The sequence below is a fragment of the Chroicocephalus ridibundus genome, chromosome 4 (genome assembly GCF_963924245.1).
Source record: "Chroicocephalus ridibundus chromosome 4, bChrRid1.1, whole genome shotgun sequence".
Lineage (NCBI taxonomy): Eukaryota > Metazoa > Chordata > Aves > Charadriiformes > Laridae > Chroicocephalus > Chroicocephalus ridibundus.
The window spans coordinates 91,732,204-91,802,892 of NC_086287.1; the positions used below are offsets into that span (position 1 = coordinate 91,732,204).

General features: G+C 46.5%; 1 protein-coding gene across 2 annotated transcripts; it reads left to right on the forward strand.

Moving 5' to 3' along the window:
• Nucleotides 1-537: 537 nt before the first annotated feature.
• CRISPLD2 (cysteine rich secretory protein LCCL domain containing 2) lies at nt 538-32,322 on the forward strand. Of its 2 annotated transcripts, none has more exons than XM_063334746.1 (15): nt 538-711; nt 4,786-5,114; nt 10,393-10,511; nt 13,175-13,307; nt 13,433-13,548; nt 15,507-15,607; nt 17,168-17,326; nt 18,189-18,249; nt 18,871-18,937; nt 19,905-20,035; nt 20,204-20,247; nt 21,140-21,212; nt 21,921-21,996; nt 26,702-26,835; nt 28,912-32,322. In XM_063334746.1, the coding sequence occupies exons 2-15, from the start codon at nt 4,872-4,874 to the stop codon at nt 28,964-28,966; spliced, it is 1,512 nt and encodes a 503-aa protein (XP_063190816.1). In that variant the 5' UTR covers nt 538-711; nt 4,786-4,871; the 3' UTR covers nt 28,967-32,322. The 2 variants fall into 2 exon arrangements, with proteins under 2 accessions (XP_063190816.1, XP_063190817.1); XM_063334747.1 differs by lacking the exon at nt 538-711 and adding an exon at nt 4,508-4,569.
• The last annotated feature ends 38,367 nt before the right edge of the window (nt 32,323-70,689 follow it).

A 70,689-nucleotide genomic window follows, 5' to 3' on the forward strand; every position in this document is an offset into this window, starting at 1 on the left:
GAAAGGGCTGACCTGGCAGCCGAGAGGAGGCAGCTGGCTTTAGTCCCTGGCAGAAAAACCCTACAACTTCTCTTGAATTCCCCCTCCCTCATCACCGGAGCCCCTCACCGAGGCGTTGTGGTCCCCGCTTGGTGCCGGGAGGACGCAGCGGTGCCCCCGGGATCCCGCCGGGCTGCGAGCGCTGCCCGAGAGCCGGCTGCAGGCGAGAGCGCAGCAAACCCTTTTATAGCATCATCCCCCGCTCTCCTCCTCTCCCCCACCCCGGGAGCTGCCTTACAGCCTTTCGGAGGACGGCCAGAACTTGCTGAGCCCCAATGACTTATCTCCAAACTGCTGAGATCCCAAGCGACACCCCTCTGCTCCGTGATCCTGCCTCCTTTTCGTGGTTTCCCCCCCTCCCCACTCCTTTTTTTTTTTTTTTTTTTTTTTATTATTACTACAGGCCGGTTGCCAAACAGGATGATCCAGGCTTGTCCTCTTTGCCTGGAGAGCATAAATACCACTGGGGAGCTCTGTGAGACTGCAGTTGGTACGAGCTGCTGAGCCGAGACCTCGCATTCCTCGCACCTCCTAAGGCTCATTTCATCCTTCCCCCCCTTCTCCTCCTCCTCCTCCTCCTCCTAGTTTCAATATTTCAGATATATAATTTATTTTCCACAAGCAGGCTCGGAGGTGCTACAATTTCCAGGGGACTTGGAAGTACCCGGCGAGGTGAGTGTAAGCTTTGGTCCCTGCTTCTGAAATGTGGGGTTTGGGGGGGGGGGTGTGGGGGGGTGTGCAAGAAATGTCCCTGTTTAAGGAGGCGCGGTTTTAGTAACTTCTCCAAAAAGTCGCCTGCGTGGTAGAAAATAGCACAATACTGCCTGAGCTTCCCTTACGTACGCTTTGCCGAGGTTAGCGCAAGATTAATAAACACCAATCTTGAATGAATGGGAGGAGTTTGCAAGTCCGGGAGTGGATTTCTACACGCGTAGAAATTATCCACGGGATGCTGTATCCGTCTCGGACGGCTGGGTACCCGTGGGCACATCGAGTCCGCCCCGGGAAGCCTGTGTTTGTGCAGCTCTGCTCCAAAGTCCTGTCTGAAAGGAATTTGGCAGCGTCGCCGCGCGTTGTGTCTGTTACCAGCGGGTTTTCCCTGTGGTTTCGGGTAAGAAACTCACCCACTTCGGTTCTGTGGGAGCGGATTGTAATGGAAGGTCCGGATGTTTTGGCCCGCGGCCCTGAAGATGCTGAATGCGCATTGTGTCCTGTGCAGACAATGTTGTGTCTTGCGTCAAGGAACTTGCCATCCCGCTTTTCTTTTGAAGCCAACGCGATGCCTCAAAGCTGGAAATGCGTGCATCTCGGTTTAACGGACGACCTGGCGTTTAACGCGTTAAGGATGTTGTGGCTTTATCACTGGATTTCTTTGCACAGGTTAAAAGCAGACCCCAGGCTGACTCAGCTTAAAAGGCTGTAACTCGCCCCTACTTCGCTGTTTTTGAGGCTTTGCCGGTATCCCCTGCTAACTCCTGCGTTTTCCTGCCTTGTCAGCTTGTTCCGTGGGTAACTCCGCAGGTCCTGGGATGTTTTAGCTGGAGATGTCACCCATAGCTAAGGGGTAGAGACCCACTCGTGCGCTTTTCCAGGGAGGCAGCTAAAGATGGATAGCTGTAAGGAGGGAGGTGAAGCGAGGACGTACCGCAGCACAGAAGTCAGCCCGCACGTGGCTTTAGCCGGCGGCGCTGCACGCCGGCCTTCGGATGCTCCCAGCTCTTCTGCTTTCTGACAAATGCAGGCACCGTCCATTAGCTGGGGAAATAACTTCCCAAAAATAACCTTTTCCAAAGTCCGGTGCTGCTTTTTAACTTCCTCAGCCCCCAGGAGAAGGCCTCCCCTTTGTCCCCAGTTTGGACAGGCTTCACAGCGTACTAAGGAGTCGGTTTCTGCTGACTCACTGGTTTCTGATGGCTCCCAGATGTTTACCTGGCACCAGTCTCAAGGGCCTGATGTGTTTAAAAGGGAGGCTGTGCTAACGCTCCTCTCGAACCCTTGAAAACAACAGCGGAGACTTCCTCAGCTGACTGTCAGCTGATAATTTTCTCTGAATAATGTCAAATCCCAACTCAGTCCTCCCCCGACGAGGGGCTGCCGATGCAGCCCGGAGGCACGGCCCCAGCTCTGCGGGACGCTTGGGCTGGCTGAGCTTTAACGCGCGTCCCAGCGGTTCGTTGCACCTGGGCACGAGGATATGAGGGGAGGCAAATGGCTGGACATCTGAAATCCATGAGAGCTTTCTGAAACGTGAGCATCTCTCTGCTGCTTTCAATTAATCCGGCCAGGGAGCTCCTTGCTCCCTGTCTCCCTCTGACCGCTCCATCCTTCCTTCGGATGCTCGGTGCTCCCCGCCTCCAGCCGGAGCGGAGGAAGGGACCTGCTCGCCCCAGGTGAAGAAGAAGATGGTGCCAAAGTGACCTCATTTTAGAGAGGTGCTCGTTATCCCCTCGCTCGCGAATGGGACGCAGGGAAGAACGTCCCGAGGAATAATGCACCATCTGTTGCAAGGTTTTGGCCGGGGCACGAAACCAGGCGCGTTGGTTTCGTTACGTAGCCGTGAGCGGGGCAGCTCCTCTGGGCTTTCAGATGTTACGAGCTGATTTTTTTTATTTTATTTTATTTTTTTTAATTTTATTTTATTTTTCGAGCTGCCCTTTCTGTACGTTCAGTGTTTGCCTCCGCCGGGCGGTGGGTACGGGCTCCTGTTCAGCCGAGGGCACCCGGCCAAAGGAGGGGGCACGGCTGCAGCGTGCTGAGCCCTCTGTTCCTGCCTGCTCGACCTCGGGGGCAGGCTGCAGTCGACATGGCTCGTCCTAAATGGCCGCATTGTAAACGGCCCGTGGCGGAGCATCTATTTTTAAACTCTTAGGGAAGTGCCTCAAAGTAGGAATTGTTTCCCTGAATTTGGGTCAGACCGTCTACAAAAGCGGCGGCTCGTTTTGCCTCCTCTCTCTGCCCCCTCCGTAGCCGGGTCAGAAATTTGGGCTCCGGCTCGGTGCTGGGGGGGGAGTAAATGCCGACAAACAGGGCTGAGCCAGAGGATGAGGTTAAAGCAGTATTTGTCCCGATGCCACCGAAACGTCCTGTCTTTTCAGCTGCGCCTGGAGCTGGGGACAAGGCGTGTGTGTTCGACTTGCTCCGCAGAGCAGGAAATAATGAGGAGCCGTTACCTAAACCCAGCAAATTACATTCCTGCATTGTTCCACCCGGGGAAAGGCTTAATGCTCTGCCTGGAGAGAGACTGAGGGCAGCTGGTTTTCATCTGCCTTAATGCAGTACAAGCAAGAAGCCTCAAACAGGGACTTGGTCTGCTTTACGTAGACAGACGGCAGGTTTTCAGGGGTTCTCAATGGTCTCGGATGGGTTTTTTTGGGTGTCCTCACCTGTGCGAAGCATCTTGTACTTGCCGCCGGATGCCGTTGTGCCGGCTCTGGGCAGGGGGGGTTCAGGACTTGGTCTCGGGGTGTCCGAATCCCGTGTCACTGGGCTGAAATGTCTCAAATAATTCATGCTAATCTGGGGTTTGTTTCCTGACGCGGCGCTAGGCGTGCTTTCAGCGTGCCTTTTAACAGTGCTGTCAAAACCGGATCCTCTCCCGGTGTTGAAGACAGGGATGGGGAAGCTTCATTCCAAAAGTTAGCTCTAAGGAGAGAGATGCTGTGCTTGCACCGTCTGTACGGATGCTTATTGCCCCCGGTGGATTGATTCTGCTCTGGTGGCTCTTAGATCCCACCTAAAGAGCGGCGGGTGCTGCAGAGCCATGCAGCAGCACATCTTTCCTTCCCTGAGTGGCTCGTGATCGACACAAAACCAGGCAAGACGCACCAGGCTCGTTAGACGGAGAAGTCAGGGCTGGGGAGAGAGGACGGGAGGAAGAGTTTGGAAGCGGCAGGTGGAGGAGGGAGCATGATGGAGCAAGGGAGGGGACGAGGATTAAATGAAGCCGTTCACACCTGGCAGTGACCGATTTGAGACCGTCTCCCCGAACTCTTAGTGCTGACAGCTACCGAGCGTGCATGGGAACGCCTAATCTTCTGGCCGGGAGGGAGGAGGGGTGCTCCGGCTCCTCTCCAAATCTGCCATAACTCCTATCGCTGGCCGCGCTCCCGCCCGCCGTAAAGCGACGCGTCAGCGAGAGCACCCCGGTGCGTCATTCGCCAGCGGGGATTTTGGTTGTTCGACGTTTAGGGTGACATTTCGCATAAACAGCCGCTTCGGCGGAGTCTGGCGGCTTCTCGGCTGGAGCCTGTCGGCAGAGCGGGGGCCCCCGAAACAGCTCCTGCTGATGCCTGACCTCTGCCATCTGCCTTGCTGGGAATTTTACTTTCCCTTTTATTCGCATCCATTCTCCGCTTTAGCGGCTGTGGGCAGAATAGCTTCAAATGTCTCCCCGTTCCCGCCTTCGGAGGGATGGAGCTGGGATTACTCGGAGCTGCTGGGCATTGCTGGGTGACCCCTGCGCCCTTGGTGGAGAAGGCATCTGCTGCCATGCCCGGGTGCTGCCTGGCTAATGCTCGCTCCCAGCGCTACGTCAGGGGGTTTCCCCACTGTAATAAACTGGGTCCCCATCACTTACGGTGACGCTCAGGTCTTCCTGTCATTAGGGTGAATGATAATTTGCTTAGACTGGTAGAACCGCTCTTTTCCAAGCAAAAATCTGGGTTGTGTGGCTTCGCCGCTGGGGGACCTGTGCACCGAGAGCTTCTCTGGTGCTGCTCTGACTGCCTGTTTCTCCCCAAAATCCAGACCCACGCTGAGCCACGGGACTCCCTGCAAGAAAACCTACCGTCGTCTTCGTCTCTGCTTCTGCTGGCTGTCGAGGAGGAGGCGGCATGAATCCTGCTCTGCCTTGGATCCTTCCGCTTGGATGTGTACTGCTCCTGACAAAGGCAGCCGAGTGCTTTATCTTGCCCAACTCGAGTCACCTGGAGAGCATTTTGAGTAAATATCAGGATGGGGACACTCACTCCAGATCCAAGAGAGCCATTTTATTCTCAGACAGGCAGGAGATACTGATGCTCCACAATAAATTGAGAGGTCAAGTGCACCCAGTGGCCTCTAATATGGAATACATGGTGAGTCTGGTTCTTGATACTTAACTTTATTATTACTTTTTTAAAAAAAAACAAATGACTTTGTTTCAATTTTCCTTAGAGTGCAAGATGTGTAGCAAATTTCCTCTAAAGTAAGTTTTTCTCAAGAGGTTTCCTGGAGCAGTTTCATTCCAGAGTGAATGATACTTTAGATCATTGGACTGTTTTGGTTGGAAAGGGCCACTAATGGGTCATCGGGTCCGTCCGCTGCATAGTTTCAGGACTGGTTCCATTATTCATAAACTAGCGTCTGGCCCAGCCCTGGATGCATCTCCAGTGATGGCAATTCCACAGCCTGCCTCAGCAGGTTCTTCCATTACCTTAATGTCATAAAAGCATCAAATTTTCCCTAGCGTTTAACCCACGTTCTCCCTGTGAAAGCTTTCAGACCGTTGTGACCTGTGTTTCGGGATGACACAGTCTGCTCAGAGAAACCTCTGATGGTCTTCGGGTTGCCATCAGCTACCGGCCGGAGCTGGAGGTAGCACCTGCCTTTTTTTCATACACTGATCACCAGAAATTATCAATGTGAGCCAAGCTGTCGGCTTTTGGTAGTTCAAGAAACCCAAATAAAAGTTTGGTCAATGTATTCTCCCACTTCAGAGGGACAACTTAAAAGTACGAGTATTAAATACGCCTTTACCATCCACAATTCAGATGAATAGTGTTTCTTCACCTGATGCCAGAGGCCCTACTTTGAGCTATTTTTGCCGTGCCACCAAAATACTGCGGGGCCAGAAAATGATGTAGGCAAATAATATTTTTTTTTTTTTTTTTTGGTGCCTTTTCCCAATGTGCAAATATAGTTATGACCAAAACTAGCCTGACTTCAACTGCGCGCTCCTGCTGACAGATTAAGCGATTAACGATTTGTTAAGGCCGTGTTTAAAAGGGTAAAAGAAATAGTACACCAAATGTAATATAAAATTGTTTGCCAGCTGCGCTGAAACGAGTGCTGCAAATGGAAAACCCGGCCTTTTGTGACTGTGGGGAAAAGGAAAAGAAAAGGGAGAGCCGAGGACAGTAAGGAAGGACAACTGCCCATCAGCTGGTCCCCGTGAGCCTTCACACCGCCGGCCTTTCATGCCGCTTTTGTCAGAAATCGCCCGCCTTTCTAAGAACCGGCGCTCTGTAGCTCTCCTTCTCCGCGGGCTCTCGCGTTACCCTGCAGGCGAGGCACTGCCAGAGCAGAGGTGACTTGATCGATTTCCAGAAAGTAAACACAAAGCATGAGAAAGGCAGAGGTGTTTTGGTTGGCTTTGAGGATCTGAGAGGGCTGCCGCTGCGGACTGTCCAGCGGCCCGCTGCTGTTTACGCTCGCAGCGTGGTTACGCTTTCATGTTTGCCTTTGCTCAGTGTGCTTTTCTAGTGGTTTTTATGGGCGATGGAGGGTAAATGAAAGGGCCTTATATGCTGTGAAGAAAGCAGCCGAGTATAAGATGGTGCTACTTGGAAAGGCTATAATCAGTCTTTCATGTATTCGTGTTTACCCAATATTACTTGGAAATGCTGCATATATTCTGAATGTGAATTTCACTTTAATCCTTTGTCCTGCATAGGACATTTCTCATTTGGCCTCGTTTAAGAGGACGGTCTGTCTTTAGTACCGTAGATAAACTTTTCTCTCTTCCTTCGGTGCCGGTGTGGAGCGTCACAGGCTGCTGATTTGGGGATAAGTTAGGTAGAACTTCTTCTTGCCCATCCACCTCCAGACGCTGCCTTGGGAAAGTCCTTTCTCCCAGCTCCAAATCTGAAGTATTTGAGTGATCTACAGTGGCAAGGGGAGCTGATGTATTCCAGAACAAGGACATATTTTCCTACTACAGGATGAGCTTTAGTTGGTGGAGGCTGTTCAATAAGAAAGTGATAACACAGTGAGTCCCGTGGCTTATCTGGAGATCAAAAGAATAATACACGTATGGGATAAAGGTAAAGTGGAGCGAAGAAATGAAGAAAGAAACAGTTTTGCTGCTGGGTTTGTATCATTAATGGAAAGCTAGCACAGGTATTTGGTGTTACCGGAAAAATGAGTGAGCAGTGTACATTTCCCTGACAAAACTGGTCAAATACAGAATTGTCTTAACCCTATAACAGCTTTGATGGACACTTTAATTGTGTGTTTGGACTTTATAACAGCAGTCCCAGGTGTGGATGGGCGCCAAGACCAAAACAAACTCCTTGGAAATGAAGCCAGAGTAAAAAGGACATAATAGTTCCTAAGACATCTTGACCTTTAAGATGGCTTAGTCAGATGGCTTTCAGCAGTGATGAAAGGCAGAAATCTTTCCTCTTGCGGAGGCCTCAAAAGACAGCTGGATAAAACGAAATTGTTCTCGGTACAGATTGCTGGAAGGGAAAGAGTTTGTTTTCATGTGCGAGGTATCTATCTTCCCGTTCAACCGTAGGGCGGTGACTCTCCTCGTCAGGATGGGCTGGTATTTCTGTGTGGGTTAGCAAAGCGTATCCACGCTTCCGCCAGGACATGGCAGTCCTGGACTCTCACGCCACTTTTAAAAAGTAAATTGCCAGTATTGCAAAAAGTCTGAGCTGGGGATAAAAATGAGAGAGTAACTCGGTCACTGCAACTCGGGTGCCTAGCGTTAGGTTTCCAAAGTAGTCAGGCTGAGCAAGCGGACTCTTTGTGGGGTATATTCTCATTGAACCTAAACCTACAAATTGTAGTATAGAGTGTGTGTGCCCTGCGTGTACTTAACATGCACAGTGAGTGCTGTACTTTGACAGGCCATTGTACATTTGTAGGAGTGACAAAGAGAGTCCATGTGCTGAATCTCTTGGAATTGCACACGCCCGAAGGCTTCTCAATGTCTGCTTGAGAAGGAAACTGAGCGTAGACGTACACTGCCCCCCTGGCTTCAGTAGTCTTCCTAGATACTGCTTTGAATATTGGCATAAAGAATTCTTGCAAGGTAGCTGGGAAAGTCTGAAATCTATTTTTTTTTTTTTTTTTTTGGGATATGTTTATTGCTCTGAAATAATTCCAGCCTCCTGACCGCACTCACATCTGAGAAGCAAGAGGCAAATAACTGCTTTAATTTAAATGGGATGGCTTTGTAATCTGACGCCCACAGAAATGAGCTTCTCTACTCATCAAGCACAAAGCCATGCAAAGATGTAGCTCATTCCCAATTGCCTGTTGAGTATCTTTTGTCCAAGTTCATTTATTTTATCCGTAGGCATCAAAGGAAGATGTAACGCATATGTTCACATCAATTTCCATTTAATGGCCTATTGCTCATAACGTCTCTGCATTAAATTAGGAGATCTGGAACGTCTCCGCCTTTGAGGCTGCAGGGAGTAATGCTCTGCTAGAAAGTCTGAAGTACTAGCAGCGCATAACGTCTTGGGAGAGATTCTGTGGCTTTTGTGTTGGATGGGAAGACGGATTGTGGCTGGTCATTGCCTGGTGCAGAAAGTGGGAGACCGCAAAAAGCTGTGTGTCTAGGCACAATTGCAATAGTCTGCTTGAACGGAGGTTTGGAAACGTGTGCGTGGTGGGTCAGATCCCGTACACCTTCAAGGAGCTGGAGAGCTGAAACGGAAAATGGTTTTATTCCCTCTGTCAGAGCTGCGTCCGCACGGGGTTTTGCAGACTGACATGAATTTGCTTGGCCACTGGTCAGTTCAAAGCCAAGCTAATGAGCTCAGAGCAGCTCTGGGATATTGTTGGAATTTGGGTTGCTGAGCATGCTTAATGATAAGCTGTTCTCGGAGGTCTGGGCTGTTAGCTCAGTTAGATGAGCTCATGTTTGCCTTGCGAAGATAGTGTAGACACACCAAGTTCCAGGAGACATTGCGTTTTCCTGTCGTTTTAGCCAGGGACATGCGGTCCCTCCCCATCCCTGTTATTACTGCCTGAGACTGCGTTCAGATACTTACTCAGAATGAGCACTTGATGTTTTTAAATGTGTTTGAGAGCCTAAATGCCCTCCAGTCCTCCAAGTGGGCTCTGGTGGGTCCTTTGATATGTTTGAGGTCAGGAGTCGCTTTTCTTCTGGAGAGGATGGGACTTGGACCAGCTGATTGTAACGTTAAGTGTCCAAAGAGGACGTAATCTCGCACCGCCATGTGAATGGGCTGGAGACACATTACAAGACCTCTCTTCCCTTTGGTTTTATTTGTAGGAATGTGCGGTAATATTTTAATCCCAACGAATTATCCTCTAAGGACTGTTCTGAATAGCTGTCAGGAATTACACAATGAATTCAGGGCACTGTCTACTGGGTCCAGCAAGTCTGGCCTTTAAAACAAATACACTCCTGGGCAATGGAGCCAATGAAGCCTGCTTTCCTATTGGCCTTTGTGTCGTGTTTGAGCTCTTGTTTGACTTACAGCTGGGTGATATTCAATGAAGACTGATCTCACACCAATGTCCTTCCCTCAGTGGGAACATAAACAGGATTTGTCACTTCCAAACTGATGGCTGTTTCAGTGAGAGAGATATGAGCTTAACAGCTCTGGGCTTTGCCACCTCTGTCAGATTTGACTGGACCCATCGGTGCACTCAGGAATTATTCGGGAAGGAGAAGGGGTGGTGGGACCGGGAGACTCAGACCCACAACCTTTGCACAAGAGGCTGGGCCAAAAATCTCCAGCTTTGTTGGTAGTGAAGGGAGCACGTCCACTGTTGGAGTGTCCCCTGATGGGAAAGGCAGGAAATGTCCTGATATTGAGGGCAATGGATGGAAAGTCATGCTGCAACTACATCAGATCTCTGACTGCATGTTAGAAGTCTTGCGGTTCTCAGAAATAGGCGTCATGAGGAAGTTCTGGGATCTCCATCCTTGATGTTTTTGGTGTGGGTTGTTTTTTTGCTTGTTTGTTTGTTCGGAGTTTTTTTGGGTTTTGTTTGTTTGTTTGTTTGTTTGTTTTTTTGAACAGATTAGAAAAACACCTGCCAAGAATATCTTGTGTTTTAGGGGGGACAGTCCAGATGGGTTCTTGAGGTCTTCCCAGGTGTGTTTTCTGCTGACCTATGCAAAGCACATCCTAAGAAGCATGGCGTCAAGCAGGAGAAGTAATAGACCCTTCAGTGCCCTGCATTTCCGTGGCAGGGGGACATCTTGATAAACTTGGTTTTAGTCAGGGCACATCACTAAAATGTTCTTGCTTCACAAGGACAGGCCAGACGCTGGGGGGTGAGCTGTGATTTAGTCTTTCTCCACTAACTACCATTGGTTGAGTCTCTTGATCTAATAAGCTTGAGATGACGAACTGACCTGTTCTTTTCTCTCCCCTGAAGACCTGGGATGATGAGCTGGAAAGATCAGCCCACGCTTGGGCTCAGCAGTGCATCTGGGACCACGGGCCGAGTGCCCTCATCAGGTCAATTGGACAGAACTTGGCGGTTCACTGGGGCAGGTAAGAGTTGGGGTGCTACACGCTCATTGCAAAGAGCAATTTATGGATCCTCCTTTAGAACCAGTTGGAAAGGGTTGCCTAATTGATGCTTAGTAGAGCACTGGGGAGACAGGAGAAAAGCAGAGGATGATTGATTGCTATTGCTTCGGTGAGCTAGTTACAGTGAGAACGTCTGCAGCCACCTTCAGCTGACTGTTCCCAGCAAACCAACACGGATGTGGGTTACTCCATTTATCTGTATCTCTGGGTAACGCAGCTGTAACGTGCTTAAGGTCACTCTTACCCTTACGGAGAACAGCTACAGAAGCCGTAACCCTTGCTCCTAAATCTGCTGGTTTGGGGGGGTTTCTAGCACCACGCTGAGAACCGTCTGAAAGCTGAGGTTTCTCAGGAACAATGTCTGGACTCAGCTGCTAGTTCAGAACTTAATTATCTCTTACTGTATTTCCCATAAATATTTATCCAGCTCCAAATTTCTCTTTACTTGAAACCGCTTTGCAGATTTCTTTTGCAACTTCCTGGGGAAGTTTTTTAACCTAGAGTTGTTAACCCAGCTAGGAAAGCTGATGTTAAGGCTTCCAAATGGATTTGCCTCTCCACATCACCATGAAATTTGTTTATTGTTAAGCCCCTATCATCAAACCTGTTGTAGGTCAAATCTGCTTTGTACAGCAAACATTTTGTACATGCTCAGGAGGACATATGGGTGGAAATGCAGTTATACTCATTGTAAATCAGGTAGAACTTGGTCGAAAGCAATGGAAATTTGCTGGTATGAAATTGGCCCGATTATAAAAATCGGGCCCGTTTTTGTTGGCAGAATTAAATAATGATTGGAAAGTAGAGTGGTTAATCCATTGGAAACAAAGTCAAAAGATTGGGCTGTTCTTGGCTCTCCTACAAGCGTTCAAGATGGCCATGGGTTACTGATGGAGGTAGATCCAATCTTTCTCCCTTTGCAGTCACCAAGAGGAAAAAGAAATCAGGTTTATCTCAGTTTTTTCAGGTACGGGCCATAACTTGATTGCCTCAATTTCCTCTCCTGTAAAATTGGATTCGGAAAGTATTCACTTAAAGACATCATGAGATTAATGTTTTTAAAATGCTTGTAATGAATGATTTTTTAATGAAGAGCTGGCTGAAAGAACAAACTCCAGTTGGCAATGATATCATGCGTATTTCTGGCCGCTTGCTTCATGTGAGCTGTTGAAAGCAATAAAAAGCGGTGGGTTTGAAGCAGGGCTCTGCTCTGACACAGAGTTTGCAGACTGCTCTGTTTGCTCGCTGGGTACGTAGCATGCAAAACGTGTATGAATTCCTAGAGACGGTTTTAACACCCTTCGTTTTTCCCCCCGCCCCGCGACAGCACAAGTAGCATCAGTGCTACCAGCATCTGGTGCATGGTTTGCACAAAGCGCACGCAGTTTATAGAATCACAGAATGTGTTGGGTTGGAAGGAGGATGACCTTTAAAGGCCATCTAGTCCAACCCCCCTGCAGCCAGCAGGGACATCTTCAACTAGATCAGGTCGCTCAGAGCCTCGTCCAGCCTGGCCTTGAACGTCTCCAGGGATGGGGCCTCCACCGCCTCTCTGGGCAACCTGGGCCAGTGTTGCACCACCCTCAGTGTAAAGAACTTTGTCCTAATGTCTAATCTAAATCTGCCCTGCTGTAGTTCAAAACCATTGCCCCTCATCCTATCGCTACACGCCCTTGTAAAAAGTCCCTTTCCAGCTTTCCCGTAGCCCCCTTCAGGGACTGGAAGGGGCTCTAAGGTCTCCCCGGAGCCTGCTCTTCTCCAGGCTGAACAACCCCAACTCTCTCAGCCTGTCCTCACAGCAGAGGTGCCTCCAGCCCTCGGATCATCTTTGTGGCCTCCTCTGGACCCGCTCCAACAGGTCCACGTCCTTCTTGCGCTGAGGGCTCCAGAGCTGGACACAGCACTCCCAGGTGGGGTCTCACGAGAGCAGAGTAGAGGGGGAGAATCACCTTTAAGTGGTGGCTCGGTGCAGAGGGAAATTGCTGCAGTAAAAGGTGGGGTACGTGTGGAGGGCACCAGCTCTTCTGCACCAGCTCTCGGTGTTGACGTGAGTGCGAAAAGGCCCACTCGCTTTCAAAGGCCTTACAGTATGAACTGCTAGCCTGCTTCCAGATTTAGCACGTTGCCTGGTGGTAAAATAGGTACACGATGGCTTTCGGTTTAAGATGTTTGGCGAACCTTAACTTCTGTTTACTTTAAAAATACAACTTTCCGCCAAACTAGAAGTTTTTTTTGGTAGTTGTGTGGAAAAGTCAGGAGGACATTTCAGGTCAGCGGCACTTGAAGAGCATGTCAAACCTATAAATAATACAGAAAGTCAGAGCGGGCTGTGAATCTTGGGGGGGAAAAAAAACAATCTTTAACATTTTCAATGAGATTCCCCCCCCCCGCCCCCAGATCATTAGGCCGTATTACTGGGCTCTTCAAGTAACACCTTCTCAATGAATGGAACTTGCCTCAAGAAACTTTTATATAAAACTTAGCAAACTATATTAAAAGCTTATATTAAAACTTAGCAAACTTATATTAAAAAATCTGACCTTACAATGTGGCAGCAGGCTATGGGTATTGTTTGGAAACTTTCTACCAGGACTTTGTGATTTAAACTGTCCTTGCTCCTTCAGGTATCGCTCTCCAGCTTTCCACGTCCAGTCTTGGTACGATGAAGTTAAAGATTACACCTACCCGTATCCTCATGAGTGCAACCCGTGGTGCCCGGAGAGATGCTCTGGCTCTATGTGCACACACTACACCCAGGTAAAGGAGACGAAGAGCTTTTGTACCCGTGCTCTCAGTGTCCCCCCGGTGTCCCCTTTGTCACTGCAACCTGTGCCCAGAGCAGGGCGGTTTGCTTATTTCCGATACCTGCCTTGCGCTTGCAGATAGTCTGGGCCACGACGAACAAGGTCGGCTGTGCCGTGAACGTCTGCGAGCGGATGAACGTCTGGGGAGAAATCTGGGAGAACGCCGTCTACCTGGTCTGCAACTACTCGCCCAAGTAAGGCAGATAGACGAGCTGGGCTCTCGCCAGCTTTCCGAAAAACTGGCAGGTTGCTGAACTAGCCCAGGATCTGGGGAAGAGATTTCAGGCAGTCTAGACTGGTGGTTGTGGCTTTAAATTTTCTCTTTAGACGGCGGCACGGGGCTGGTTCAAGGCTTTGCCTGGAAAACTGAATGAGGGGCCGGGGCCAGGCTGGAGCTTTGATGTTCCTGCCACGGGAAGGAGGAGCAGGAGATGGCCAGGACGGAGCTGGAGGCTGGCTGGAGGGTGGGAGGGGATGGGGTGGTGATTAACGCCGCTCAGCGCTGCTCCAGCAGCAGCCTCTGTCCCCAGCCAGGTAGGCGGCCCGTATCGTGACACATTTTCACCGCTTCCCCCTGCAAAATCTGCTGGTTTAAACATGCCGCTGCTTCGTGCAAAGCCAGCCCTGCAGCCGTCGCTGGTGGAAGCGAAACCAGCTGGGGCCTGCTGTGAAGAGTTAAATCCCAGACCCAATGAGCTCCCCGTGGATTAAAAAAAAGAACAGTGAAATAGCTAAATCTTGACTGATGCAGTTAACTTGTTGGTTTGATTAAGTTTTAAAATGAAAATCACATTTCTCGACTACCGCATCCAGCAGAATTTCCTCCCTGGCAATGGCAATTAATATTTTCTGCTTTAATGGCTAACGGGAGAAGTATTCCCACTCCAAGTCCTTGGTGATTTAAATCTTAGCAACGAAACGAAACGGGGAAATCACTGTATTCAAACGGGGTGGCTTGGAGAGCATCTGACTTCTGGAGATCACAGGGGCAGAAAGATGCAGAGAAATAAGACGTGGGTACAGAGCTGGCAGCTCATGGCAGGATCCGGGCAGAGCCCTATGGGGGCTCTGTCAAAGCCCCTCTCCCCACATTAGCTACGGAACGTGTTATGCTTGTGGGATTTGATAACCTCCTCCTCATATGGGATCTCACCATCTCCCATGGAGCTCCCGCAGCAGGCTGGGCTGTTTGCACGTCATCCATTCAGGGCTGCTGGATGGAAAAATACTCTGTTTCTGCAGTTTCGACTTAATCTTTGTCTCTCTGGCATCAGCGCGCATTGTCCTCATCTAGCCTTATAGGTGGAGACAGCTGAAAGAGCAATAACCCAAGGGCTGAACTCTGGCTCCTTCAACCTTCTCGGCCCCTAAAGTTTGCAGGACAGAGGGCCGAAAGGGACTTTTGTTTCTGGGTAGTTTCTTGAGGAAAATGCAGTAATCCATTGATTTACTTCTGTTTACATAAGATCACAGTATTTATGTTGGAGTTTAATGTAAAAGCGATATTGCACGCAATTTTTTTAAGTAAACTCCTAAAAAGAAAATCATCTTGGAGGTGAAATGAGGAGGAACATTTCTCATACAAGGCTCTCCTGGGCTGGATGTTTAGTCTTTGCGTCCTGCAAAGGGCCAGGACGATGTTTCTGCAGCCTCAGAGGCCAAACTGGGGACTTGAGGATGGCCAGGTTGGGCGAGTGCGAAGTGCTGCTCTGGTTCCCAGATGATGATCTGGCGTGAGGGTCCGTGTATTTCTGGTGGCTTTTTTTCCTGTTTGGAAACAGTTCCAGATGGAAAACGGACCAGTTTGGAAATGCGAAGAGCTGTGCTCCAGCCTGGCTCGTGCAGCTGCCTGGGGGTGTTGCAGAAAATGGTGAGGAGACTTGTGGCTCCGAGGAGCAGGAGAGATGAAGGCAAGCGTTGGGCAAATGGAGGCAGCAGGCAGGCAGCCCCTGAGCTATCGCTGGAGGACAACAGGCAGCACAGGGACGGAAAGAGTGGGGACAAGCCGACTTTTCCCTATTTATAACCCTTTATCCAAGGATGAGCATAGCAGAAACACCTGTTTTCCCCACTCCCTTAGTGCCAGGCGGTCGCGGGGGCTTGGGTGGGTATGTGGGTGCCTGAGGGGTGCGCGTTGCTCCTGTGCTTGCAGGGGCAACTGGATCGGAGAAGCCCCGTACAGGACCGGCCGCCCCTGCTCCGAGTGCCCGCCGAGCTACGGAGGAGGCTGCCAGAACAACCTCTGCTACAAAGGTACGTGGTGTGGGGGGGCTTGGGGCACCCTCCTGCGCGGGGGCGGAAAAGGCTGGGGCAAACTTCTGCCTGCAAACTTTTCATTAGAAGCAGCCGCAGCTCTACGCGCCTTTTAATTAGCCATCCTTAATATTTCGACATGGCGACAGGCGGGGAAAAGCGGTGGTCGCTGCTGAAAGCGAGAAGCCCCGAAGTGCTTAAAATCCGCAGCCGGGATTCGGCGCGTTTTCCCCGGCGAAAGCGAGAGCGAGTGCTGGGATGGGGGAAGAAGCCGCTCTGAGCTTTACACGGGTCTGGCTCGGGAGCTCCGGCGGGATTTTGAGCGCTGGCAGGCTGCGGGCAGGAGCCATCCCGTCCTCGCGGGGTTTGTTTGGGAAGGGAATGTTCTCCGGCGCTTAACCAGAGGCGACGTGGGTGGGCAGAGCTTGGCCGCCTGCCCCCGCTCCTTCGGGGGCCAGGGACGGAGCGTTTCCCTCTCCTCCCCACCTTGGTTTTCACGGCTGCAAAATGAATAGAGCGATTCGTGTCTCTCGGAGGAGAGGAGGGGATCGCGGACGGTTTTTCCTGACCTGTGGAGTTTTCCCGGAATAGAGGTCAATAGAATTAAAAAATATTATTAGCGCCGAAAGCTCCAGTGGAGCAGTGCTGTCCCCCGGCCCGCGGGATTTTCTGGGGTCACGCATTGAGGGCATTTTCCTCCTCCCTTGTGTTTTGCTTCACGGAGAACTGGGCGCTTAGAAACAGGCAGGTTCCCTGGAGACTTGCCCAAAACGGAGGCTTATTTTGCTGCAACATCGCATTTATCGTCTTTAGCCTGGGGTCGCGGGTCCGGGGGAGGTCCCCGGGGTGCAGGGGAGGGAAGGGGATGCCTTGGTGGTAGAAAGCCCTCTTGGAGCCACCATCCATCATTCCTCTGTTTGCACCGTTCTTCTCCTCATTGCCAAGGACGAGAGAGGTGCAACGTTTCAGGTAGGACGGGCCAAGCGGAATGAATTTTGCTGGCAGCCTTTCCGAAATCCCGCTGCCTGGCTGCAACAGCAGGCAGCTTGTTCTCCATGGAAGGGTAAAGCGAGGGATAAACCTGATGTAGCAGGACCCGTGTTCTACCGGAGGATCGGCTGAAGCCGTGCTGATGGGGTGGTTTGGAGAAGCAAACCCAGGTGGGAGGAGAGAAGGTTCCAGCCACCTTCCCAAACACTAGGGCCTTCTTTTTGTGCGACCTTCAGAAAATGTGTGTTTTCCTCCAGAGAGAAAGAACTGTACGGGGAAAAAGAAGAACCGTCAGCACACTTATTAGTGGGATCATTTCAAACCTTTATGTAAGATGCTCTAAATGCCACTTTTTTGCAGAGGAGCGGGAGAGGAGCAGATCTCCCCTCCTGGTGCTGCACCTGCCCTGGCAATAGCCCTGCGCTGCCTTTAACGGGCATTTTTGAGTTTCCAACTATTTAAAAGCAGGTCCTCGTCAAACCAAATCACCTCCCTCAAAATGCAAACCTGCCTGACTTCCTCCTCAACGCGAGCACGCTGTAATTATCTTCAATCCCCTCTTCTAACAAGATTACCGTTACGAAGATCCAGTCGTCGTCGAGACGGATGAGACCAACGAGGTGGAGATTTCGCAGGTGGCGGAGCAAACGCCGGTGCGGTTCTACCCTCCAGAAAGCAAGCCCAACAAACCCAGCAAGCCCAAAAAAGTCATGCCGGAATCTTACATGAGTAAGGCAGCCTCTTTCCTTTTCAGTTCTCACAAGTTTTGAAGTACCTCTATGGGAGATGGTATGGAAAGCGGTGGAGGAGGCTTGGGGGAAAAATAACTGGGAGGATGCTTGAGTGAAGGGGGAGGTAATCTGTGTGCAAATTCACCGTTAATTACGGCAGAAGCCTGCCAGAAGCTTTCAAAAGCCCCTCGTGCCTTCTGCACGTCAATCTGCAGTAGTTATTTGTTCTTTTAAGCCATCTCAAGGAAGTATCAATGAACCAAAGGTCCCCTGATCCATAATCAATTTAGGAAATACTGGTTTTATTTCCCAGTTAAAATACTCTACACTCAGCAGTTATCTCCTTTGCAGTTTGTTTGTTTGTTTTTTTTTTTCCTTTTTTTAAATTGGTTTCCTTTTTATTTCTTGCTTGGGAAGATTTCTGAAGTTATTTGCGGAGCTGGTAGTACTTCCTCAGTTGTTTTCTCATCACTGTTAATTAAAAGAGACTTATTGTGAAAACAAGGTGAGGCAAGCCAACACATCCTTTTCAAGTTTATCTACTGGCATCTTGAGAGCCTGTAATTAACTGGAGAATGAGAGCTCTGGCTGCAGACCTCGGGCTGTAAATCAAAGCCTTCAGCCCTCAGATGTTTCTTCCTTGCTAATATTTCCAAAGACACCTGTCTCAGGTGAACGGCTAAAGAGGCACGAACTGCTCCAGGCTGGTTGGTCTGTGATAAGCTTTTACCTCGCTGCACCAAAGACCTCCAGGAAAGATGCCTGGTGGTTGCTCACCTCCGTAGCTCGACAGCAGGCTGTGGCAGACTCTTTCCTTTTTAAAATATTTATCGATTCTATTTTTTTTTTTTACTCCCCAGCACAAGTCGTTACCTGTGAAACCAAGATGAGAGATAAATGCCGAGGCTCAACATGCAACAGGTAGCGTTTTATTGATACCTTTTGGAGCGCTGCGGGGGGAAAAAAGTGGCCTAAAAATTGTCCAGTTCTTGCAAACTGGCTATAAACATAGGCCATACCTTGTATTTTTTGTGACTATCTAGGTATATCTCTTTTTTTTTTTAAAAAAAAAAAAAGCCTTAATTTCTCTTAATACAAAGCCTTCAGCCAAGCCTAGCAAGAAGGTGACTCAGTTGATTTTACTCAGCCACGATGACCCACAGTTTCAGGTGTCCAAAATCGTTTAATAAATTTTGGCAGAGTCATTTTTGAGCTTTTTTCATGCATTCCACTGCTGTCCAAGCCAGACCAATAATTCATGGCTTGTCCCATCCCAGCCAGTCAAGAACTTCTGGTTAAGGTTTCTGCAAAGAACGGGACAGTTTATCACTTGGAGAAAAACCAAATCCACAGAATCTAAATATTGGTCGGGCTTTTAAGGAGGGTGGAGAAACTGTTTTAAGAAGTAGCTATTTTGCAACCTTGTTTTTAAATGGAAGAGTTACGTGAAATGAATGGAATGACTATTAAATGAAATAGAGTCAAAGTCTGTTTTTCTTGAATTGTTTTTTCGCCACCCTCAAAGATATATATCTTCACTAGGTATTTGTGCCCAGCTGGCTGCTTGTACAGTAAGGGAAAGATCTTTGGAACATTTTATTATGAGAGTGTAAGTACCTTTTAATAGCTCATAGATGTAATTTGTGGGGACTTAGTGGTAATAACAGAAATGGGAAATGCCAACAATTCTAGTGTAATTTGGCTTTTCGCATTCTCCGGTTGGGGTGCTGTAACAGGGTGCTAATAAAGATTATCTGTATTTTCCTCATGTTAGTGATGAAAAAAGAAGCAGTCTGGAAAGGCAAAGTGTTTCCAGACGTGATTTTATCATGAATGCCTTTAACGTGCAATGAAACCCATGGAAAGTGAGGGAAGGGGATCAATCGACGGCTCTTACGGAGATCTCTTTAGTGCGGGCGGCCGTCATGCTGAACAGAAACTTTATATGAAAAACACTACAAAACATTGTAACTAAATAATAGTTTGGGCTGATTTGCTGGGTCTTGAATTAGCAAGATAATTTATAAATAAAGCATGGCACTGTTCTCCCATCAAAACTACTTTTGGGGTGAAGAGAGGTTGAAGAGATAAAAAGGGTTTTGTGTAAAAAGTGTGCCTGCCTTCCCCATCCCCGCACGACTGCGTCGCCCGCGGTACATCTCTGCCCTGCGACTCCTGTGATCGCAGACAGCCGCCTCCTCCAAGTGGTTTCAGCAGAAATATTTTGGGTTTGAATATTTTCTTGAGAACTGGAAGTATTTCATACTGGTCGTTAATTTCCAGTGCTGCTTTTCTTCTAAATTGTATCTAAATGTACCGTTTAAATGTATTTAAAAAAAGCTCGCCATTCAACCAGACAGTGCTTAAAATAATAATAATAATAATAATAGAATAAGGCAGTGTTGGGAGAGTAAGATTTAACTACCAGATTCCAAAGGGGTGTGCTCAGCTTATTTTCCATTTGGCGCTTTGGTGGTGGTTTCATTTCTTCTTCGTTTCTTTGCACAGCGGTTGGTCAGCGTTGCTCTGTGAATGAGATTTATTTCACATGCTATTTGTGTTTGTGCTCTCGTCAGTCATCAAGCATCTGTCGTGCTGCAATCCATTACGGCATCCTGGATAATAAAGGAGGACTGGTTGATATCACGAGGAAAGGGAGGACACCGGCTTTTGTGAAGTCTACCCGGAACGGTGTGGAGTCTTTTAGGTACGACCTTTGTAAAAAAGGTTTTTTTTTTTTCTTATTTGCTTTAAATATAGGCAATAAATAAATATAGGTTCAGTCGTCTTCGTTGCTTATATATAGACGTAGTGATTCAAGTAATTCTAGTCTGCTTATTTTTTTAATAAATGTTTTTGTTTGCTTGTTTTGCAGGAAAAGTAAGCCTTCAAATGCATTCATGGTTTCCAAAGTCACAAGTAAGTGTTAAAAGTTGAGAAGAAGCCATTGCTGCTGGAGTTTTATGGGACATTTGAAAACATCATCCCTTGCAGTGCTCTTTTTCATTTTAAGTGGTCGTGTCGAATGGTTCAGTGTCACAGCTAAACCCTAGAGTGGGGATCCGTCACCCACTGTGGGCAATTCCACCAGCAACCGCCTCGCATTTCTATGGGGATGTAAGAGGGGGAGGTATAGAAAAAGGCGATAATGGTCCCTTTCCAGCAGCATGTCCTGGCGATGGTTCAAACATCAGCTGCAGTGTCACAAGCTGCTGATAACAAAGTGGTGGAAGATGAGCCATCCTTGCGTGAAAGCCTCAATCTAGCGTGAACACTGCACATATAAAAACAAGAAGTACCTAAATAATAGCGCAATAGTATAATGAAACCTGCAATAGGAAGTTAGTTTATAACGGTGAGTCATATTTATGATGAGCATATAAATAAATGCTGAGGAGCTCTACTTTTTAAACAATTCACCTTTCCTGAGTGTCTTTGAATAATTCCTCCTCCTCCATCATGTAATCATCACTTTGATTAGATCCACTTTCAGGGGAAACTAAAGGTGTCAGGTTATTTGGACTCCACATCATGAGCTGCAGCAAAAATACACCGTCTTGTGGATCAGCCGCTTTTCTCTTTTGAAAGCTGTGACCTTTTTTAAGGCCATATTGTACATGCTAGCAGGAATTCTGCTGGTCAACCCCCTCCTGGGCGCGTCCCCCTGGCAAAGGAGCGAGGAGCTTTCCTCCTGGTGCCCTCAGCTGGACACGGGTCTCACCCGATGCGTTGCGTGACTGTGACTTGTGTTTTCTGCAGCTGCCTGAGCTATTAGCTCGAGTAATTTGCCTTTCCGTATTTATTTCCGCAGCACAGACGCTGGATTGCTATACTACAGTGGCGGAGCTGTGCCAGTTCAAAAAGCCGGCGACCCATTGCCCAAGGTAACTGCGTGCCACGAGCAGGAGCCCGCTTATGTTCTGCTTAAACCCGCTCCGTGCTGAGGATGGAGGATGCCGGGACGCTGAGGTCCCCAGATCTGAGGGCGAGCGGGAACGGAGCTGATTGTACCGGATGAACTGGAGGAGGGGGCTGGGAATGGCATCTTGCCTCCCGCCACCGTGCTTTTCTTGGCACCGCGATAGAAAATTCACGTTAAGTTTTCAGACCCTTTCAGTGACATGTAATAAGTGAGGCTACCTGATGCCGTTTCAGCAGACCCCTAGGTATGGGCCTGCAGCTTCACACTCTGCCTTGGTTCCCCTGCACCTGCTGGTTTTTGGATGCGCTTTCCCTTTCCACCTTAAAATACGGAAGAAGTTTGTTCTAGAAAACTGCTTTGTGCGGGTGTAGGTCGTGGCAGGGCAGGGGGGCACAGACACGTGCAAACGATTACGTGCATACCGTCGCGCAAAAATATAGGTACTGCCCTTTGAAAATGTCATAAAAGACCGATCCCTCTTTTACCGGCCCAAACCCCGCTATTTGCAGTTCTGCAGTAACTACCAAATGTCATCTGAGGGGAACAAATAATTAAATTCACTGTTGCCACCTGCAGACCAGATGCAGGCACTTGAAATCTCCCAAGAATGCAGCTTGCTTTCCTGTTGAGCCTTGATATAGGGAATAAATATGAATAAATTGTTTTCTAGGATTTATTGTCCAGCCCACTGTAAAGACGAGCCGTCGTACTGGGCACCGGTGTTCGGCACAAACGTTTATGCAGATGTGAGTATGGTCCTTTCCCCGCCGACCCCCTGTACCACGACGTCTGTATCGCAGAGCCGGGGTCATGCTCTGCGACTTAGGGAAAAGAGTCGAACCCCTCCCTGTTCGTCGCGATGTGGGGATGGGGTAGATGGGGACGAAGGAGGAAGTAGCACCAACAGCTACGACTCAAAGTTGGGGGTCAATGGGCTTGGGGAGCCCTTCCACTCTCCGGCACTGATTTATTCTTATGGACTCGGGCATGTCACTTAGCCCCTCTGTGCCGTAGCGCTTGTCCACCTTTGCAAAGTGATTTGGGCTCTACGGATGAGCACCAAAGGGCTTTTATTACATACTATCACACTAAATATTGGCAAAAATAGACCTTCTTCCCCTTCCCCTGTTTGCTTCTTTCTGGGAGCCGACAGCGTTTTTGAGCAGTCGGGATGCGGCGCAGAGCAGTGGAACGAAAGCATCCGGGTTGGTTTTACTGGTTTGTTTTTCTAAACTCTGCTCTCTGGGATGAGCAGAGACTTGATGCTAAAACTAAGCAAAGAGTAATTTTTTTGAAATCTCTTAATATTAGGCCTCTAAAAACTGGGTTTCAACGTTTTTCCATTTGCGGGTGCCTCTTTTTTTTTTTTTTTTTTTTTTTTTCTTCCCTTCCCCCCTCCCTGCCCCCCCAACGCCGGAGGTTGTGTTTTAGAAACGCCAGCTCCCTGGCTGCTGCGCAGCCTGTAGGAACGTGCTTTTTTGAAGGCCTGGGGGGGAAGCAGTCGGCAGGTCGTGGACCCCCAGCTTGGGGGTCAGCGTGAAGCTTTGCCAGACTCCCGAGAAAAAAACCATCCTGCAGAAATCATTCAAAAACTTCGGGGCAAGCAATTTCGAAAGCGATTTAAAAAAAAAAAAAAAACAAAACAAAACCCAACCAACCAACCAACCAACCCTATTTTTTTTTATTTTACTTGAGATCTATTATTTCAAAGGTAGGGCTGCGCAAACAGGTTAGCCTGGGCTAGCTCACACGCAAATCCATCAGGCAGCTGCCACCCCGCGGTACCTGCCTCTCTGCGTGCTCCGACCTGCAGGAAATGGGAAATAATTTCCTCTGTTTTACTGAGGACAAAACTACCTCAGATTACCCCCGAACGGGGCCTGCGATTACAAGGGTATTAGGCGAGGACCAGCATCCCGGGCTGGCATTGTTTCCCGATTTGTACTGACGCAAAAGGATTAGTGTCCTTTAATGAATCGCAAGCTCCATTTCCTACCCTACCCCCTGGGCGTTGTTTCATAAAACGGGGGCATGGACTGTGATTTGGGAGAAAAATAAAAGAGGAAAAGAAAAAGTATTTGGCCACTTCCTAGAGGGTTCGGTTAACCTTTTTCTGGACTACTGTACTAATTGGGTGGTGTGGGCGTAACAAGGGAATAATTTAGGTTTTTTACGAGAGTTGGTAGCAAAGCAGGTGAAGCCAGCTGGGAAAAAGGAGTTTGAGGCGGCTGTGGAACATGCTGCAGAGGGATAGAGAGGTATTGATGCTGAGAAGTGCTCCGGCTGGAAAGCTGACAGGAGAAACACGCATGCCGTGCACGGACAGTTTGGGCAAAGGCTTTTCCCAGGGAGCTCGGGGCGTGCAGGATGCCCTCCAGGAGGGGATGCTGTGATTTAACCCCGCGGCCGAGGGATAATTAAAGCAGGCAATAAGTTGGATGAGACAAGTGCTAGCCTTCTGGGAGGGCTCTTCGGCTTCACGTCTAGAGTCACGGCCCTGGGGGGACTTCTGCCCCGGCTGTGTCTTCTTAAATAAGTTATCTAAAAGAAAATGAAGCATTTTGCCCTGTTTCCAGTCCGCCCTCCCCGCGAGGCGCCCTCTGGCCTTTTAGCACCTCCCTCAAAAATTCCATTTGCTAAACGCTCTGGCAGGTAAGGAGTCGATAGTCCAAGCTGTAACGACAAAAATGCCTGGCTAGCCTGTGCAACTGGACCTGATTCACTGTGCTTTTGGCCCGAGATAGTGTTCACATTCACACGGTCCCAGGAAGGCGTGAAGAGCAAAGCTGTGACGTGAAGAAGGGGCAATTTTTGTGAGATAAGTCTGATTTTTATCCAGGTGGCATAGGCGCCGCTATCTTGGTGGGAGTTAAGGAATTTTTACCAACTTTAAATGCATTCTGATCGTTTGTTTTTTTTGTGTTTTTTTTTTTTTTTTTTTTTAACTCATCATTATAAAATTATCTCGGATTGCGTGTTTGTAAGATTATCTCCTGGGTATTCCTGGTGGCTTAAAGCAGAAAGACACGTTGGCAGCCTTTGCCTTAAGAAGCGGTGCAGGCAACTGTTCATGGTGAAATTAGTAAGACTGTGGCACAGGGACATAGAAGACTCTTAAAATTTGGGGTAAATGAATGAAATGCAAGAAAATATGCTCCGGGAAGAGTTCATGCCCAAGTCCCGGGTCTTTCCGCTGAAAAGCATTACTTTGTGGTGAGAGCAGCCTTGCTGCCTGCACGCAGGGTGTGCAGATGGAAGAAATACGTGGGGACGCGGGGGGGAACGTACCCAGCATCCTTCCGGTGCTGAAATTAGCAGTGGGCAACAGACAATTCGTTGCCTCTTTTCCCTGGCGGCGCATTGGAGGAAAAATTAAAAAAAAATTTCTATGCTCGCACGACTGTGCCCGGGGAAACAGAACTCGGCTCCGGCTGCCGTGGACAGAACCAGTTCTGGGGTGACGCTGGAGCTGTGTGATCGCCTGGGGGTCGTTATCGAGGCTGTAAAAGAGCTTTTAAATTTCACAAGGCACTGCCATTTGTCGCTCTGCCTGGCTCCTGGCGTGACAAACGCTGCAAAGGAAACCTGTCCCCATCCCTGCTCAGGAGCCCCGTCGAGCTAGGAGAGAAAACAGTGTTCTGCTCTTGAGAATAAGGTCTTTTATCTGCAGTTGTGCAGTAATTAGTTGGAGGAGGACAGATCACCTATATAACGGGGCAGGCTTGTATCACCAGAGGAAACCAACTTGGGTGGCTCAGCTCTCAGGAGGCAGGAACTTAGTGATTAAACTGGTCACACTAATGGGGAAATTATGGGTGATTAAACTCATAGTCATGGACTATTGCTGATGGCCCACTATAAAAAAAAAAAAGCATTGTCATTTTATGGTGTGTGCTTCAGAGTCCACTTCGTCAGGAAATGCTCCCGGAGCATCCCCAGGGGCTACACCCTGGAAAGCTGTTGTGCTGTCCATACGGCTGTCCTACGTCTGAATTTGAGGAGAAGGCCTTTCATCTTTTAATGTCTCATCTTCCAAAAGCTCTGTCATCAATTCATCAAAGAGAAGCCCGGCCTGGGATATGAGAGGGCCAGAATCCAACAGAGTGATAAGGGGAGGTTTGGGGTAAGGCAATAAAAAGCCTGTTGGTCAAAGCTTTTGAGTAAGTGGCAGTACAGCAAGTCCTGGGAAAAAAAAAATAGGAGTGCCTTGAAAAGAACATCGTTTAGGATGTCTCCCAGTGGAGACTGTTGCAAATTGATTCAGGACAGTTTAATTTTATGAGCCAATTTTAGATTTACAGATTTCCCACCGCATACTAGGGCGAATTCGCAGCATATCTTCCAAACGCAGCGTTCCCTTGCTCCCGTGACCATATATAGAAGCAAAATACCAAATTGGCACTCGAAACTCAGAGAGCTGCCAAGAGATAGGCCATCCAAAGCGATAAATATATAGGGGACAAGGCAAACCTGCCATATATGGCTGCGAGAATGAAACAGCACGATCCGTATCGTACGTACGCGATGGGAACGTTTGCCCTTGGCACCGGTTTTGTGGCGCTTTGATTTTTAGCGATCGGGGAGTTTGTGGGGTTGGGCTTTTCACCTGCTGCGGTTCCCCGCGCGTAGCTGGCTTTTGCTTTTTGTCGTTCCAGCTTGCTGTATGTAAATCCTCTAGAGGCTCGATGGCCAAGTTTATACTACGCCTGAGCCTCCTCTGCTTTTGCTCGCTTTTCTGGATGCTTTAGGAGCTTAGTCATCAGTTGTTAGTGTTTTGTGTTCCTCCAGCTCTTCTGACTCTGCACATCTTGGAGAGCAGGGTGACAGCACGACGTGCACTAGAAAAGCTTGAGTCTTTTCAGAATTGTTAATCTCCCTCCGCACTCGCTGTCGTCTTACGGGGTCATGCCTGCCCAAACCCTACACCACTCAAGGGGTGCAGTCCTGCTGTTTTTCCTAGAAAGAAGGATGTGAACCGTCCTGGGTAACGGGTGGCCATTTACCTTAATGCAGGAAAAGCGTCTGCTTTCCAAGCAACTGGGTGAATAAACTTTGCTGAGGCAGCTGGTCACTAGCAAAGAGTTTCACCGCAGCGGTTTCTCTGGTGCAGACCCGGGAGGCACCGGCTGGAAAGTTGTCCTCGATTCAGCTTTGGACCTGGATGATGTCCCAGGCGCAGCTCCGCCGTAGGTGGGAGTGGTGGAAAAGCTGCTTGTCCTCTGCCGTGGTGGTGGATCTTCTTACAGCCGGAGCTTATGACAGACCCACAAGATCTGTCCCGTGACACCATTCATCCCTAGTCTTTCCATAAGAGGGGCAGAATTGTTTCATAGCTTTTTCACTTTATTTTATACTTTATTTTCTGGTTCTCCTTGACGCTTACAGAGATGGTAAATCTCCAGGTATAAAATATACACCGTTTGCAAGTCAAAATAATTAACTATTTTTCAGAGCTCCAGTATCTGCAAAACTGCAGTGCACGCAGGGGTCATTCCGGATGAAAGAGGTGGTTTTGTGGACGTGATGCCTGTGGAAAAGAAGAAAAGTTATGTTGGCTCCTTAAAGAACGGAGTCCAGTCTGAGAGGTGGGGTTTTTTTTTTTTTTCTTTTTTTCTTTGTACTTTCCTCTTGTTCTCGACTGTGTGTTCAGCGGTACGTCAAAGTCAGCAGGTATCAGCCGGAGAGGCTGGTGGGTTGGAAATATGTGACTTAACAGTGTCGCTGTGGATTTTGAGACCCAAACAAATAGAGCGTGTTGTCCTGCTCTTGCCTTCCGCAAGTGAGTAGCTGCTTTCAGATTGGTGTGAAAGGGATGAAATACTGTTAAGCCTTGTTTTATTTTATTACGGTACAAGTTGATATTAATACCTTTTGTTGTGTGCTTTTAACACATTAAAAGATAAGCACAGGTATTTCCGCAGCTCTCGGCCCAGGTCATGCTTTGAGGCTTAGAACTGGGATTTCCATTCAATTCCAGGGCGTGGGAGGCATTTGTATTTGTTAACTAATTTCCTCTGTTCTCTCTGAAAGAATCACGAGTACAATAACCTCTTGAGAGATGATCAAACAGTTTTTGAAGATGGATTTGCCATCCTTGTAGTTTTTGTGTAGTTTCTTTTGGGCCAACCTTGCTGGTTTCAGCGAGCAGTTGCAAATCAGTGCTTCCAAACCCCTGCACCTCCGGATGATCGCACTGACGGAGCCGCACCCCATTCAGCCTTTTCTAATTTGAAACCTCTGTTTTAGTCTGTGATGTATTTTTCCAGATATTGGTGCGATGGTGCTGATTCCTCAGAGCTATCTTTGCAAACGCAGAATTTCCCACTATTGTGGGGGAGGTTTGCTCAGTACTGACATGGTTCCGTCTGCTCTATGTAGATCCTCTTTTATAATTACCTTAAGAAACCCAAAGAAGTTTGCTGTTTTTATTCTAATAATGGATATCCCAGAATGCTGTAGAGCATCTCAGAAAATAAAAATACGCTAAGACAGGAAAGCTAGAGGCATTAAATATGAGCTTCTTTAGTATAGCTCTAGCGTGGTCCGTATTTCGTGGTTGTGTCATTTGCAATTCGGTTCATTGGTTTTAGGTGACAGACCTCCTGTTCGTATGAGTTTTCTTCTGTCTCTGTCTGGCTTTCACTTACCTCTTATACTACCGGACAACTTTTTACTTGGATGGCGGCCTCTGCCCTAGCTAAGAATAAACTCTACGGCTAGCAGTGACACGCAATACGAGCACCAGGTGCTGGTCTAGGGGGTGAGGGAAACCAAAGACGTTCTCGCAGCAGGCATGAGCGCGAAGGTTTGGAAAGCGTTATATACACTCAGCAAGAAGTAGCACCTTCGTGCTGCGGGATCTGCTGGACAGTGAAATAGCTTTTCAAAGATCAAGGTGAAAACCTTACCCTTTAGGACGCTGGAAATAGCCTTTGGTAAAAATACGTACCCAAACAGGTACGGGAAAAGGTCACCTTTAAGATTTATGACTCTTTACACCTGCTGCAAGGTTTATTTTGCGGGAATATGAAATTTTGCATTTTCCCGGGGTTTTGTAGGTCAGCAGGACTGAAGAAATAAGGGCCGGGAACAGAAACAACCCCTTGCCCCCCGCGCACACAACCACCCCCAGCAGCTCGGAGCCAGAGCTGGTGGGGACGCCTCTGCAGATTGAAAGTGGATATACGTATTTATTGTCACTTAATGTGAGCCCATCTGGATACTCCCATTGCCAGCAGCAGGAGATGGGCCAGACAGGCCCTGGGAACCTGCCAGCCTATTTGACAACTGTTTTTAGGAAAGCGCGTTCCTCTTCATGCCCGAAGCCCAGCATAAGGGAGCACAGTGTTCCTTGGATAAAAGCTAGCACTGTGAGAGAGGCTGTTGCTTCCCAGCTCCTTTTGTTGCTGTTAGCACTGTAGATTGGGGTTGAAAACATAAACCAGAGGTGAACTCGTGGATTTGCATCTCTTCTTTTTCACCCTTTATCTTTCTCCTGCTCGGGCCACGTCAGCACAGAGCCAGCGCGGTGAAGCAGGGCGCCCCAAAGAACCTGGGAGCTGCCTGTGGGGCTGTCACACCGTGGGTCCTGCGGTGCTTGCATCTCATTCATTTCATCACTATTTTCCTTTTTCTTTTTTTTTTTTTCTTTTTTTCTCCAGCTTGAAGAATCCTTCAGATGGAAACGCGTTCCGAATTTTCGCTGTGAAGCAGTAACTTCCCAGGGAAAGTGCAGGTTTCTTTGGGAGAGCGCTCTGTTGATCTCCAGAGACAGGAAGGCTCCTCTGATGGCATCAGCTCTGACCGTACCCTCCTTGCCGATCTCTTTCAGGGAATTAAAAAAAGAAAAGGAAAAAAAAAAAAAAAAAGACACCAGGTTCTGACTCAGCTGTTCGCATCTCATCGCACCCGTTCAGCGTTGTATCTTTTCGTTTCATGTTTTTGTTTCTCTAGGGGCATTCAGCAATGATAAACTGTTGTAACTTTCTAATTAACGAGAGAGGTGTGCTACACGGAACGGCGGTGGCTCAATGTACAGCAGACGTAGGGATCTCGGCCTGGCCCTGGGTGGCATCTTTAGGGTGTGAAGCATCTATTGCGATGGGCGTTGAGGACGTGCACGGCTGAGCGGACTCAGAAGTGAGAGACTGTCCAGGCGCTGGACCATTTGAAATGAGAAACTGTTTGAAAAGTTGCATCTTTTGGGGAGAGGCTGGGCTTTGATAGAGTGGTTTTGCGTATGTTTGATGTTTTTCTGTGCAAAAGAAGAGAAAATTTGGTCGATTCCCGATGAGGTGGCGTGCACCAGCACTGCTGTGTAAGGCTGCTGGGCTACGTTGCACGAGGGTGTCATGTTTGGGGAGAGGACCTTCTTGTCGGCCAGACGTCAAGGTTTTTCGGGGACTGGAGTAGGGCGTGAAATGGTGGCAGAGATCCTCGCTGCAGAAAATGAGGCCACCAGATGATCAAAACGGCAGGTTTAGTGTTTGCTGGTCAAACACTCGCAGGTATTTTGCAAGTCTGGCAACCTATGAGAAGTCAGTGAATCGGGGCTCCTGTGCTGGCACATCTCATCCTATACTACACGCCATTTCAAATAAAATTTCAGTTAAATGCAGTGTATTGTTTTATACAGCAGTGCTGGTTGTTTTATCTGTAGTAGTTAAGTAGTGATAAAGCTAATCTTATTTCTGCTAGGAATGGTTGCATCCGTAGGAAGCGTGTTCACTTCACCTTCGTGAAGCTCTTTGTGGTGTGTGCAGTTCTGAGACTTTAAAGATATGGCATAAATTGGGGTAGAAGAATTTTTTCCTGTTCAACTTGTGACACCAACAGATGCCAGCTTTCAGTGTAAATGCGGTACCCGTGAGCACTTGATATCCAGGAGGGTTCATTTTGCAAAACCCATCGGTGTTGTAAGGATATCGTTAAATGTTTTATTATTTATGTCTCGACATGAATCCAAATGCATTTCAAAGCCAAGAGAAGAGCCTAGCATGACCAGCTCTTTAAGGCAGGAGGGTATTCTCTGCTTTGTTTTGGAAAGGAATTTTTCGAATTGGTCTAAACGCAAACCCGACTGTCTTTTGATGCACACACATCCAGTTAACGTCATTACTCATGGGAAGGCCATGTAAACTTTAATTTTCAGTTCTTGGAAATGCAGAGTCCTTCTGATCAATAACTTGGTTGTAATATTGTATAACAAATGGGAAAATATTTCCCTCTGTTTGGCAGATGTCTCATAGCTGCTCTTACGCTCAGGCTGTGTTTGGTTTAATCTAGACAGATATAAAAGCCATCTCTTCAAGCTGTTTCAAAGCACAGACAAAAACGTTCATATGATTAAGCACTTCTTTAATTCTGTAAACACCAGGGAATCAGCACAGAAATTACATTATCATTCAGTTTGTCTCACCGTTGGGGTTTCTTTCTCTGTGAAATCTGAATTTGTAAAGAGACCTTTTTGTAAAATATGAAATTGGAGCTGCTTTGCGTGGTCTCCAAAAGTGCTGCACAGCAAACCTACCTTTGGGGTGGAGAGAGAGAAATGACTCTATGTGTCGTCGTTGTTTATATAGTGTTGTCTTCCAAGGTGTACAGTATTTGCTTTAGATAGGGAAACAGAATGGTTTTTTTTCTTACTAGGTAAATTGATGTCAAAAACAAGTCTTAGAAAAGCTGCTGGTTGGAAATGTTTGAGACCTTGGCAGTGAGATAAGGCTTCCCTGTTTCTGCCCACTGTGAATAATTATGCTATACGTGGTCTGGTTCACGCCCGTTAAATACTGCGGCATGAATCTATGACCATCATGGGCCACAGTGCTATTGATTGAATTGGAAAGTGCAAGAGATGCAACCAGGTATGGGGACTGCAAGAGGACGTAACGCCTGGATGCCTAGCGTAGGATCCCACCTCGAATATGCTGTCCGTGACAATTAACGTATATTGTAAAATGATGGAAAGGAACGTGAGGGCTCTTGGAGAAAAGTCATGGGGATTATCGTGAGCACATAAAAATCCTAACAGCTTGGGATGCAACTACCTGATGAAAAGGGGGTGAGGGAAGAATTGTTATTCCAACAGAAATATCCTAAAATGCTTAATTCAAGTTACAATTGCATATTTTTATCTTCAGCCAACTGGTTTGGATTTTTAGAAACCGATGTTAATTTAAGTCTGTATCTGTTTATTTTTATATTTGTTGTACAAAAGAGAAATTGTGACTTTACTACACAAATATTATTCGAGGTCCTGGGTGCTATTAATTTAAACATACCTCCACCAGAATTAGGTGCGATCAGGTCCTCCAAGGCAGTCATGATATATCAATTACTTGCAATCATGTGTGCTAGCTATTCATATATAGGTGGGACAGTACCAGTTCTTAGCCAGATATTTACGGATTTTATTTCTGATACCAAAACATTTCTCAGCCCGACATATTTCAATGCAGCTTAAAGATGCAGCATACCTTTATATCACCAGATACGTTCCTCCTTAGACCTCAGCTCAGCAGATTAGTAAGCACGTGCCGACTCGAAGCACCCGGGTGTAGCCTTGCTGAAGCGTCTGGTTAAACCCCTGGCAAAGCTGATGCTGCCTGGTGGTTCTTTTCCAATAAATTTATTTTTGAAACCAAGACTGCCAGCGCAGACGCTGCCGTTGCAGACCATCTGGCTCAGCGTAGCCAAATCTCCAGCAGACACAACCAGCGTGGCGGTGCTGTGGGGTCTGTGGGCTCCATTGATTTCTTCATTTCAAGACGTTCAGCCAACAGCTGCTTGCGGAGTCTCCAGCTGGTCGGTGGTGCAGTCTAAATATTTAGGGCCAGTTCATAGAGTTGCTTTTTTTTTTTTCTATGAAAAATGATGTATTTTACTTCCTATGTATAAAAGTTTCTTGTAAATTTTTGTGTGCCTTTGCATGTTTTTCAAGGGGCCGTGCGTTTGTTTATAAACTATAATTTTTTTTTTTCTAAATACAGAATTGTAAAATATAATTTCCCCCCCCCCTTCCATTTTCTTTTGATTTCTGAATTATTTGTGAAATAAAACCTTCCCAGAATGAGTGCTTCCGTTGTCTTAAATGCTCAGCCGGAGCTGGGGTCGAATTTAGAAGAGCTATTTGGGATTACTCCGGGGGACTGGATTAGCCCCCGGAGAGCCCAAGCGAGATCGGGATGTGCAGAGTCTGTTCCACAGACAAACAAATAAAACTGCCCAGTACCCAGGCATTAAAAGTCAACCTTTACCCCCTCAAGATTAAGAGGTATCCTTTCCTGGAACGTCCTGAGAGTACGGGAAAATCAGTGCCTGTCTTTAAGTCCCTGCAATACAAGGGCTGAAGCAGATTAATGAGTTGGAAATAGTGTTTAATGAAGTAGCGCTGCAAAATGCAATCGAGATGAACTCCTCCCCGCCTCAGCAGGCTGCTGTTAAACGTACCCTTATTTTTTTGAAGGGAAAAGTATACAGAGGTGGGGATTTTTTTTATAATTCCCCTTGAAATTTTCTCCAAGCTCGTACTTGCCGACAGCAGCACAAATCAAGCCGAGTTGTTTCATGGTAATTCAACACCATCTTGGTTAAAGGAGCGACATGACAAGGAGGTTTATAACTCAGCCTCCAGGCAATGAGCACCATATGGCTTTTGACCAAAAATGCAGACTGAGCCATGGGAGGGAGTCCTGACTGACAAGAAGGCCACGAAATTTTATATTTGCCGTTACGTATACAACAAGATCAACGTAAAATACAGAGACGTTTGCGTTAGTCCAAGGCCGGCCCGATACAGTTAAGGTTGAATGGTTTTACCTGTAAAACCCAAACCAAGGACTGACAGGGTAACGCAGTTACGGAGCTGCCGCTGCTTTCTGCAGAAAGGAAAGTTTCATGGCTATTGCATGTTCTGCAGTCACCAACTGCCCGTTTGAACCTGCTCGAGCTCAATTTGTGCTTTCTCTTCCCAACTCATTGCTGCAAAAATAGCTCTCTTGCTGAAAACATTGGGAAAGATTTTCATGAGCTTAAAAGTAAGCAGAGAAGGGTAGTCAGACTAATGCTTATGGTCATGCCGAGTCTGCTTAGACCATCCTATTGATTGCAACGTTTATTTGATTTCCTATTTGCTAATGCTACAAAATGCTCCATTTTTCAAATACTATTGCAAAATTTAGGTCCTGGTTGGCCTAAGGAGGAAAACAGCCTAACACTCAAAATTTAAGGCTGATGTTCCCATTCTTTATGACAGCTTCCATCCCTTTGATTGCTGCCTCTGGTTTACCTAACTGTTGTTTCCTCCTGCTCCAGCCGTGTGCTTTGTCCTACGTTCGTCAGCAAAAACCGTGGTGTTACCACGAGTGCTGTGTGTAAGCAGCGCTGCGGACAATGCGGTGTCTTCTTTCTGTACTGAATCGGGTAAGTGAAGGCTTAGAGGAGAACACAAAGAGGTAAGAACAAAATTTTCATTTTTTTTTCCCGGCTGGGGGTGGGATTCAGGTTTGTGCTTTAGTGGAGAGGACATAAAAACTGGAAGGTTGAATGAAACTAGAGGGGAAAGAACAGAGAAACCCGTGTGGACTGGAGTGAGGGCAGCAGTCTATAAAAGGAGCAGATCTGATAACCCTGTTTTCCCACGTTGCTGGGAGACCTCTGGGATGAGCAAGATGCAGGGCTCTCCCTGTTTGCCGATTCAGGAGAAACGTCTTGTTGCCTGTCGCTCTGCCTTCTGCTGCCTGCTCCTCACCCCGTGCTGAGCTCATCGGGGGCTATGTATAGCACGGGCATGCCTTGGGATGGATGTTCTTCCAAAAACCCACGTTCATTTATAGGATGCACCCGGGTGATGTTTTCGAAGCCATTTTGCAAACGACGGGGTTGGTTCTCATTTACACTAAGGACCTACTTTAAGGCACTTAGAAGACATTTATGCCACTTGAGGGTGTGGATAGAGCAGCGTAAAGAAGCCTCAGTGTAAATAGAAACCACCCTTATATCTTGTTGACAGTGGTTAAAATAGGGTTAGGGAGTGAAATCAACAGACAAGGTCTCCCTTATGCAGCATGCTTCCCTGCGGCGTTTGCTCCTCACCCTTCGCCCCGTGTGATCGGGCAAGGGCTATATGCAGTTTCCCTCATCACCCGCTGCACAGCCGAGCACGTCGTAGAGCTATTGAGTGTCAAATTGAATACAAGGCTATTTATAGTGGGCTAAAAGTCAGGAGGCTCAGGTGGAATATTATAGCTGAAAGCCGGAGGAGAAGGGTGCACGGGCTTGTAAAATAAATTCAGGGCTTAAGAATGCCTTACAAGTAAGTGCTGCTTCTCACAGGCTTGGGCCTCCTGGGGCTGAGGGTGGTCATGACCCTGAGAGAGGACCTGCCAACACATACACTGTCCTGAGAGAAGGGCTTGACACTGATCCTCGGGTTTTTATTTTAGTAGCTGCTTCAAGGGTTATTTCTGCACACCCGTCGTTTGCACTTGTGGAAGCTAAGAAAATCCCATCTATGAACCATGCCAAGGGGCCAGAGGACAAGTTTGTTAGAAACAAATCTTAAAAACAGCCTATTTGCCTTCTCTACCAGCTTACCAGGCCTTCTAAGTAGTGGGGTGGAGGGGGGGGGGAAGTGTAAAACCTGATGCAGATGGACTGTAGGATGGTTTTTGATCCCATCTCACTTGACCTGCTGGTAATCAAAATAAGGCTTAGATGAATGCAAGGGGGCTCCAAAACTGGATCAGTAACTGTGTCTGTCTGGAGAGTAATTCTCAATGGTTCACGGCTAATATCTGTTTTGTTTCATCTGTTTTGATCTAATAATTTCATTAATAATCTGTGTGGTGGAGCAGAGACTACGCTTATAAAGATCTGCACAGGGATGGGTGGCACAGAGCTGAGAAGGACTGAGAGCGTGCTGAAAGGTAAGGCCAGAAAACAAAAATCACTCTAAAAGTTGGAGAAACAGCCTGTGAAAATTAACCAGCACGCAGAAGGAATAATAAAAGATGGAGACCAACCAGTGGGGCAGTAACTGAGCCCAACGGAGATAAAAAAAAGTCAAAAGCATCACACTATTGCCAAGGAGATAAATGTCACCTCAGATGTGCAAAGAGGGACACAGTCTGCAAGACACATGAGAAACGTTTCAGCTTTGCTTCATGCTGTTAAGGTCTCTAGTGTAGTATAACGTCTCTTCAGATTTTGTTTTTGTTCCTGTGGGTCTTTTGGCAGAGAAATGAGTCCTGGGGGACTTCGAGGTGGGTTTGCAGATGGACCCGTGGACCTCCTGCCACGTCTGAGGTAAAGTACTGGGGACAAACCTCAGAAAATGCCAATTTGAAATGCTGACAAGGGATGATTTAGAGCGTCGCTGTAGGGATGTCGCTGAGCAGAGTAACACAAACCCAGTGTTGGCTGTTGGAGAGCAGCAGCACGGACCGCTGAAATGCGGAGGAGGCATCTCGTACCAGTGCCAGGCATGTAGCACCATCTGAGGACAGGCTTTTGGTGGGAAGATGGAGACCATGGAAATTTTCTCATCTGCAGAGTCATGAAACAATCTCAGGCGTCTGAGGGCAGCCGGCCAGCTCAGCAGGCTGCGTTCGCCTTTCCAAATACGCCAGTGAAGTCAAACTGCCTTAAACCATTACAGCAAAACAGATGCACGGAGCTAAGTAGCCTACTGCCGGTCAACGCTTTTCTGGGGACCAGCGTCTTTATCAGAAAACAATGATCTTTGTAGATCCAAAGAACTAAATTGGAATTTGTTTGGACACCAACCATTTTAACAAGAGCAATAAAATTATGAAAACGCCTGAGATTTGATGAGCTCAAAACTCTCTAGTCTAGACCAAGAAAAGGACTTTAAAAGCCAACTCAAGTTGATCTTGTGGACAGCTCAGGATGCCGTTCCAGAAAATGCTTGTGATCCTCTTTTGAGGAGAGTTACTGGAAAAATGGTCAAGCCCTGGCCCCTCGACCACGGGCAGAGCACGGCACGACGGCGAGGGCTCGGTGCCGAGGGGGTCCCCGGCCCCCCCAGGGTGTCCCACGCTGACGCAGGAGAAACTTGTGTGAGGTCTCTGCTCTTCTCTTATATAATCCGTGACTTCAGATAAAATTAATGCCAAATACCCAAAAAAGGGATTGTGTGTGCTCTCTCGCAGCCTCTTCCCGTAAGCTGAACACAGCGTTCGACTGTGACAGTTTTGCCAGTAAAAGAGAGGTTTTTCCTTTGCCTTGAGATCCAGATTTAAAATTAGCTGCATCTCAGCAGAGCCATCGGCAGCGATCCCTGCCAGCCTCGGCGCTCGGCGTTAGAGGTTCAGGGCCATAAAAGAGCCCAGCAGCCCAGTTTAAACAGTGACCAGAAAAGTTTGTTCAGGGAGGGCTCCCTGGCTATTAACGACAGGAGCCTCCATTAGCTCCTACGTCGAGAAAACCAGTCGAACTTTACAAAAATACTTCCTAAAGTAAATATTAGTGAGTCACAGATACTAAATATTAATAATTCGTACACTGGGAACAGAAATATTAGCAGGGTCTGTAAGGCAGGGATTTTTTATGTGCGATATTACAGAATTGGGTATGTGTTCTTCTCTCTCTTTTTTTTTTTTGTCTTGCGTGTGCCAACCTTTCACGTCTGAGCTGCAGGCTTGGACCTGCTCCGACCTCTTGGGTCGGCGAAGCTGGTCGGTGTCTGAATCCCAGGAGGGGACTGGAAGGGGGACCCAAGCCGGGAGGGCTTTGAGCCACGGTCCTCGTCCGGGGGTCAGTAGCGGAGCACTCCCAGGGAATCGAAGGGTTCGACTCCATAATTGCAAATTGCAGATAAATGAGGGTGGTTGTTTTTTTTGGTTTTTTTTTTGTTGTTTTTTTTTTTTTCTTCATTGCCAGACTGACCTCTGGAAAAAAAAAAAAAACAACAAAAAAACCAAACACAAAATACACAACCCCACACCAACCACATTTATGCAAAGTTTATGCAACCGCCCGATTTCCCCAAAGCACTTTCATCGCATTAAGGAGCAAAATGGAGCGAGAACCACCCCTCGTTTTTCTAGTGAGGCAGTTTCAAGTGAAAAGTGGTTTTCTTGATCAAAACGAAAAAATAAAAATTAAAAAAAACCCCAGAGTTTTAAAAAGTGAAAGTACAGTTATTTCAGTTATTTCTTTGCATGTTTGAAAGCATGACTTCTTCAAATTTGTTGGCACTGAAAAGCATTAATGGAAAATTAGATATTTTTTTTTTTGTTTAGTTTCCCATGGCGTATAGCTGGTATTTGCTGGCTCATGGTGGAGACTGAGGTGTTGTCTGTGTGAGGGGGGAGCAATTTTTTTTTTGTTGAAAGTCAAAAAAAAGGAAAAAACGAAGATCCCAGGCAGAACTGAGAAGGAGAAAGACTTTTCTCAGAGGAATGGAGCAAAAGGAGGAGTGAAGAGCAAGGGGCTATGATGAAGACTCAAAGTGGAGCCTAAGGTCTAATTTTTGTCAAACTTGAGGGCAGTTTTGCCTCGGACATTGAATGAAAGCCAGTCCCCAAAAACCAGAGGGGTGAGTGGAAGTCAGGATGTGAGGTGATCCCGATGCTTTGAAGCACCACAAACACATTTTCCTCTTCCTCCCCAAAAGAAAAGCGTTTTATTCTGCCAGTTGTGAAAGACCCAGTTTCATCATCAGGGCCTGGTTTCACGACGCTGTGCCCTGGCTCTGCAGCCCATCCCACCAAGACTGGTCCAGCGCGGCGGTGGGGAGCCTGCTGCCACTTAGGTGGTCCCAAATTACTTCTTGCTTCTTGTTCCTCAGCTCCTTTAAGCCAAAACCCAGCTTTGCAAGGACTCCGTGAGAGCTTTTTGCTTTGAGCGGTCGATTCGTTAATTGACAGACACAGTAGCTTGAAGGTCTGCACCTCACAGTGGTAGCTTTTTGGTCCTGGGCGGGAGTGCAGGTGGAGGTCCTTTTCTGGGAATGGATGTTTATCTTCAGATTTTGTTTTTTGACCCGGCATCTGCTCTGATGCAAAGAGAAGAGGCACGCTGTGGCTCTAGGGAAAAATACTTGTTACTGAGCTGAGGGCTGTGTTGGAGGCGCCAGCAAACACACACTGAGCTGGTTTTCTCTTTCCTCTTAGCCTGAGGGTCGCAGGGGTGTAGGAGATAAGCCCATGCCTTCCAAACCTGCTCTGGACCGTTTCTACTGAAATCTCACATGATGCTGAAATTGTCCAAAAAGGTTGAGGACGTGTTTCACCCTTCTCCTGAAAGCATGTGGAAGGGTGTCGCTATCAGCTCTGCCTCTTCCAGGAAAACCATCTTCTGTGAGACACCGGACCGCAATGCTCTTCAGCTAAACGCAATGTAGAGGAAATTTCTCACGAGGAAAGGGCAGCCACAAGCAGCCTAGCTTTTCCTGAGCTAACGTTTGGGCTTTCTGGAAATTAATGGGCGGTTTTCCAGCTTGGCGGGTGGGCAGACAACAAGGCCGTTGTTTCTACCTCTTCATATCGAGGGCTTCCCAGCGGGCCTTCCTCAGAGAAAATGAAGTGGAACAGCTAACTCAGCTGCTCAAATAGCACTGAGACGCACGCAACCTGGAAAACTGCTGGGATTACAAGCCTGGACAAAGCCCCCAGCTTCTGCTGTTACGCCAATGACAGGTATCGTTAGTTTTGTGCTTGGTCACTGACGAGTGGATGGTCCCTTGTAACTACCTCATTTGTAGACCCAGTTGAAACACCCGTGTGTTGAGGCGCGCCGGTCTGCTCCCTTGCTGGGGTGCAGCGGGGCTTTGCGTCTTGATTAGCTGCATCCCGTACGTGGGAGCATCTCAGTTTTTGTAGGTGGGTAAAGGAGTCATTCCCACAGCTAAGGGCATGCAAAACAGAGGGAAATCCTATTCCCACCACCACCTTTTACCTACCAGCCCTCTGGGCACAGTAATTTTGCCAGATGTGAATTTCTCATCAAAGCCCCACTTTGTGCTGAGCCCTCCCATCCCTTCTTATTACCGCCTGCCAACCAGTGTAGTCTGCTGTGATCTCCACCTTTAATTAAAAGCAGACCGGAGACCCCCGGGACTCACACACGCGCTCCCCTTCGCATTCCCGCTGCGTTCCCTGGTGGCAGAGGGGGGCAGGCAGGGCTGTGCTGAGCACGGAGGGCAGCAGTTTGTAGGCATGGGCTGTGCTCAGACTACAGTGTCATACTAACAGGGGGGAGCGGGGGGCAAGTTTTTGCTGGGAGAGCAGGGTAGCAAGAAAGCAATTAGAAGAGGAAGGAAAAATGAGCCACCGATTCCTTTTTAATGAGTGTACTGAAAATTACCGTAGATTTCAACATCTGCTTTGGCTGGGACAAGAACCCAGTGTTGCAAAGGCTGCAAAGACACACATTCCCATTCTAAAAGAAAGGCTCCAAAATACTGTCAGAATCTCATTTATGGAACCATGAAACCAGGGCCCGAGGTAGTCATTACAGTTCTGCCCCAGGTTTGCCGGCTCAGGATTTGCACATGAACCCCAGTTCCGCACAAATTAGAGGCTCTAAACCCGCCAGGCAGGAAAATGCAGATTTTCTGTAGGAGTGGCATCTTGGTGAGGGTGTCTTTACAGGACAAATGACTTCCACCATGGAAGAAGCAGGACAGAGGATGGCATCAAACCATGCCTCTGGTTGTTGATGGCTCTGCTGTCATAGTTGGCGTTAAGATAAAGGCGTGGGCAATGTCTTTTGTGGGTACCTACGGAGCTGTGGGACGGGGTCTGTAACACAGGCTCACCGATGAATTTTCTAATTAGGGGTCATGAGAGGTCCTCACAATTTGTTGGAGGATATTGCAATGCAAAAAAGAGGCGATCAGGTGCCATAGGAAGCCCACAGACTTGAACCGAAGCTGCGTGATCCTAATCCGCAAACTGCACTGCTCTGATTCGCGTGTGTGTGATGCACTGTTTGGTAACAGCCGCTTACTAAATTGCAACTATCTTGATGCTCATTTCCTCTTTTATTTTATTGAGGTCTGCTTTAGGGCCATTGTTAAAATAACTGCGGAGTGTTGGTGGGCTGGTGTGGAGCAATGTCGGTGGGTTGCGTCATTTGGTATTTGAATGGAGCGTTTTGCACAGACGGTCCCCTCTGGGCATGGTAGTCCCTCTTCCTCAACATAATCACCCCTCGTTAAGCTGCATTACTCTGCTGGCAGCATGGCAGGTAGGACACCAACCATTGCACAAGTGAGTCAATGGATGATGAGATGGTGTCACACCTTATGCTGCAACGCCATTGCACGGTGCAACATGAGCTTGTGGTGTCTTAACTCGTTTTATGGCAGGAGCAGGAGTTATGGGGTGGGAGAGGCATTTACTATTCCAAATCCAGAATCAAGGCGTTGTAAGAAATGACCTGTGATGCACAGCACAAACGAGAAGAGCATTTGCAAGTATGTCTTGACTTCAGGGAACAGGATATGACTGTGATGGGTCTGACAGCTGGTCGCACCCTCTTAGATGTTCAGTCACTCTTCTGCCTCACACCAGCTGGACAGCTGTTCACCAACTCGCTAGAAATACACCCAAACCACTGTGCCGGACTCTCAAGTTCCTTGTGTGGATGATTTGCAACTAAAACTTCCCATCAGTAATCATCAAAGGATACAAACAACACACAGTTCCGTATCGCACGTTTCAATCCACCAGTCTTGTATTCTCCTTCACCCCTATCTTGTCCTCTTCGACACAATGTCCACTAGTATCAATCTGAGATTTATTTTTAGAATGAAGATAAGATTGCCTGGTGCGTCTCCAAAAAAAACATGTTAACTCAGGACATTCTTTTGATCATAGAGCAGATAAACATAACTCTGTGCTCTCCTTTATGAATTATTTGCCCCCAGATAGCAACTGGGTTCTTGTCAACGGACAGCAGAGCATGCAGTAGTTCTTTGTATACCACGGAACAGAGACGCACCAGTCATTTGGCAAGCTTTGGTGCCTGCTCTAGCAAAGTTGGTCTAAGGAGTGGCCATTTTCTGATCAAAACTTTTTTTGGTGGGAAAGTTGAACTTCTGACATCTGCATTTTGTGGCGTTTTAGGTAAGGAGTTGACTTTTTCTCTGGAAAGTTTTAGCTCTCTCCTGCGAAGATGAAAGCATGCCCAGTCTAAATACTAAAGAAAGTCACCTATTGCTTGAAATGCTTCTTCCATGCTCTGCAGGCTGGTGGGCAGTTACTGAGCGTTGCTCTGTAGCATTACAGAAAACCCCTCCAACCTGCAGGTGCGTCATCCTGACTTCTGACACTGCGTGGTTTGAATTCGGACACTAAGAGAGAGAGCTCTTGCATTATGTTCTGACGATTGCTATATTGCAGTACTTCTGATTTTGATAGAAGCATGTCCTTATTAGACACAATTTCTCTGCTTGGCGATAAACGTTTTGATCTCTTTTGCTGTCTTGGAGAATCTGCCTAACTGGTCCCAAGTACCTGGGAAATACAATTTGTAATCCTACTTCAACTTCTTAGCCAAATGAATGAGACTCTTAAAGGAAAGTTTAATCTCAGAAATTCATTTTCCCTAATGAAAGAAAACTGGTATTCTGCTTTTGGATTTGCAACACTTGAATACGTGGCTCAGACTGTGTTCCTGCCCGTAAGTTATCCAAGAGACTCAAACTGTAAATGACTTGTTCAGGGTTTGAATGGGACACAGTTTCTCAAGGCACAGTGAACCCTCATCGGCAGCGTCTGAGGTGGTGTAAATTGGCACAATCTCTCTGCAGCTGATGGACCTACTTCACATTCTGGCTGCAGGTGTTTACAGCCTGAAAAACCACACGCTGTTGCTGCTAGCAGAGTAAGACATATAATGTCATGTGTGCTAAACCCAACGCCACACTCAGGGACAGTTAGGCTTAAAAGCAATCTCCTCACTGTCCGAGGTTCAGAACATGACCTGGTGGGGCTTGCAAGTCTTAGCCATGAATTATGCCATTGCTGACGGTGGTTTCCTGTTACGGTTGGAAAGGCTGCGTGGATTCAGGCAGAGCTGCCCTCTCCCAGGGAATTACATGGGCCTGGAAACAGAAATAAACTTCACGTGGCATTTCTTCTGACTGACTGCTTGCTCCTCTGAGGTATATGGTGTATCAAGAGACCAGCGTCAGCAAATGCATCACTCTTCACTTACTGTAATGTTATTTCTCGGAGTTTGCTTGGTTTACAAAGAACAGAAACCTGATAAAATGGTTGGATGAAGCACAGGATAAATTCAGCTGTTCTACAGATGTGAAATTGTAGAAAGCCATTTCGTTCAGTCTTTTTTAAAAACAAACCGTCGTCTTCACTTCTTCAGCATGCAGTCTCTTAAGCACTGTCACAGCTTCTCCATCCCAGTAGAAAGAACAAATACCCTCACCATGCTTTCGCTGTTGGAAACCCATCTGCAAGAGACGCGTTTTAGACTTTGTACTTGAATATATTTTTCATAGTCTCAGGGCTCTTTGTGGGTAAAATTGTGCGAGTAGAGCAATTACAATGAGCATAACAGCTGTAAATAAAATGGGAAACAACGTTTAATAAGTATAACTTAACAGCGAACTTGACTTTGTTGTTACTAATCTGTTTTCTGGAGCCGAATTTCCGTGAAGAGGTTGTCAAAGAAGTTCAAGTATTTCCTACCTGCGTTTGTCCATTGGATGAACTCAGCTCTTCTCTCAGCCTTCAGTTTTCTTCACTTCTCCTGATGTGCCCAACTGGAATTGCAGGTAGACGTTATAAGAGACTCTCTTCAGCTTTCCTGGTGGAAAATTGAGCCCTGGCTCGTATCTCGTGATTCCTGTGTATACAAAGCTAAAACGTATTGCTGCCACTCCATTATCCCTTACCCTTTTATCTATTGCAAGGCTTCTTGGAAATACACTCTATTTTCTCTTCTGTTCTGCTCTCTACGTGGTGATACACTGGAAGACAATTAAACAACAAAACAGCAAGGAGGATATGTTTTATATTATTTTGTTTATAAGAACACTCTTGACTGGTAAATAGCTACACCCTTCATAAGTGTTTTCAATTTTCTCTTTGAAATACGAAACAAGTAACGCTTTCAACAAGCAGCTCTTCTTTGTCAAGTATTTTCAAGTATTTTTGTTCTCTTAGGATACCCAAATAGTTTGAAAATCAAAATGTTTCCAGAAAACATGAAAGTTTGGGCACACTTTTTTTTTATTTTTAAAGCCACGTTAAGTTCAAGCCGTGACTATAAAGACGTGACTGTCCATGATGCTGAATGCTTCATGCTGAGTGGAATGTCTTTCAGTATGGGAACCAATGCGTGATCTGTAAAAGGACACAGCAACCTTATAAAGCCACTTGCAAGGGAGACTTCACTTGGTTTCTTTCTTATTAAGTTCAGCAAAAAGCATCTCGTAACAAACCAATAGCTGGAGATGCATGGGGAAGAATGGCAGCTTCAAACATATGTCAGTGGCCTGGAGTAAGATATTCTTGTGATGGTCATTTCTTGGAAACGGATGACCAGACCATGGCATTTCAGTGTCCCTGCTACGTTGCTCCCAGAAGCACGAAATGATCACAAAAAGCTCTTATTTACCAGCTCATGCCTTTTCCCTGGGAGCATTTCCGAGCGCATGCCTGATACGGGGTCTCTTTTCCCAAATGAGGCACAGAGGTGGGATTCTCCTTGACTTCACCATGAGAGAACTTGAAAAATTAGGTCTGAAAGTGAGGTGGCCAAGACCCAACTTATGCTAGATTAACCTCACGTACTTATGAAAGGCTTTTTGGTCTTGCTGTAGCTGGGATGGTTTCCTCTAAACACACTGTACTCTACTGTATTGTTCTACATTTCCAGCGAGTGTTATTTCAACCCAGTTTAAGGTCACCTTGAGAGTGTCTGGGCTTGGCACAGATGGTTTCTGGGCCCAGGACTTGCTGCTGATCTTGAGTTGTTGGCTGATTACACAAAACAGTTTATAGATTGAGTCTGAGTAAACCCTCCAATTAATGTCACAGAAAATAAGAATCTAAGGTTAAAGCACTTTTTATGTCAAAACAGGCTCTTAGGAACTAGTCATGTTAAGAGTAATGGTTTGATTAGAGAGTGAGAAACAGGACTGGGGAGACAGGAACCTGACCTCAGCAATAAAATGCACATAGTTGCTCTTTCTCTTTTTTTTTTTTTTTCTTCTTGGAAACTGGTGTGCAGAAGTACAATTATACAACATGGCCAACATTTCAGCAGGCCAATGCAAACTATTTGTGCTTTTCCTGACTCTGGGCATCTGCACAGAGTTTTGCTTTGCTTTAAAATTTCGGGCCAAATCCTCTTGCTAGCGTGCAACACAAAGAGGTTGCAATGTGAGGGCTGGTGCCGGGATGCTCCCCTGGCTGGAAGTGGCGGAGGTGGCCATGGAGGTGAACTGACCATGCCGAGCTGCAGGGCTGTTTGGCTCCTCCAACTCAGAAGGTGCTTTTGGACGCTACCGATCAATAAGGCTCGAAGCTAAGGATATCTGCAAGCAGAATGTGATTTGGAACAGCAACGAGGGCAGGGTCTCGTTGTCGGAGTTAGCTGAAATTGGAGTCGGAGGGAGGCGAAGGGGGAAATATAGAAGGAGCCAAACACCCACACGACCCCAGTGCCAACCTTCACTGCCCTTTGCAGTATTTGATTTGTTGTTTCCTTAGAAAACCAGGCGAAGATCCCAGCAGCAGATCATTTTCAACCTCTCAGCGTCTGAGTTAGAATGGAAAGGCTTTATCCCAAAAGTGGATGCTTCCAGTACCGCTGGAAGTGCTGAGTGGTGTTTGCATTCTTGTTATTCTTTCTTCTTACCTTCCTGCAGGAGGAAGCCTGTCCTGGGACGAGGGCTCACACACTTGGATCCTACTGCTGAAGCGTTAATGAGGTGTCCTCTGGTTTGCTTGTGAGCATGCAGGATGCAGCCGAGAAGGCTGGCAACCCAAGGGATAGGCATGGAGAGCGTGCGTCAGCGTTGACTGCAGCTCTGTGCCTGGCGGGAGTCCTCCGTGTCAGCTTGGAGGTCCTGAGGGCAGTACCAAGGGAAAAGGCAGCGTAACCCCACCTCAGCCTGTGCTGAGGATTTGCTCCTGCTGCTCCCCCTTCGGTGGGATGCAAACACAGAGGGGCAGCTCATACGGTGGGAGGTGGTACGAGAAACTATCAGACAGAGCTGGCTAATATACGGCCGGTTATCTTTATCCCAGCAGGTGCTCCATCTAATTATAGCAAGGTTCGTCTAGGCCTGCCGTCAGCCCTATAGCAGGAGAGGGAGACGGGGCCTTCCTCTGCCACCCAGCCCTCGTGCGAGTGACCCAGCTTCTCTCCCAGGCTGCGCAACTCGGGGAAGAGCATAGCCCAAAGAAAGTGTCTTTGAGGGTAACGTCTGCAGACACGGCACCGTGGTGGGACGGATGAGTCTATTCTTGTTTGCACTTCGACAGTTGGCTTTGGCAGCCTCAGAGCCATTGCAGCCCGCGAGCATCAAAGGGTTCCTGTTTGGATATGGGCAGCCCAGACTTTCCCGAAGGAAAAAGCAGGACCACATTATTCAAAGTCGTTGTGTGTAACTGAATAAAGAAACTCGGCGCCTTGCAGGGGGAGGTATGGCCACCATTTCGTGTCTCGTCGTTTCACATAAAGGTTGCAGAAGGCTCTGATCACGGGAAGGCCTCCCAGAATAAACACTCATCAAATACAAATGTGCAGCAGCACTTGAAAGTCTGGTGAGAAACAATTATATTGCACTAACTGTGTCATAACTTATAAGGCCATTAATGCTTTAATCTCAAAGGGGATTAGAGATACTGTATGTACACACTGCAAGAGACGCCTCCTTCTCCAAAAGGCTGCCAGAAGACGGGGTGTAAGGACGGCAGAGTGTTCCTGTGTGACTGTACCTTCAGCACTGTCTTAGTATAGAGTTTGCCACTTGCCCCCTTGGTCTTACTTGGTCTAATGAAGCTATGATTCCCCACAAACCTGACCTCATTTACCTCCTCAGAGGTTTTTAAAGGCTCTTGAATCTCCGTGCCTGTCGTGTTCCAAGTGAGGCAGGTGTCAGCATTAGGGATAATAATTGGGAAAAAACCCGAAAAAACAACAGGAAAGATCAAGCATGACAAATTAAAGACAAGTCTGTCGGGCTTGATGGCAGCTTATAGGGAAATATATCACTGGGTTGCAATGGCTGTATTTCTAGTAGTGATTTGAGGGACTCCAAAGCCAGGAGGAGAAGCTGCACAGGCAGATAACGCGTGTGTGCTTCTGGAGGGCCATGCAAGACCCTGTCTTTCAGCAGCGCTTTGTGCTCCTTCAAGCAGCAAGGTTTCAGGGGTAGCCGAGCTGCCATTCATAAGGCAGTACGAGGCAAACCCCATCCTCCAAGACTACTTTATCTTCGAATAAGCGTTTCTCCAAAAGCCTTGAGATGCAAAAGGGGAGCATAGTTTTCTGCTAGTTGGCAAGGTAAAAGTAATAGTGACAACCGAAAATATTTCGTGGGTTCTTTGTGTGCAAGAGGTAAACGAATCGTATAACCTGAGAAGCCATTTAGCCAAGTTTGGCTGTTCTGTTCCAAAGCACGACTGTGATTGCACCAATTCATTTGGTGGGGGCTGCAAGATAAGATCTACTGAGTCAGCAAACACTTCCATTTACTTCACTCAGCTTCTTCACTGAAGCTCTACATTGAAGCCCAAAGTAATACAAGTTGAGGAGATTTAGACAGAATTAAACTTGTGCTTTTTTTTTTTTTTTTTTTTTTTTAAAATGTATCACTGGCAAACACTGAGTAATAATTCCACTGGCCTCAGTAGAAATGTCCTAGTCTGAACGCAGCATTTTTCAGGTCCAAATCAGCTTGTGTTTATGGAAGTTTTATGCCATTTTGCAAAGTTTATTTTCTCAAATGAGAAAGAAACATCCAGAAATATCAGGACTTCTACAGAAAACAAGTTGGAGTAGGCCAAGTAAAACGACGGTCTCCATTTGGCAGGGGGAGGAGGTGATGCAATTAGCTGATTTTTATTAAGAAATGAATAGAAAGGTATGAACTTGATATATAGCCTTTTTCTGGCCAGAAATATCACGGCTCACAGTGCAGAAAAGATAAACAGCCAAATGCTTTAGCAAAATGACCTGTGTCTCTGTCTATAGTCAGATAATGCTCAATTATACGACTTAAGAGATGAAAAAATAGACTAAAATAAATCTCCTTAATTTATTTTCCTTCTCTGTTCTACCACTTTCAAGTTTCCTTCAAATCTCTCCCATTCGCTGAGTTTTCTTCTGGCAGAAATCTGGCCTGGTCTTTTGCAAAACTAGAGCACAAGGGATGCTTTAAAAAAAAAAATCACATATTTTTTTTTCTCTTTGTTCTTTTCCTGAAGCTCTTGGAAAACACAAGCTGCTTGTGTAAAATCTCTGCTACTGTGAAAATGTCTAAGGCAATCATGGCACACTCCAGAACAACCAGACCTGATACGTAAGACTCGGAACAAGTGAAAGTAAGAAAAGAAAAAAAACCTACTGAGGCTTTGAGAAAACCCCGTGTCTCTGCATTTACCTCTGGGGTTTGTTTTCGGTTTGGTTGCCCCCCCTCCCCAGTCCTGTTATCCCATCCGAAAAGTGGGATTTGATGTCTCCAGGTGTCGTCATTGCTGCTCTCTCTCAGTAACCGAATCCGGTAGCCGTCCTGCCTTTATTACAGATGTATGGGTTTAAGTATGTGTCTTTATGAAAATTTCTCAGAGCCATGGTTGACAAGTCGTCGTGTGTGGCTGACCCAGCAAAGCCAACATCTGTCCCGAGCTGTGTTTTCGTGAGCGTGAGTACAGCTGTTCTTGCTGCTGCATCTATTTTTGCAGGTATATCAACAAACGCCTTCTGGTTTTGGCCTCACAGAGGGCCAATGGGGTAGTAGTCATCTCTTTCATTAATCAACCTTACGTCATTTGCTCAATTTAGTAACAGTTTTGTTTCGTTCTTTTTCTCTCTTTCATTGGTGAGTTGCTGGACTAATGTTTGCAAAACATTTGGGTTACGTGTGGCAAAGCGTGAAATTTAACTCAGGGTGAAGCCCAGGCTGGCAACGGTTTGCTGCGTCAGAGCTCTTTGGAGTACAGTCCCTTGCGTGACATCTGCAAACGAAAAGCGGAGTTGTCTGAGGTCACGTCACCAGAGGCGACCCTGAGCGTTACCTTATGCTAAGAGGTAGCTTCATCTTTTTTTTTTTTTTTTTTTTTTTTTTTGAGGTTGTGCCTGGGACTATTTGTGGTGGTGGCATTGCGTTGCAATCTTCTCCAGAGCAGAGGTGCTTTGCAGCGCTGGATGCTGGAGCTGGCTCCGACAGCCCTGGTGAGGCCGGGTGCGTGGCTGCAGGGCTGTGCTGACAGAGGAGGGGAAACTTTTTTGAGACTTTGCTTGAAAGCGTTTTTTTTTTTTCGCATTTGGCAGCTGGACAAAGCAAGCAGACACAAAACATCATTCTCTTGAACATTATAGCTGGTCCATCTACCAGAGGCTGTTAGAAATGAGAATAAGCCCATTGTCCGGAATGTTTCTCCTGTCTTAAGCCTGCAGAAGTGATATAATTTATTTCCCATATCATTTCTTGACCAAACCATACTCTGCACAAGATCTTATCATTTCCTCATGCAGTAGTAACCAAATCTTTTCAATTATATTACATTCCTCTATCAGTGCAACCGACATCCTGTTTGCCTTCCGTGCTGCAGCTGCACATGGAGTTGAAAGCTTCAGGAATATTTTTCTACAATCTCCTAAATCTCCGTTATAATTTGTTAGCCGCGGCCCCTGTCAGCATTTACAGCACCTCCCTTCTGGAGCGGGGAATAGATTGCTTCAGGAAACATTGCCCAACACCATCATATGTCATATAGTCAAACCTTGATTATTTGCATCCTATTGAGGAAAACGGAGCTCTTCCTATGCTGGGAGCTCGGTATGTCCCCTGAGGTTTGCCTGACGCTGCAGGAGCGCAGGTGTTGCAAGAGCTGTGCTTCTGCAAAGCACAGGCACAGCAAGGGGTAAAAATCGGCGTTTTGGGGTGAGCTTGGCACCTTGTGCAAAGGAAGCTTTGGAGGTTGCTGAGGTCAGTAGTGGGGCTTCAAGGGAGTTTCAGCTGTTGCATCAGTGATATATTTTGTCTGCATTCAGATAGCAAGGGTGTAAATGTCACCCTAATATCATTGCTCTCCTTGAGCGCCTTCTCCTCCCCGTTCTGGTCCAGTTTTCTTTTAATTTTCTTTAAAATCAATGTCTCGAAATCCTAAGGAGATCAAAACCTTATTTTAATCAAAATCTGACCATGAAGTATTGCTTGTGCTTTGTGCTGCTTGATGTGTTTGGACCATGCGTTCTGCGTAACGCAAACCAGCTTTGCACGTTGGTGACAGAAAACTCAACGTGTAACTCATCGCTCCTTCAGCTACCGGTCCCGGGGGACAGATATCACGGTTTTTATGGGCTCAGGACAAAAATTGCATTGAAAAACAGACAGTGGCCATGGCAAAATGGACCACATGCTTCCTGAGGTTGGAGTGACTTTGCATCCGTGCCAAATCGAAGTTTTTCAAGCTTTTCTGGGGCTGGTGGGGGGGGGATGGCTAAGCTATCGTGTTGTTAATATGTATACTTACTGCTGCCTTCCGGGTGTTTGACGTAAAGTGGGGGGAAAAAAATCCTAAGAAAGTAACAATTACATACAGTGCTTACGCCTGAAGATGTGTTCAGGGTTCCCAGCTGGAGAAATTCCAGAAATGCGTTTTTGGCTGGGGCGGGTGGCAAAATGCTACTTGGTCCTCTCCGCTCTGAGGCGGGATCAGATATATCTGGCTTATCTTGTCCAGGTATCTGTCACTGCTGAGCCTGTCCCCAGCTGTCCTTAGGGTCTGCAATGTTTTGTCCCACCCAGCCTCAGCATTCTTTCTACAAATAAAGCCAATTGCAGCGGCCTTGGAGAGCTGCTGGTTGCTATTTTCCTGATAGTGATCTTTATGTGCTTAGCTGTGAACACACATTTCTCATCTCCTATTGCTGCTTTTCTAGTTTAGACAAATTAAATTCTTGTTTATACGCTGTTTTCCAAAGTCTCTTCTTTTTTGCTAGCTGTTGTCTTCTGTCTTCTTCAGAGTTTATTCTCATCGCCTTTCCCATCCCCAAACGAAGGTGATGGTTGAGTTGGAGAGCCGGCAGCACCGAGCTGGAGTAACCCCGGAGCACTCAACGTTACTGCAGCCCTGCACAAGGTCGGCTTTATCTCAAACAGCTTCATCCCACCGCCTCATTCAGTCTGCGGCTCTGTCTTGCTCCTGGGTTCTTCACACCCAAGTGCAGCCCCTGCCACCAGTTCTCCGTTCACATTTGCTTTCTCCTTTCTAAGTACAATCCTTCGCTCTTCTTTGTGCAATTCAATGATTTTTCATTTCAGCCCACTTCACCAGTTTTCCAGGAGTATTGTGGAATTTAATCTTGGCTGGTAAATCACTCACAAACCTTCCTACTGTGATACGATCTCAGCCTTTGCAAGTTCACTCTTTGTTTCTTCATCCAAGTCCCGAGCACAAATACGACCTTGAACAGATTCACGGGTCTGCCCCAAAGACCTGACTCTGAGCCGATAAAACTGAGCAGGATGTTTTAATTAGTTTCACACTCATGTTAAAGGGGTTTTGTCTCCACCATATTTACCCATGCTAGCTTGTCCAAACGTCGTGCAGAGTCGCAGGAAGATTCCCAGGGAAATAAATCTCCAAAACTTTGTTTCCGCTCCACACTCGCTGGTGTCCTGCTGGCAACGTTATCTAGCTCTTAGCTAAGGAATACAACATTTTTTCACCTCTCTTGATAAAAACAGTGGTCTTGACCCAGACCTTTTCTCCGCGATGCTGATTTTGTTCTTCTCAATGTGTCCCCTTTTTCGAGCAATAGCACTGTTTTTTACTTTATTCCACCCAGGGCTATCGTCTACCCTGTGCTTCACATAGCGAATGAATCCCTTTGCTTTTGTTAGGGGAGAGCGAGATGAAAACCTTCAGCAAAACAGGAAGCGATGACAAGATGTGGGTTTATTGGATTATTAGCCCTGGGGCACGAAGTTTGCATGTCGTATGGTATTTTTAAAGCAGTAGCATCCAAAGGTCACTGAAAGTGTCAGGCTTGAGATACCCGTTACACTGATTTCTTGAAGTTCAAGCGCTGGATCACACGGTTTCTGGAAAGCCATATGTTAAGTTATCAACGTTGCAGGCATTTGGTGGAGAGTTTGTTCCTGTTATGCAAAATTTATCGTGCAATTTTCTTTGGTAATTCAGGACCCCACTGTCAGTCTGTGAACTTTGATACTGAGAGATATGTTGCAGAGCTGGGCTGTCAAGGCTTCAATTTGTGTTTTCTGGGGTACAAGTTTTAGCAAGAACTGCTAAAATGCATTCGAGGTATTGTGCAACTTGCACAGGATCAGAGCTCACACAAAGAGTGGCTCAGCCGCAGCAGTTCAGAGTCACACTCTGAATGAAGGGAATTAATCGTCTGGTCCACAGATGTAGCAATTAGACCAGTTGTCCTTTTTATTCTGCTTTACTTGGGCTGGTGTTCTCTCCTAACATGGGAATATACTCCCAGAAAGATACTTGACATATATGAATTCTACTCAATTTGGGCTAGGAATTTCTTGAATAAACCACAAAACCAAAGGACTCCCAATTTCTATTTCCATTTCCCAATTCCATTTTATTATGTAAATGTGATTAAACTTGATAACAATGGAACACAATGTACCAAACATTCAGGGGAAAATGCGATTGGAAAGAAAACAAACTTCAACCTTTACTAGAACGTGGACTTTTTCTCTTTTAAATAAAACCATCTGTATTTATATTTTAAAAGTTTGTCAGAGCCAAATGTTGACAAACTGTACTATTTCCTAACATGTAACCTGGACGGTGACCCCTTTGTGTAGCCAGGCATGTCCTTAGCCTTCCTATACAAAATACGGTGTAAGAAGCCAGAGGAGGAAATTATTTGCCAAAAAGGTTTTTAAAAAGAAAAAGAAAGAAAAATGAAGTGACGTATGCTACCCGGATTGGAGCCTTAAGAAAAAGAATAGATTAGTCATTCGTCCTTGTTGCAATCAGATAGGCTCAGCTAAAATAAAACCCCGGTAGACTGAAATTCTGTAGACTGAGAAACTGTTCTCACCCATCTGAAAGATTTCTTTTTTCTTGGCTTTGAGCACAAACTTTAGGTTGGAGCAGGGGCTTTCCTTAAGCCTAGAGTGTGCTTGGATCCTTGGCTTGGTTTATATCTACGTCCCGATTCTGGTTTAATTCAAGATATGTTTATACACATACAGAAGCAGAAAAATATGTTTCTAATGCCAGTTAACCAACTCATATTAATTAACGCCAATGAAAGTAAGGATGAAAAATCGAAGGAAAAATAGCATAGGCTCTCGCTCAGTTCAGCAATTTGAATGCAACCCCAACCTAATTCCACCCCGCCTCCTGGCTGTTATTCATTCACCGAAGAAGCTGGGGTGCCCACACACCCGGTTTAAATCAACTGAGAAGCAGTAATTTGCCCCACCACCCATTACGCGACTGAGAAGCTCGTTTCTGTGGGATATTGTGAAGGCTGAGCTGTCGCACGAAGCGTGGGCCCATGAGAGGCTCTGAAACATGTCCATCGGTTGGGACCTCTGACTTCAAACATTTCTAAAGCTGTGGGTTTCGAAGGGCTGAACATAGTATGGGAATTAGTCACTGCTTCCCATGCTTATATGTTCCTCCCTGAGCATATAAGGACCTTTGATCTGAACCAGTCCATATGTTCTTGTGTTCTTGTAGTCTTTTCACCTCTATTTTAACCCGGGCTAGCTCATTGGGGTTGACCAAACTGAAATAAAAACATTTTTTTTCTTTTCTGAGTAGACATAACATCAGGCATCCTTGTTCAAACAAAATCCTGTTAAAGCGACTGCAATTAAACTGAGAAGGGACATGGGATCTGGTCTTTATTTTTAAGTTCTTGCCTCTACAATGATTCAGATTGGCTTGGCTAAGAAAAAAAATCCCTCCTCCTCTTGACATAAATCAGTGTGTTCTGGCTTTTGTCCCCAGGAATAGACTGTCTGTTCTGTTGCCAGCGTTATTCCCAGTTTTTTGTCATAGTTATAGGACTTGATTATCTTCAGGGACAGGCTGTTTCCTTGTGGTCCTTCTAACAGTTTTCAGAAGACTTCAGGTTGTGAGCCATCTCCTTCCAGTCTCTGTTCTAACCAAATTGTTCTCCAGCCTGAGCTGAGCTGCCAGAGGGGTTAAGTTTGGGAAATGCTTGCATTTTCTGTCTGCAATTTACTTAAAAGTAGGACTGATGGGCCATCTGGAGCAGAAGATGGGGCAGGTGACGTTCCCTGGTGCAAAACCGCTGCCCGTGCAGTGTGTGCACACACACCCAGACCCCACGGCCTCCCACCCTCCCGTCCTCTCTCCCTTTTTAAATCCATAGCCATGTTCGTCTCACTCTTCCTTCAGCCTCCATCCCTTTCCAGCGCTTAATGCCTAGACTTAATATTTTCTACCTTTTAAGGGCCTTCTTTTGCTAAGGATACAACAGGCAATGTTTTCCTCTGGAAACTCACTACGTCCCCAAGGTTCAAAGTGCGCCTCAGGCGGTGTAATTGTTATCAAAATGATGCGTATTAGAATATGCAAATTGTGAGCTTGCTATTGCCAAAAATTGGAAGCCACATATATAAGATTACAGGTTATTCTTCCTCAGTGAGAAGGGTGGTTTGGGGTGGTTTTTTTTTTTTCTTTGACTTTTTTGTTTTCCTGTTGAATGTCATCTGTCTGAACGCTTTAGAAAGAATCCAGAGGAGTTACGCGGTTTCAGGGGTCAGCGCAATAAATTAAGTAAAGGCGGCGTGTGGCTTTCCTAGGGACACAACGCGAGTATGGGCATAATGAAGTGGGGTCAGTGCCTCAGAGAGCGTAAATCATCGTTGCTCCCTTGAAATCCATACAGCCACGCTGGTAAACGTAGGAGTTGGGGAGCTCATGCAGAAAAATGCTGCAGCAACTAAATTCATTTCCAGACCAGGCTTGGAGTTACATAAAATGCGATTGTCAAAAATGTCTCGGTTTTAGTCCACGGCTCTATCAACAAGTGATTCACTAACGCTGCATTTCAGGAATGCGCGTAACTGCATGTTTAAATACAGTGACGTTCAAAACAACATGAAAAATTATTTTAAGTTCCACCAAAATCACACTGAATATTTGAGGTTGGAGGGAATCTCTGCTCAGAGCGAGGTCAACAAGAGCAGGTTGCTCAGGAGCAACTTTTGCTTAGGTGCTGATTTTATTTACTTTTTTTTTTTATGAATCAGAACTTCAGTTCTTCCTTTATATCTGAGGTGAACGGGACAACAGGAAAATTGTGTTTTCCTCCTTTCATCTTGAAGTTCTGTGTCAGTACAAAACACAGTGACAGTTCAGCTGATTTGCAGACTGTATGCGTCGCTGCCAAGATGACAGCAATCCTGACGCTTCGGTAATGTTGGGGAAGGAACCCCCAAAAGAGTCACCCTGACAAAAATAACATATTCTTGACTTCTGAATAGTTTGAGTCCATTAATAATGGCCTCCCTTCGAATTTTAGTTCGTTCTGTCCCCCTAGGAATAGTGGCCAGCGCTGATGCTGCTTTGTAATGTCGTATCGAGTGGGAATAAGAATCGGCAGGAGCTGATGATGCTGTGTCCGTGCGAAAGTCAGCAACGAGAGGTGGCCACTCAACGAGTGTGCTCAAATGCTGGAACAAAGTCTTAGAGAGGCTGTGAAATCCCCATTTTTTGTGATTTTTTCAAAGCTTAGCTGGACACGGCCACGAGCAACCTGATATAATTTAGAAGTTAGCCCTGTTTTCAGCAGGGAGTTGGTCCCACTGGAGGCCCCTTTGAACCCACATTGCTCCGTGATGCTGTGTTTCTTGCAGCCAGTGCTTGGAGGTGCTTGCCGGCCGCATGGTTTCACACCTCCTCAGCCCAAGATCCGCACTCATGCCAGGAGTCTGATTTTTTGCAGGGCTCCTTTGCTTTTGGAAGTGCTCCGCTTGCATTTGATCCTCCCTGCTCTCTCTGAACGAAGGCGGGCTGGCTGGCAGCTGGTGGTGGGGTTGGAGGGGGTTGAAGAAGTGGAACGTAAACTCCAGATTATTGTCTGGAATGGCTCAAAGTGCCATCAGGTGTGAGGCTTGGATAGAGATTTGTGGAGTTTGACGCCTTGCCCAGACAGAGCTTGAGTTCAATCACTTAAAGGCATGTCCGGCTAGACACAGCCATTGTGTCGGATCCTGGAACAGGAATATCCTGCGCTCTTTCAATCAGAGCCACAGAAGTGTTTGGTTTTACAGGTCACTTCATTTGTTTCTGGCCCCTGCCTATGATAAATAGCTCCGTCTACCGCGCTGGGCTCTTGCAGAGCTGTTTGCTCAATGCCTGTAGGCGTTCAGATCTACCTGAGGTGATCTTTGCCTTTTGGCCCGGGTGGTCCAACCCCCGGACTGGAAAGACATCCTTTGTGAGCTTGGCGTAAGCGGTATTTATTTGAGTCTGCGCTCTTGCTAGACAAAGCCTGCGGTGGAGAGCGCATATCTTAGCGATGGCATTGAGAGGTTTTATTTGGAGACAGATTGAGATTTAGAGTGTCGCTTTTGACTGTTATAAACGAAGGCTGGTTTTTATTTGCAACATTATTTATGCTGTGATAATATTGCATCAGTAAAATATACCGCTTTGGCAGTATCGGCTCATGATCCCACCTGTCTAGGACTGTGGCCAAAGCTCCTCCATCACAGATACTCCGTGACCTGAGCTGTCACTGGTGTGTCTCTGCTTTCGTATTTACATCGCAGCAACAGCCGCCGTTGGGGCTATGGCGAGCAGACAGCCCAGGGTGACTCCCACAACGACAACTGCAGAAATATGCAGGTTGTTATAGCTGCGCCAATGCACAGACAGATCCATCAGTGCCATCCCGCCTTCTCCGGAGATGAGTGCTATCACCCCAGCAGCTGAGGTGCAGCTTATTTCCCTTTTTTGGCAACACATCTGAGGGAATTGTGGCCTCCTGCCTGCTGCAGACCTGCCTTCATCAGGAAAGTGAGGTAGGCAGCAAAGTATGGCCATTTTTAAAGGCCTGGAGAGGCCAGAATAATCCTACCTCAGCCTTGGCAAGACGCGGCATTGCAGCACATTCCTTCGCCATTGTAACTCCGCGTTGGGGCTGTAGAGCCAGACGATACTGGCAAAGCAACAGAAATGGAGTTTGTGTTCTTTGGTGGGGGAATAAAGATTAATACCACCAACTGTAAACTCAGGGTGGGGGAATTTTAGGAAAGCAAAAATGTCCTGACTCTGAATTGTACCAGAAATTAATATCCCAGTTCTTGCAAGAAATATAGTGTTGTCTTTCCAGGATAGCCAGGGCCTAATAGTTACCTCTCATCTGAAAAGAATAACGTCTCTCAGGCAGCATATCCGATCAGACTTGGATGGCTTTGTTTTTTGGTACAGGTGTCTTGACTCTGTTACTGAATCCGCAGGGTGGAAGGAGTCCAAGGCTGAACGGAGCGCCATTCCCCAGCAACGCGTACCAGATGTTTGAGAAATGAACAGAAATGAAAGTCAGTGTTCCCTGGGACAACGGTATCAAGGTATTTCCTAGGCTTTCGTTTCATTGCTGGAAAGCTTACACGTGTCCTGTATTTCGGTTATTAATGGGCTTTCACTGCGTTTTGAGGGGAACAGGTGGACAGTTTGTGCTGTAGCCGGCTCTTATTAATTAAAATGAGGAGTGACAACATTATAACCAGAAAGGCCAGTCAGAAGGATGAGTAGTAGGAAAAGAGGGGTTGTTAATGTCCTCTGTTTGTTGAGTGTCAGTCAGGAAACTGTCAGTCATGGGTATGTCTGTTCAGGCTTTGACAGTTGATTGCAGTAAGACAGTGCTTCTGGTTCTGCCTCGCTGCTCCTTTTCACCAGCTCCACCAGAGCTTCGCATAATTTGCCTTAGTTTTGTAGAGCTGTCATGTTTTCCGTGATCCTCCTAAAATCGTTTTTCTGCTGATCTTCAAGTGGTTGTGCTGATCTTCAACAATGCTGTGGTTGCTTTTTGCGGGCTCGTCGAAAAAGCTTGGAGTTGCAAGGTACTTCTGGTCTGGTTCCATCAGCTTTTCAAACCAACCAAAACAGTTTGGGAGCATCTTGGGTAGGATTTGCTTGGGACCAGGCAAGTGTGCCATGACTACCTTTAGATATAATTTTTTTTTAAGTGCCTCTGAACCAGTATATTTCTGAATGCAGCTTCCTACCCAGAATATGGATGAGGAACATATTGACTATGAGTTAAGAACTTAGAAATGTGCTATTGAATTCTCTATTGCGATTCAGTTACCATAAACAGTAATTAAAATAGTTACTGGGCTATCCACTGGCATGAGGAACATTACATACTGTTATGTTTTCCACAGGCAAAGAGCCAAGCTCAGGCCAGAGTCAGTCTTGATGCCTTTTATTTCATGCAAAGGGAATCACAAACGTGAGGCTTTCCTCCATAGCCCTGTAACTAGCTCTCCTGAGGCATCCCTCACTCGAAATCAGGATGCCTCTGCAGCATGCTGGTCCTTGGGACACACCGTTGTGGCACCATTCATTCCCTGCTCACAGCTATATCCCAGAGAAGCAATAACTTCTGTTTACTTAAACTTTTGTCCTCTGTGACGGGTGCAGGACTGCAAGGGACCTTAATGATCATCTAGTTCCAATGCCCCTGCTATGGGCCGGGACACCTCCCACTAGACCAGGTTACCCAAAGCCCCATCCAACCTGGTCTTGAACACCTCCAGGAATGGGGCCTCCACAATTTCTCTGGGCAACCTGGGCTAGTGCCTCACCACCCTCACAGTAGAGAATTTCTTCCTAATGTCTAATCTAAATCTGCCGTCTTTCAGTTTAAAACCATTACCCCTCGTCCTGTAGCTCCAGTCCCTGATAAAGAGTCCCTCCCCATCTTTCCTATAGGCCCCTGATAGGTACTGGAAGGCTGCTATAAGGTCTCCCTGGAGCCTTCTCTTCTCCAGGCTGAGCAACCCGAACTCGCTCAGCCCGTCTTCACAGGAGAGGTGCTCCAGCCCTCTGATTATCTTCGTGCCCTCCTCTGGACTCGCTCCAACAGGTCCATGTCCTTCTTATGTTGGGGATCCAGAACTCCAGGTGCGGTCTCACCTCCCTTGACCTGCTGGCCATACTTCTTTTGATGCCTGCAATACTGTTTGCTATCTGGGCTGCAAGCACATGCTGCCGGGTCATGTTGAGCTTCTCATCAACCAACACCCCCAAGTCCTCCTCCTCAGGGCTGCTCTCGATCCATTCTCCAACCAGCCTGTACTTGTGCTTTGGATTTCCCTGACCCATGTGCACTTGACCTTGTTGAACTTCATGAGGTTTGCACAGACCCACCTCTTAAGCCTGTCCAGGTCCCTTGGCTGGCATCCCTTCCCTCCAGTGTGTTGCCTGCTCCACACGGCTTGGTGTTGTCCTCCTGTCCGATCCAACTCAGACGTTCTGAAGTGACCTCAGGTGCTTTGGGTTGAGAAAGTAGGAGGAAAAGTGTAACCTGGCTTTGCAATACTGTTTTGTGAGCAGAGAGCTGAAGTCAATATTCCTTCTTCCTCTACTTGGAATTTTCTGAGCCTGCCGTTTCCACCTTTAAGGGTAACAAGAGCAGTACCAGCCCCGCAATGAATGGTTTAATGGTACTAACTCATACCTTCTAGCTAGATTTCCTCTGGATCAGATAAAATGCTTGTAGAAGCAATGAACAGTCCTGATCCCAGCAAAATCCAGCCTTGAGCGCATCCAGGGATCTTGGAGGGAAACTGGGACATTGGGAAGGTATGGACAGTGGTGCCAGCAGAGCAAAGGGCTCAAGCTCAAATTCCCTACTCTAATTGCTAGTCTCTGCAGCTCCTGGGGCTGTGTCTGGTGGTGAATGTGTTAACGAGATTTACATGTAAAGGTACTACAGTGAGAAGGTTCATATAAATAGATTAGGTAGAGAGGTTTGCGTAAAATCAACTGTCACACTCTGAAGGTTAATAGTTTCCATCCCGAACAAATGTCTGAACATTCAGCTTTTATAAATCTTAGCTCCATGTTCAATGCTATTCCAGCTGACGCTACAGCAGAGTGGTTATTCATTTTAACAGATTTCTAGAGGACAGTTTGGTAAAAAAAAAAAAAAAAAAAATAGGCAACTGTACAAAAAGAAAAAAAAAAGCAGACGGTGCAGCCAAGACATCAGTGATAAAGTGGAGCAGAAGAGGCAGCCCGAGCCTTGGACTGCAGTGTGGGACATTGTGTGCTGGAATCAGGAGTTGCTCCAGAGAGATCAATATTTGTTGCCCTGCCAGTCCGAATGCCAAAGCACTGTGTCACCAAAGGCGAGAGAATCCATTGTGTAAATCTGTGGAGAGTGGGTGATAGGATGTGACATGCAGATAGCAGGGGATAATGTAGGAAGTCTGTAAAAGAAGATGTATGGACCACATACTTGGTTATATGGTGGCTGGATTTCCCCCCCCCCCCTCCCCGAATGTGGCTTCTCTTTGTGCTCCTGTGCTTTTCTTCCATGTTTCACCCTGACTTTATTCTAGTATTTCCTGGGCCTTACAAAGAAGAGCAAAACTTGCTATCACCCTGGCTGATCATGCCAGCTTCTTTCTAGGGTCTGGCTGAGGGAAACCTTTTTATCAAGCAAGGGATCTCGGGACCGTTTCTCTCTCCTCTGCCCAGGTTTTTCCACTGCCACGGGAAAAAGAGCCCCTGGGAAACTGCTTTGGTTTCTCCCGTGTGTAGCTGGAGATAGACGAAGGCTGGGAAGTCTTTGCCAGACTGAGAAGCCCATCAGTGTAGCTGAGCAAGGGATGAAGGTAACACCTGGTCCTCTTCCTCTTGTCCAGAAGAGACCTTGGGTACCAGTCTGTGAGTCTTGGGGTCACACAGCTCCTGAGCCACCACAATTACAAACTGCTTGCTTACTAAGGGGTTGCAAAGGACTTACTACTCATCTATAAATTCCAAATTTCTGCTCTTCTTATTGGATCATTCGTGACTCCTAACAGTCATCTGGATTGCCCAGTGGCAGCAGTGTCTGGTTTACTCTGGAGAAACTCAGCAGAATTTATTTCATATGTCCCGTGTTCATAACAGGTCAGTCTTTAGCAGCTTTTGGGTTGTCTAACCCAAACAGGGGTATTTATTTTCAGCCACAGAATTAGCTTGCTCATGAAGTTTTTATGCTGCCTGGTGGAGACTTCTGTATTTCTCTTTGGCTTGCAAACCTGACTTTGGCACGATGACTAGATGACAGAAAGGCTTTCTGTTTGCTTAGAAGATGCTACTGCATGATGGCAATGGGACCATAAACTCATTGCTGGGACAACATCAGGCTGTAAGCTACAAATGAGCTGTCAATGTAAGGAAATACTCATACTCAACCAAAACCAGACTTCACTCGTAGCCTTCTGGGAAACAGAGGCAAACAGAGGGTAAGAAAAAAACGCATGGTGAGACAGTCCCAGCAAGGATGCACAAAGGTGTCGGCAGCCTGCTTTGGTGCACTGAAATCTAGAGCACATCAGCTCTTTCTAGCCACGAGTGCTGAGCCTTAGCAAAACCCTGAAATTAATTTTTAAGAGTGTGCTTGGTATCCAGCCAAGGAACTTTTCCTTGCTAAAACTTTTCCACTATGACTGGCAGAAATGTAACTGCGCATGAAAGATTGCACAACGCTGTCTCCCAGTGAGCCAAACAACAGGGAAAAGGCAAAGAGCATCCCAGATATATTACAGTTAGCATTTAGATGAACCAGTTTCATAACTATATATATATATCTGCCATGAACCTCTCCATGTACGAGGTGTAAGGACTGTGGTTCGCTTATTAATCTTTCCAGAATTACCAGACAAATATCAAGAAGCCCAGCTACAAGAGATACCATCAAAAAAAGACGAGCCTTCGGTTTGTTTTAGAACTCGCTCTTGTATTTCTTCTGTAGGTGGGAGAATCTCTCCTACATTGATCCCTGTAGCCTTTTCTTAGTGGCTTATTGCAGACTAACAGAGCTCCTGTATATTTATGCTGGGCAATCTGTTGGCTGGCTTGTGGTGCAGAGAAATTTAGATGAGATAAAGCTCTGGCCCCCTGTAATTCGGAAGGATCATGATTACTGCTCCCTTGACACAATATTGAAACCAAAAGAAAGATTGCTATTAGGTTTTAGAGAGTAATTTAACAATCTAATTTTGATAATGCTTACCCACACTCACCAGGCACAGCAAAAATTCAGGTAGATAGCCCAAATCTCAGTATCTCCTCCCTGTCCTCCCCATCTGGTTTTCGTCTGTTCACGGAAAGACAATAGTAGTCTTTTGGGAGAGGAAGAGAGAGAAACTAACACCAATGAGATCATTATAGTGGGGGTATGGAGGTCAGAAGAACATCTTAAAGTAATAAGTAAAATGGAGAGACGCATTAGTTGAGTCAAACTTTGTGAGAGAGGATGAATTCTCTTTTATGTTATTGAATGACCTTTTCCCCCAAAGTTTAAATCAGTGAAGCTTTCTACTGTAACTCAGTTTCTGTGGCAGGTTTGCATTGCCTTTCAGATTACATGGTTTTCACTGCTGAATTTGTAGAAAACAGTATTGGGTTTTTTAATTTTGTTTCAAGTAAAGGAAAAGAAGAGAAAAGAGTTTTATACAAAAGCTTGGAGAAATATACAGCTGAAGAACATTTGATTTAAAGCTCAGACATGTAATGCTCTCCCCAAGTTACCTACCATAAATTTTAAACCGATATTATAGTTGCGATTATATACTTTTTATGATGCATTTCAGGCCTCATTCCCAGACAGATTTATAACCCTTACACAATGCTAGATGAGTGACTCCACATGCTTCATGTCAACAAGTTCTTTTTCTTTTTTCTTTTTTTTTTTTTTTTTCCTCCCCCTGAAGCTTCTGCTGGCTAGAATTAAGCCATCATGCAGTCAGAGTGAACTTGGTCTTGTCATTTTTGAACTGCTCTTGGTCATCCCACAGAATTTGGTGAAAACGGCCAAGACGGTTTGACTCTACAGGTGGACGTCAGTAAACAAGGGCTGGTACCCCTAAAAATTCCAAAACTGAAACCGGGTCTTTCGTATATGTATATGCTGTGTTGACCCCCTGAGTTTTGACGTGGTTAACGGTCAAGGTAAAGCCCATCTAACCTACAAGGCGTCCTTTCCAAAACAATCTCACCTACAGAAACAGAGAGAGGAGAGAACAATGTCGCTCTTTACAGGCTAACAGATGTGAAAATATCTACAAATACAGAGTAGCCAACAATAACCTAACACAAATCATGAGCTGTTGGAAAGAAAAATACCTTTACACTGGGCTTTGAGTAAATGCTGTGGCTTGGTGACAAGTACAGATTTTGCCCAAATGTTCTGGCTGATGCTTTGCCTTTGATGGCTCCCATAGGATGGTCCCATCACCATCCTTGCATCAAGCTGTACCACCCAAAAGTCTTACACGTGTCAAAGCCAGAAACAGTAGAGCAAAACCACCATGTCTGTTTATATTTATTTCTGAATAAACACAGGTATATTTATATTCATTTCCAAAACCCTCAAGAGCTTACAAGGTCTGACTAAGGCTGCTAGGACAGGGTTATCCTTTGGCATATTCATAAACATGGGACATGCAGAAGCAGGAGGAATCTACCCAGGATATCGCATCACAGCTTGATGTGACCACAAGGCCACTGTACGTTTTACATGCACTGGTGCACCTGACTCACACAGGATGTGGCTTTTTTGCCAGCTTGTCCTTGAGTGTGGAAATTTAGGCTGTTAATCCCTCAAGGGGAATAGGCATCTCCGTGGGGTGTTGCAAGGATGGTGGCTGTACCCACAGCAGAAGGAAATGAGTGGTTGAAACAGAGAGAGGAAGGGATGGTGCCTTGATCATCCGGGCAGGATGGGGATGTGTTACGTCCTGGTAGAAGAATAATCCATCTCCTGTCCTTATTGCAAGGGGAGAGACAGGCATATTGCTGCGGCCTGCTGGGATAATTAATCCCCTGATGGGTTGGGTCCATCAGCCCTTCAGAAGATGGTGGCTGGAGGGAAACCGCCTAGACTCCAGCAAAATTTTACCTGATGTGGTCAGTGAGGCAGAAAATGTTCCTGGCATGGGAAAGTTACTAGTTTATCCCGAGGGTTGTCCTTGTTTTCCAAGCTGAGAACGTGCTTGGAGGCAGCAGCTGTGGAGGGACATTGTAAACGGATGGGCAAAGGCATCAAATGCCCAACGCGCCTGAAGCCAGCAGCCCTGCTCCGTGGCGGTGATGGTCCCTGCTCCATGGAGCCACTCGCCAGCCCATCCTGCAGCAGAGCCCGGCGGGCAGGGGTAGGAACGGCTGGTTTTCAGGGAGCTGCTTCAGGAGCAGAGATTTACGCTGTGTTTGACAAGAAGAAAGTCCGTTTCAGCAGCTCCTGTTTGCAGCTGGCGGGCTGCAGGGAGGCGGCGGCCGTTCGGCTGCGTGTTTTCCAGTCCCACACGCTTCGGTTTGGCTCTGGGGATCAGGTGCCCAGGGACACAGGGAATAGCCCCTGTTCAAGGACAGAACATCTTGTTCAAATATTTTCTTTCTATAAAAATGACAGCGACTTCTTTAAGGCTGTTGCCTGCCCGTTCGTGAAGCAGAGCTTACGGACAAATTCCTCATGTGCAGCATATTTCTTTTTATGACCTGAAAAGCAGCACACAGAGCAGCTGAAGGATTTGCTTTAGGCAGAACTGATTTATCTCGCACCCACCCAAACCGTCTATCTTCTGTTTTTATTTCTTTATTCCTGGCCTTTCTGACGTGCCCTTTACAGCAGCCAAAACGCTGCCTGTCCATCCCCTTGCTCCCTTGCGTCAAACCCACGAGACTCACTGCGATTTGGACCAGTTGTTGTCTCCCGCGATCCTCATGCTGCCTAAGCGATGGGGCTGTCAGCGGCAAGAAGAAACCCGGTCGGCTTCCCCCAAAGCTGGGTTTTGGACCTTCACGTCTCCACGTTACAGGGAACCAAGCCCTTAGCTGTTCTCTTTCTGCCTTTTGTTTTCCTGTGGTATGTTGTATTTTTGTGAGTGAGAGTTTGGGCTGTGGCACTGAAGGATTATTTGCTGTGTAGGCTGTTGGAGTGGTTGGAAGAGATGCTGTGGGCACCCTTCTGCCACTCATCTATTAAAATGCAAAAAAATAGAGGATCTAAGACGATTTCCAAACTCAAAAGAAAAAAAGTCTTTGGGAAAACCAGACTGTGGGTCTCATATATCATTGACCTTAATGCTAACTCCTCCTGGTGTTGGCTCTCTGCAGTTTCTCGCTGTTGCTCCCCATCAATGGCTTTGTTGTGCTCCGGCCCTTCTGCTCTCCTGTGCTCTCTCTCATCCCTCTTCGTTAGGCTGAGCATGGGATTTGTCAAAACCTTTCCCTCAAAAGGTTGTCAAAACCAGTAAAAGTGCTTTTGACACAGCTTGAAAACAAAAGGTCCTTTGTACTTCTGTGTTTTTCAACAAAGGTCCAACCTTTTCCACAGCAGGAAGAAATGTTTTCAGTTCATTTCCCTAACAGCTGTAATATCTTCTATGTTCTCCTTTCCTTCTTAATCCTCTCTTAATACCATCTCTAGAAATCTCATCTCCCCAGGAAGTGTTGCATATCTTATCTGTCTTGTTCATTTTCTTGTATATTTTTTTCCTAATCTAGCTTAAGCTGTAAATTCTTCAGGCTGAAGAAAAGAGCTACGTTTTGGCAGTCTTTCTTTGAGATCATTGACTTAATCTGGGTTAAGAACGAAAGCAGCGGGCGATACTTTCTGCTCAACGCAAGATCGCGCTTAGAGAAACGGGCTTTCAATATTTTGCGTTTTAAAGGGGAGGATGGCTTAAAGACAGAAGAATCTGGGTGTTTCTCAGCTCTCTGCTATGCAGCTGCCCATCACCATCAGAGGTTTTCTTGGCGTTATTCCTTTGTAATAAATAATTGTCATCTCCCCAACCAGCTAGAACCAACTAAATGCCCGAATGTACTGAGACTCCTGTGGTTTTTCCCTCATCCAAGAAGTCTCTCCGGAGCACCTGAGCGAGCTGAAAATGCAAATGCAGTGATGAATTGCCAATATCCTGCACTGGAGGAGGAGGAGATCTTCATAACAGACCTCCCTCTTTTCCTACTGATTTCACTGAGCCTGTCACAGCTTGCTGGCCAAAAGCAGGGGCTCTAGAATGAGAGCAGTCATGACGGCAGCCTCTGAGGTATGCAGAGGAGAGGATAAAATACGTATGCAAAATGTATGCAAGTGGAAGTAAATAAAGAGTTACGGAAATAGGCAGGTATTTACAAAATACTGGTCTTTGCCGCGTCTACTTCCCTGCAGAGGTGGAGTTCTGGTCATGCTTTTGTTGCTGTGATAGTAACTGAGCACGTTTGTCAAGGTCCAAGGGCTGGCATGACCCAAAGCTTTTAGAATTTGTGAAAAATCTTTACATTTTTCATCTTTTCTGTTAGCTATATTTACAGAAAAAAAAAAACCCAAACATTACTCAAGTCCAGTAGTAATGGAAGCGAAGATGGTGTTGATAGCTAGTCCAGCTAAGAGAAATTTGAATATGTTGCTTTCAGCGGTGTTCCAGGAAAAGTGGCAGAAATGACAGATATGAAGATGATGTTGCCTATTAGTACGTGATGAAAGTCTTATTTATTTCTTAAAACGTCACTAATGTTTCAGGGCTGCTTTTCCAGAGAGAGCTAGCAATATTTGATTATTTCCAACTGGAGGAATATATAAAATAACAAAGAGTTGTTGCACTTGATAGTGCCTCATGGCTGGTGGTCTGGCAGCTGTTCAGATGATACATACGAACACTTAGAGGAAAGCATCTTGGAGAGTTTTAAAAGCCTTTCTTAGAAATGGATATATGTGTGATTCAGTTCACGTCTTTTCCTCAGCCATGACAAATAAATGTTACCAGTGTCAGGAAGAATAGTCCTGGTGACGGGCAATGGCAGCTTGTTCAAAGAGGGATTACGGCTGAAACCTGGAAGGAAAACACTGTCAGCCCTGCCCTTGGAAGAGGAGAAATGTTCTCAGAGAGAGGGATGTGACATAAAAAGAAAACCCAGAGTGTTTCCTCCCCTCATGCCAAGTTTTTTTTTTTCACTTTTCATGGAAGATCGACCCCTTTCCTTGGGGAGAGCTGTGCAACCCCATAAAAAAGCAAGAGACCCCTCAGTCATATCAGACAAGGCTCTGCAGCCTCTGCTTTGTACATGGGAGCTTTGTCCAGGATCAGGGCAATTACTGACCGATATAATTAATCTCATGTTTGAATTTTTCATATAAGCCAATGAAGACTGTAAGCAATGATTGCATGTGTAACTGCAGAAAGAAAGAGGTACATTGTGGTGTCTGCTGCAAGATCTATTTCTCTGGAAACAATGACTAATACAGCTTTTTCAGTGGAGGATTTGATGTACATCCAGGCTGTGTGCATGAATCAGTGCTGAGAATCAACAAACTGCAAGCATTTACTCTTTACTCCTAGAGCTCTCTATTCCGGCTTCTGGACTGGAAGGACCCGATTTGTTACCTCTTGTATCCTTTGCATAACCTCAACTGCTGTGATAGGGCCAGGGGAGGTGGCACCATAGGTCTTCTGCTGCCTGCACTGGGTTCTCCTTTACGTGTCAACACCTGAAGTCGGTTTTCAGTCTGATGCAGCATTTGCTCATCCTGTGTGGTTGGTCTGTGAAACATCATGAGCGCCAAATTGAAAATGAGTATTGCTGCTGTTACACATCATATGCATTGACCTTCGGATGGTCTGGAAGACCTAATACTAGTCACACCCCAATACCTACTCTGCATACCGAAACCATTTTGCAATTCAAGGAAATCACCCTTTATGCCTGTAATCCAAACAGTGGATTTAAAAGGGAGCGTAGGGCTGCAGCAGCAAGGACGAAGTGTTGCTCTCACAAGATCCATCCCATCCTGTAAGCAAATACAGGGGCAGTTGTACTTGATAGACCTAACCTTGCTTCAACGGTCTACCTAGCTGGAAGAATCTGAGTGTTACCCAGAAAGATAAAAATGACAAGAGAAGAGTTGGGTCCCATCTGATATCCGTCCTTTTGGCACCAGATTTCCGCAGGGGGCAAGTGGAGGAGACGGAAGCGATGGGCTGCAGGAGGGTGGACACAAAGAGGAGCTGCTTTTGAAAGGTACTCTGGCTAACAAAGCCAGAGATTGTCGCCATTACTGATGTCAATTCAAATTTCTTCATGTTTTCCTAAATTCTATTTTTCAATGTGGTCCAAAAGTCTATCAAGGACTGTGGCTTAATTTTCCAGTGGTTTGTCAGTATAAGAAGACGATATTTCCACACAGCCTGTTGTTCCCAGTGTAAATATGTTTTTAGGCACAGAGCAATATAATCCTACAGATTTGCAGAGAAGCTGCAAACCCTTCTGGCAGTGTCTAAGGCAACATAAATGCTCTGTTTCCATCACTTCTATTTATGGAAAACCAAAGGCCATTTATCTTCTAGATTCCCATGAGATTTTTCTATGGCTTAGTCAAGAACCATGAATTACTGCTTGGTAGGAGTTATTTCAGGGAAACTATAGAGGATGGGGAGAGGCTGCGCCTCAAACAGCCATAGTGTCTCTAGCCTGGCTTCCAAAAGGGACCATGGTGATGCCCTCTCCTGTTCTCTAAAAAATTCTAATTTATCTAGTTGCAGAAACAAGACTTTCCTTTAAAACTCCTTTGATTAAAAGTGATCTTAGATTCCATATCCCTGATCTCTGGCTCCTGAAAGAATGGCTCCCATACACCCCTAAACCTGCTGGCTCTGGAAAGTGACGGAGAGTTGCCATAGGCAATTCCAGCCCAGGGGGAAAGGAATTACGTGTGTCCTCCCTGCAGTGGGACGGGTCCCAAACGGGGATGTACGAAGATGGAGGAGAGTGAGAAGACACAGAAACCCTCACTTCCATGGTAGATGCTCAGGTCTCCCTCAGTCCTGGCAGGGACAGGCACGACTTTTTTTCCCATAGACATTCTGTCATTGCGAAGTTTTTCTTAAGAATTTCCAGACCAAAAATTAAAAAAAAAAAAGGGAACATTTGAGTTCTCCTGGCTGGGCTGGACCAAGAGAAATTCCTTGTGGTTTAAACGGGTAGACTTCAGCTATGTGCTGGCAGAAGGCCCAGTTTGAGAAGTGATGGGGGACGCATCGGTTGCACTGAGACCTTTCGGAGCCTCCTCTAAGGGCTGCCTGAGTGTCCTTCAAAGTGCTTGTGCCACAGCTCAAGGGTACACCGTGCGACACCACGCTGGTCACCACTTCAGGCCCTTGTGTGATGCCACGTACGCCATGCTGAGTGTTAGACATCAGGCGACTGCTGCTGCCGCGGTCGCGAGATTTGCCCATCACTAATGACACCTTGGCAACCACGGAGTCGCTATTCGATTTGTGTTTACAAAGTAATAAACACACTTCTATTTATTTCTGCCGTTAGCACCTCATCTCGGTTTGTAGGAAGCCTTATGTTTCTAAAGTGCTTCGGCAAAAGTAGAGGGCAAAGTGGAGTTATTTCTGGTTTTGTTTTAAAAAAAACACCTGAAAGATTATTTATTTTCTTCTATTTCTAGAAGACGACGCTAAAGAACACGTAAACCACTTTTGCAATATCATCCCAGGAAGACTAAAGGGACAAAAGAAGCCAGAAATTAGGTATGTAAAGTTCTTTCCTTAAATTTATTTTTTTTTTTAAAAATTATTTGGAGAAAAATAAGCTTCTAGGTAAAACCCTCTAGCTTTTGATGAGGATATCATACTTTAAAAATTAAGTATAATAGGGAAAATCCCTTCCTTGGAGAGTTCTAAAAAGCAGGGAATAAAAAGAAGTTCCTGATCTATTTCTTATGGAAGATTTTCCCCCCCTCAGTATCTGAACAGATGTTTTAAATTACATGATATGACTTTGAAACTGCGGTAATTTTTGCTGGGAGTTCCTCGGTTTTCTGTCAAGAAGAGCTGTCTCGTCTCCATGGAGTTCCTCTGACCGGGCTCTAAGTTTGCAAGAAAGGACTTTGGTCGCTCAAGTTTTTCTGCGCCATCAGATGATTTCGCATTGTATCAGGGCAACAGTAGCTGCATTGCGGAGGCCTTGGGTTTTTTCCTGTTGTCGCTGTGCGGGCTGGTCCCCTTTGCAAGTTTAACTGGCGTCTTAAAGAAATCGTACTGCCAGACTCACCTTGTTTTATCTGACTTTTCCTCAAGTCAGTAGTTCAGCAAGTTGTTTCCCTTTTAGGAAGTCTGAAGTCTTTATAGCAATTGTTTTGTTAAACATGGCCTCGGTTATGAAAGGGTGAAATGATTTGGGCCAATTCATTCTTTCCATAGCACCACTGGGCTCACAGGGGGTTGACTGGGAGTAAAGGTGTGCTGACAACAGGCTGCCTGATGTTTGGCTGGCCAGATGCTGTGCAATCGCTTATGTAAAGGTGCAGATGCGGATCATTCTCTAAGCAAATTCTATGTGTGTGTAGGATATCTATTGCATCCTTGAAGGTCTGGCCATTTGAGAGCTGTTTGTAACCGAACGCAGTAAACGGAAGTCTACCTTCTGCATCTGTCATAACAAGAAGTACAAATCATCTTCCTAAGAAAAATTACTGATTTAATTATAATAACTGCTAATGTTATTATAATGTCACACTTGCTCAAGTTTTTTCCCTGGGTTGAGGCCTTTGTCTTAGAATCATGGAATGGTTTGGGTTGGAAGGGACCTCAAAGACCACCTAGTTCCAACTCCCCTGCCATGGGCAGGGACACCTCCCACTAGATCAGGCTGCTCAGAGCCCCGTCCAGCCTGGCCTCGAACACCTCCAGGGATGGGGCTTTCACCATCTCTCTGGGCAACCTGTTCCAGTGTCTCACCACCCTCATGGTGAAGAACTTCTTCCTAACGTCCAGTCTGAATTGTCCCATCTCTAGTTTTAATCCATTCCCTCTAGTCCTACCATTACCCGACATCCTAAAAAGTCCCTCCCCAGCTTTCTTGTAGGCCCCCTTAAGATACTGGTAGGCCACTAGAAGGTCTCCTCGGAGCCTTCTTTTCTCCAGACTGAACAACCCCAGCTCTCTCAGTCTGTCCTCATAGGAGAGGTGCTCCACCCCTTGGATCATCCTCGTGGCCCTTCTC

What these genes read in the sequence shown, in the direction of transcription:
- CRISPLD2 (XM_063334746.1), top strand. Translation starts at nt 4,872, where the DNA reads ATGAATCCTGCTCTGCCTTGGATCCTTCCGCTTGGATGTGTACTGCTC. An exon ending in CATGGTTTCCAAAGTCACAA is followed by an intron (nt 20,248 to 21,139) that starts GTAAGTGTTAAA and finishes TTATTTCCGCAG; the next exon opens with CACAGACGCTGGATTGCTAT. An exon ending in CCGGCGACCCATTGCCCAAG is followed by an intron (nt 21,213 to 21,920) that starts GTAACTGCGTGC and finishes ATTGTTTTCTAG; the next exon opens with GATTTATTGTCCAGCCCACT.